General features: G+C 40.4%; 21 non-coding genes and 5 pseudogenes across 21 annotated transcripts; all 26 read right to left on the bottom strand.

Annotated features, from left to right (window-relative positions):
- Window positions 1-23,803: 23,803 nt before the first annotated feature.
- Window positions 23,804-23,877, bottom strand: TRNAS-ACU (transfer RNA serine (anticodon ACU)). Its single transcript has one exon. It is a non-coding gene; the product is annotated as a tRNA-Ser (tRNA).
- A 1,756-nt stretch (window positions 23,878-25,633) lies between these two features.
- On the bottom strand, window positions 25,634-25,797 carry LOC135019562 (U1 spliceosomal RNA). Its single transcript, XR_010217102.1, has one exon. It is a non-coding gene; the product is annotated as a U1 spliceosomal RNA (small nuclear RNA).
- Window positions 25,798-26,468: 671 nt separating this feature from the next.
- LOC135019583 (U1 spliceosomal RNA) lies at window positions 26,469-26,631 on the bottom strand. Its single transcript, XR_010217122.1, has one exon. It is a non-coding gene; the product is annotated as a U1 spliceosomal RNA (small nuclear RNA).
- A 152-nt stretch (window positions 26,632-26,783) lies between these two features.
- LOC135019567 (U1 spliceosomal RNA) lies at window positions 26,784-26,947 on the bottom strand. Its single transcript, XR_010217107.1, has one exon. It is a non-coding gene; the product is annotated as a U1 spliceosomal RNA (small nuclear RNA).
- Window positions 26,948-27,642: 695 nt separating this feature from the next.
- On the bottom strand, window positions 27,643-27,784 carry LOC135019603 (U1 spliceosomal RNA; annotated as a pseudogene).
- A 152-nt stretch (window positions 27,785-27,936) lies between these two features.
- LOC135019630 (U1 spliceosomal RNA) lies at window positions 27,937-28,100 on the bottom strand. Its single transcript, XR_010217157.1, has one exon. It is a non-coding gene; the product is annotated as a U1 spliceosomal RNA (small nuclear RNA).
- Window positions 28,101-28,792: 692 nt separating this feature from the next.
- On the bottom strand, window positions 28,793-28,934 carry LOC135019622 (U1 spliceosomal RNA; annotated as a pseudogene).
- Window positions 28,935-29,086: 152 nt separating this feature from the next.
- On the bottom strand, window positions 29,087-29,250 carry LOC135019657 (U1 spliceosomal RNA). The gene has a single exon (XR_010217183.1). It is a non-coding gene; the product is annotated as a U1 spliceosomal RNA (small nuclear RNA).
- Window positions 29,251-29,921: 671 nt separating this feature from the next.
- On the bottom strand, window positions 29,922-30,084 carry LOC135019620 (U1 spliceosomal RNA). The gene has a single exon (XR_010217150.1). It is a non-coding gene; the product is annotated as a U1 spliceosomal RNA (small nuclear RNA).
- A 140-nt stretch (window positions 30,085-30,224) lies between these two features.
- On the bottom strand, window positions 30,225-30,378 carry LOC135019616 (U1 spliceosomal RNA; annotated as a pseudogene).
- Window positions 30,379-31,052: 674 nt separating this feature from the next.
- LOC135019575 (U1 spliceosomal RNA) lies at window positions 31,053-31,215 on the bottom strand. The gene has a single exon (XR_010217114.1). It is a non-coding gene; the product is annotated as a U1 spliceosomal RNA (small nuclear RNA).
- Window positions 31,216-31,367: 152 nt separating this feature from the next.
- On the bottom strand, window positions 31,368-31,531 carry LOC135019659 (U1 spliceosomal RNA). Its single transcript, XR_010217185.1, has one exon. It is a non-coding gene; the product is annotated as a U1 spliceosomal RNA (small nuclear RNA).
- A 671-nt stretch (window positions 31,532-32,202) lies between these two features.
- On the bottom strand, window positions 32,203-32,365 carry LOC135019614 (U1 spliceosomal RNA). The gene has a single exon (XR_010217146.1). It is a non-coding gene; the product is annotated as a U1 spliceosomal RNA (small nuclear RNA).
- Window positions 32,366-32,517: 152 nt separating this feature from the next.
- Window positions 32,518-32,681, bottom strand: LOC135019661 (U1 spliceosomal RNA). The gene has a single exon (XR_010217186.1). It is a non-coding gene; the product is annotated as a U1 spliceosomal RNA (small nuclear RNA).
- A 671-nt stretch (window positions 32,682-33,352) lies between these two features.
- LOC135019621 (U1 spliceosomal RNA) lies at window positions 33,353-33,515 on the bottom strand. The gene has a single exon (XR_010217151.1). It is a non-coding gene; the product is annotated as a U1 spliceosomal RNA (small nuclear RNA).
- A 152-nt stretch (window positions 33,516-33,667) lies between these two features.
- On the bottom strand, window positions 33,668-33,831 carry LOC135019565 (U1 spliceosomal RNA). The gene has a single exon (XR_010217105.1). It is a non-coding gene; the product is annotated as a U1 spliceosomal RNA (small nuclear RNA).
- A 674-nt stretch (window positions 33,832-34,505) lies between these two features.
- Window positions 34,506-34,668, bottom strand: LOC135019584 (U1 spliceosomal RNA). Its single transcript, XR_010217123.1, has one exon. It is a non-coding gene; the product is annotated as a U1 spliceosomal RNA (small nuclear RNA).
- A 152-nt stretch (window positions 34,669-34,820) lies between these two features.
- Window positions 34,821-34,984, bottom strand: LOC135019564 (U1 spliceosomal RNA). The gene has a single exon (XR_010217104.1). It is a non-coding gene; the product is annotated as a U1 spliceosomal RNA (small nuclear RNA).
- A 674-nt stretch (window positions 34,985-35,658) lies between these two features.
- Window positions 35,659-35,821, bottom strand: LOC135019576 (U1 spliceosomal RNA). Its single transcript, XR_010217115.1, has one exon. It is a non-coding gene; the product is annotated as a U1 spliceosomal RNA (small nuclear RNA).
- Window positions 35,822-35,973: 152 nt separating this feature from the next.
- On the bottom strand, window positions 35,974-36,137 carry LOC135019655 (U1 spliceosomal RNA). The gene has a single exon (XR_010217181.1). It is a non-coding gene; the product is annotated as a U1 spliceosomal RNA (small nuclear RNA).
- A 695-nt stretch (window positions 36,138-36,832) lies between these two features.
- On the bottom strand, window positions 36,833-36,974 carry LOC135019626 (U1 spliceosomal RNA; annotated as a pseudogene).
- Window positions 36,975-37,126: 152 nt separating this feature from the next.
- LOC135019658 (U1 spliceosomal RNA) lies at window positions 37,127-37,290 on the bottom strand. The gene has a single exon (XR_010217184.1). It is a non-coding gene; the product is annotated as a U1 spliceosomal RNA (small nuclear RNA).
- A 692-nt stretch (window positions 37,291-37,982) lies between these two features.
- On the bottom strand, window positions 37,983-38,124 carry LOC135019618 (U1 spliceosomal RNA; annotated as a pseudogene).
- Window positions 38,125-38,276: 152 nt separating this feature from the next.
- On the bottom strand, window positions 38,277-38,440 carry LOC135019656 (U1 spliceosomal RNA). Its single transcript, XR_010217182.1, has one exon. It is a non-coding gene; the product is annotated as a U1 spliceosomal RNA (small nuclear RNA).
- Window positions 38,441-39,111: 671 nt separating this feature from the next.
- Window positions 39,112-39,274, bottom strand: LOC135019619 (U1 spliceosomal RNA). Its single transcript, XR_010217149.1, has one exon. It is a non-coding gene; the product is annotated as a U1 spliceosomal RNA (small nuclear RNA).
- A 152-nt stretch (window positions 39,275-39,426) lies between these two features.
- Window positions 39,427-39,590, bottom strand: LOC135019563 (U1 spliceosomal RNA). Its single transcript, XR_010217103.1, has one exon. It is a non-coding gene; the product is annotated as a U1 spliceosomal RNA (small nuclear RNA).
- Between the last annotated feature and the right edge of the window lie 29,508 nt (window positions 39,591-69,098).

Genomic DNA, 69,098 nt, shown 5'->3' with positions numbered 1-69,098 from the left:
AAAATCTTTATTTAAGGGTGAAGATGTTTCTCACAAAATCGTTGCCCCAATGCATCATTGAAATTCAAGCTGGAAAGATGATTTTAATATATCACTTGTACATTTTGTATTGCTCTTCTGGTGACAATGTAGTTTGTTTTTGTCAATTACCATTTTAATAATAGGGTAAAGAAAATGAAGTGGATTTTTGAAAGAAAACAATACTGTCAATATACTATTAAAACAAATTAAAATGGTAAAAGTTATTGTACTTTAAGTAAAAATAAAAGAGCCAAAATATCAATCCCAGTTTTGGATTACTTTAATTAACAAACAAAAAAAATGCATATAGCAGAGGATAGTTTCAATCTGCCTACCTCTGGGTTATGGGCCCAGCATGCTTCCATTGCTGTACTCTGCTGCACATGTAAGTGCAAGAGATCCTGAAGCACTCACTCATCATGGGAAAGTACCAATGTGTTTCTTCGTTGGTTGATAGAAGAAACATCTTACAAAAACTCTCCAGATTATTGACTTTTTTAAAGTTTTTCTAGGAAACGTTTTAGATGAATGCTTATTAGCCTTTGTCAGTATGGACTTTTGCAAAGTGTCTCTGTGGTGCAATCAGTTAGTATGTACGGCTATTAACCAAAAGGTTAGTGGTTCAATCCCACCCAGGGACCTAATTGACCTTGTTATCAGATTTTGGTGATCTTTAAGTAGACAAGTCAAAATTTCAAACCCCCTGTTATGGTGTAGGGTACCTGGCCTTCTCTGATGTAATCAGAGTTAGATTTGATTCAATGATTTTATAAAAACAGCTAGGAAGCACAATTTAGCAGTGGGTTGCAGAGAAAAAAAATATGCTGGCAGAAAAATCCAATTGAGTGATTAAACAGCTCTTCATTTTCTGGCTTTATTTTTATGCTAACAAATTTGTTCTCTGAAAAGTGTCCACAAAGCCAAGTCTCTGATTAACACCTTTGTAAGGATGGTTTTTCACCTATTACTAAATTAAACTTGCTTCATTTGAAAGGCAGCAAGATGCATCCTCATTTCAATGTCTACTGAAATAATACAGGTTGACACCAGGAAACATTAACGCCACTGCATCCTTGCTGCTTTCTCATGTGGAAGTCTGTTTAATGTGAAAACAAGGTGATATGTAATTAGCACACAGGTAAGGAATTAAGAAAATCTTTATTTAAGGGTGAAGATGTTTCTCACAAAATCGTTGCCCCAATGCATCATTGAAATTCAAGCTGGAAAGATGATTTTAATATATCACTTGTACATTTTGTATTGCTCTTCTGGTGACAATGTAGTTTGTTTTTGTCAATTACCATTTTAATAATAGGGTAAAGAAAATGAAGTGGATTTTTGAAAGAAAACAATACTGTCAATATACTATTAAAACAAATTAAAATGGTAAAAGTTATTGTACTTTAAGTAAAAATAAAAGAGCCAAAATATCAATCCCAGTTTTGGATTACTTTAATTAACAAACAAAAAAATGCATATAGCAGAGGATAGTTTCTATCTGCCTACCTCTGGGTTATGGGCCCAGCATGCTTCCATTGCTGTACTCTGCTGCACATGTAAGTGCAAGAGATCCTGAAGCACTCACTCATCATGGGAAAGTACCAATGTGTTTCTTCGTTGGTTGATAGAAGAAACATCTTACAAAAACTCTCCAGATTATTGACTTTTTAAAGTTTTTCTAGGAAACGTTTTAGATGAATGCTTATTAGCATTTGTCAGTATGTACTTTTGCAAAGTGTCTCTGTGGCGCAATCAGTTAGTGTGTACGGCTATTAACCAAAAGGTTGGTGGTTCAATCCCACCCAGGGACGTAATTGACCTTGTTATCAGATTTTGGTGATCTTTAAGTAGACAAGTCAAATTTCATACCCCCTGTTATGGTGTAGGGTACCTGGCCTTCTCTGATGTAATCAGAGTTAGATTTGATTCAGTGATTTTATAAAAACATCTAGGAAGCACAATTTAGCAGTGGGTTGCAGAGAAAAAGAAATATGCTGGCAAAAAAATCAAATTGCGTGAATAAACAGCTCTTCATTTTCTGGCTTTATTTTTATGCTAACAAATTTGTTCTCTGAAAAGTGTCCACAAAGCCAAGTCTCTGATTAACTCCTTTGTAGGGATGGTTTTTCACCTATTACTAAATTAAACTTGCTTCATTGGAAAGGCAGCAAGATGTATCCTCATTTCAATGTCTACTGAAATAATACAGGTTGACACCAGGAAACATTAACGCCACTGCATCCTTGCTGCTTTCTCATGTGGAAGTCTGTTTTATGTGAAAACAAGGTGATATCTAATTAGCACACAGGTAAGGAATTAAGAAAAACTTTATTTAAGGGTGAAGATGTTTCTCACAAAATTGTTGACCCAATGCATCATTGAAATTCAAGCTGGAAAGATGATTTTAATATATCACTTGTACATTTTGTATTGCTCTTCTGGTGACAATGTAGTTTGTTTTTGTCAATTACCATTTTAATAATAGGGTAAAGAAAATGAAGTGGATTTTTGAAAGAAAACAATACTGTCAATATACTATTAAAACAAATTAAAATGGTAAAAGTTACTGTACTTTAAGTAAAAATAAAAGAGACAAAATATCAATCCCAGTTTTGGATTACTTTAATTAACAAAAAAAAATGCATATAGCAGAGGATAGTTTCAATCTGCATACCTCTGGGTTATGGGCCCAGCATGCTTCCATTGCAGTACTCTGCTGCACATGTAAGTTCAAGAGATCCTGAAGCACTCACTCATCATGGGAAAGTACCAATGTGTTTCTTCGTTGGTTGATGGAAGAAACATCTTACAAAAACTCTCCAAATTATTGACTTTTTAAAGTTTTTCTAGGAAACGTTTTAGATGAATGCTTATTAGCCTTTGTCAGTATGGACTTCTGCAAAGTGTCTCTGTGGCGCAATCAGTTAGTATGTACGGCTATTAACCAAAAGGTTGGTGGTTCAATCCCACCCAGGGACCTAATTGAACTTGTTATCAGATTTTGGTGATCTTTAAGTAGACAAGTCAAAATTTCAAACCCCCTGTTATGGTGTAGGGTACCTGGCCTTCTCTGATGTAATCAGAGTTAGATTTGATTCAGTGATTTTATAAAAACATCTAGGAAGCACAATTTAGCAGTGGGTTGCAGAGAAAAAGAAATATGCTGGCAAAAAAATCAAATTGCGTGATTAAACAGCTCTTCATTTTCTGGCTTTATTTTTATGCTAACAAATTTGTTCTCTAAAAAGTGTCCACAAAGCCAAGTCTCTGATTAACACCTTTGTAGGGATGGTTTTTCACCTATTACTAAATTAAACTTGCTTCATTGGAAAGGCAGCAAGATGTATCCTCATTTCAATGTCTACTGAAATAATACAGGTTGACACCAGGAAACATTAACGCCACTGCATCCTTGCTGCTTTCTCATGTGGAAGTCTGTTTAATGTGAAAACAAGGTGATATCTAATTAGCACACAGGTAAGGAATTAAGAAAATCTTTATTTAAGGGTGAAGATGTTTCTCACAAAATTGTTGACCCAAAGCATCATTGAAATTCAAGCTGGAAATATGATTTTAATATATCACTTGTACATTTTGTATTGCTCTTCTGGTGACAATGTAGTTTGTTTTTGTCAATTACCATTTTAATAATAGGGTAAAGAAAATGAAGTGGATTTTTGAAAGAAAACAATACTGTCAATATACTATTAAAACAAATTAAAATGGTAAAAGTTATTGTACTTTAAGTAAAAATAAAAGAGACAAAATATCAATCCCAGTTTTGGATTACTTTAATTAACAAAAAAAAATGCATATAGCAGAGGATAGTTTCAATCTGCCTACCTCTGGGTTATGGGCCCAGCATGCTTCCATTGCAGTACTCTGCTGCACATGTAAGTGCAAGAGATCCTGAAGCACTCACTCATCATGGGAAAGTACCAATGTGTTTCTTCGTTGGTTGATGGAAGAAACATCTTACAAAAACTCTCCAGATTATTGACTTTTTAAAGTTTTTCTAGGAAACGTTTTAGATGAATGCTTATTAGCCTTTGTCAGTATGGACTTTTGCAAAGTGTCTCTGTGGCGCAATCAGTTAGTATGTACGGCTATTAACCAAAAGGTTGGTGGTTCAAGCCCACCCAGGGACCTAATTGAACTTGTTATCAGATTTTGGTGATCTTTAAGTAGACAAGTCAAAATTTCAAACCCCCTGTTATGGTGTAGGGTACCTGGCCTTCTCTGATGTAATCAGAGTTAGATTTGATTCAGTGATTTTATAAAAACAGCTAGGAAGCACAATTTAGCAGTGGGTTGCAGAGAAAAAAAATATGCTGGCAGAAAAATCCAATTGAGTGATTAAACAGCTCTTCATTTTCTGGCTTTATTTTTATGCTAACAAATTTGTTCTCTGAAAAGTGTCCACAAAGCCAAGTCTCTGATTAACACCTTTGTAAGGATGGTTTTTCACCTATTACTAAATTAAACTTGCTTCATTGGAAAGGCAGCAAGATGCATCCTCATTTCAATGTCTACTAAAATAATACAAGTTGACACCAGGAAACATTAACGCCACTGCATCCTTGCTGCTTTCTCATGTGGAAGTCTGTTTAATGTGAAAACAAGGTGATATCTAATTAGCACACAGGTAAGGAATTAAGAAAATCTTTATTTAAGGGTGAAGATGTTTCTCACAAAATTGTTGACCCAAAGCATCATTGAAATTCAAGCTGGAAATATGATTTTAATATATCACTTGTACATTTTGTATTGCTCTTCTGGTGACAATGTAGTTTGTTTTTGTCAATTACCATTTTAATAATAGGGTAAAGAAAATGAAGTGGATTTTTGAAAGAAAACAATACTGTCAATATACTATTAAAACAAATTAAAATGGTAAAAGTTATTGTACTTTAAGTAAAAATAAAAGAGACAAAATATCAATCCCAGTTTTGGATTACTTTAATTAACAAAAAAAAATGCATATAGCAGAGGATAGTTTCAATCTGCCTACCTCTGGGTTATGGGCCCAGCATGCTTCCATTGCAGTACTCTGCTGCACATGTAAGTTCAAGAGATCCTGAAGCACTCACTCATCATGGGAAAGTACCAATGTGTTTCTTCGTTGGTTGATAGAAGAAACATCTTACAAAAACTCTCCAGATTATTGACTTTTTAAAGTTTTTCTAGGAAACGTTTTAGATGAATGCTTATTAGCATTTGTCAGTATGTACTTTTGCAAAGTGTCTCTGTGGCGCAATCAGTTAGTGTGTACGGCTATTAACCAAAAGGTTGGTGGTTCAATCCCACCCAGGGATGTAATTGACCTTGTTATCAGATTTTGGTGATCTTTAAGTAGACAAGTCAAATTTCATACCCCCTGTTATGGTGTAGGGTACCTGGCCTTCTCTGATGTAATCAGAGTTAGATTTGATTCAGTGATTTTATAAAAACATCTAGGAAGCACAATTTAGCAGTGGGTTGCAGAGAAAAAGAAATATGCTGGCAAAAAAATCAAATTGCGTGATTAAACAGCTCTTCATTTTCTGGCTTTATTTTTATGCTAACAAATTTGTTCTCTGAAAAGTGTCCACAAAGCCAAGTCTCTGATTAACACCTTTGTAGGGATGGTTTTTCACCTATTACTAAATTAAACTTGCTTCATTGGAAAGGCAGCAAGATGTATCCTCATTTCAATGTCTACTGAAATAATACAGGTTGACACCAGGAAACATTAACGCCACTGCATCCTTGCTGCTTTCTCATGTGGAAGTCTGTTTAATGTGAAAACAAGGTGATATCTAATTAGCACACAGGTAAGGAATTAAGAAAATCTTTATTTAAGGGTGAAGATGTTTCTCACAAAATTGTTGACCCAATGCATCATTGAAATTCAAGCTGGAAAGATGATTTTAATATATCACTTGTACATTTTGTATTGCTCTTCTGGTGACAATGTAGTTTGTTTTTGTCAATTACCATTTTAATAATAGGGTAAAGAAAATGAAGTGGATTTTTGAAAGAAAACAATACTGTCAATATACTATTAAAACAAATTAAAATGGTAAAAGTTATTGTACTTTAAGTAAAAATAAAAGAGACAAAATATCAATCCCAGTTTTGGATTACTTTAATTAACAAAAAAAAATGCACACAGCAGAGGATAGTTTCAATCTGCCTACCTCTGGGTTATGGGCCCAGCATGCTTCCATTGCAGCACTGTGCTGCACATGTAAGTGCAAGAGATCCTGAAGCACTCACTCATCATGGGAAAGTACCAATGTGTTTCTTCGTTGGTTGATGGAAGAAACATCTTACAAAAACTCTCCAGATTATTGACTTTTTAAAGTTTTTCTAGGAAACGTTTTTAGATGAATTCTTATTAGCCTTTGTCAGTATGGACTTTTGCAAAGTGTCTCTGTGGCGCAATCAGTTAGTATGTACGGCTATTAACCATAAGGTTGGTGGTTCAATCCCACCCAGGGACCTAATTGACCTTGTTATCAGATTTTGGTGATCTTTAAGTAGACAAGTCAAAATTTCAAACCCACTGTTATGGTGTAGGGTACCTGGCCTTCTCTGATGTAATCAGAGTTAGATTTGATTCAGTGATTTTATAAAAACAGCTAGGAAGCACAATTTAGCAGTGGGTTGCAGAGAAAAAAAATATGCTGGCAGAAAAATCCAATTGAGTGATTAAACAGCTCTTCATTTTCTGGCTTTATTTTTATGCTAACAAATTTGTTCTCTGAAAAGTGTCCACAAAGCCAAGTCTCTGATTAACACCTTTGTAAGGATGGTTTTTCACCTATTACTAAATTAAACTTGCTTCATTGGAAAGGCAGCAAGATGCATCCTCATTTCAATGTCTACTAAAATAATACAAGTTGACACCAGGAAACATTAACGCCACTGCATCCTTGCTGCTTTCTCATGTGGAAGTCTGTTTAATATGAAAACAAGGTGATATCTAATTAGCACACAGGTAAGGAATTAAGAAAATCTTTATTTAAGGGTGAAGATGTTTCTCACAAAATCGTTGCCCCAATGCATCATTGAAATTCAAGCTGGAAATATGATTTTAATATATCACTTGTACATTTTGTATTGCTCTTCTGGTGACAATGTAGTTTGTTTTTGTCAATTACCATTTTAATAATAGGGTAAAGAAAATGAAGTGGATTTTTGAAAGAAAACAATACTGTCAATATACTATTAAAACAAATTAAAATGGTAAAAGTTATTGTACTTTAAGTAAAAATAAAAGAGACAAAATATCAATCCCAGTTTTGGATTACTTTAATTAACAAAAAAAAAAATGCATATAGCAGAGGATAGTTTCAATCTGCCTACCTCTGGGTTAGGGGCCCAGCATTCTTCCATTGCAGTACTCTGCTGCACATGTAAGTTCAAGAGATCCTGAAGCACTCACTCATCATGGGAAAGTACCAATGTGTTTCTTCGTTGGTTGATGGAAGAAACATCTTACAAAAACTCTCCAGATTATTGACTTTTTAAAGTTTTTCTAGGAAACGTTTTAGATGAATGCTTATTAGCCTTTGTCAGTATGAACTTTTACAAAGTGTCTCTGTGGCGCAATCAGTTCGTATGTACGGCTATTAACCAAAAGGTTGGTGGTTCAATCCCACCCAGGGACCTAATTGACCTTGTTATCAGATTTTGGTGATCTTTAAGTAGACAAGTCAAAATTTCAAACCCCCTGTTATGGTGTAGGGTACCTGGCCTTCTCTGATGTAATCAGAGTTAGATTTGATTCAGTGATTTTATAAAAACAGCTAGGAAGCACAATTTAGCAGTGGGTTGCAGAGAAAAAAAATATGCTGGCAGAAAAATCCAATTGAGTGATTAAACAGCTCTTTATTTTCTGGCTTTATTTTTATGCTAACAAATTTGTTCTCTGAAAAGTGTCCACAAAGCCAAGTCTCTGATTAACACCTTTGTAAGGATGGTTTTTCACCTATTACTAAATTAAACTTGCTTCATTGGAAAGGCAGCAAGATGCATCCTCATTTCAATGTCTACTGAAATAATACAGGTTGACACCAGGAAACATTAACGCCACTGCATCCTTGCTGCTTTCTCATGTGGAAGTCTGTTTAATGTGAAAACAAGGTGATATCTAATTAGCACACAGGTAAGGAATTAAGAAAATCTTTATTTAAGGGTGAAGATGTTTCTCACAAAATCGTTGCCCCAATGCATCATTGAAATTCAAGCTGGAAAGATGATTTTAATATATCACTTGTACATTTTGTATTGCTCTTCTGGTGACAATGTAGTTTGTTTTTGTCAATTACCATTTTAATAATAGGGTAAAGAAAATTAAGTGGATTTTTGAAAGAAAACAATACTGTCAATATACTATTAAAACAAATTAAAATGGTAAAAGTTATTGTACTTTAAGTAAAAATAAAAGAGCCAAAATATCAATCCCAGTTTTGGATTACTTTAATTAACAAACAAAAAAATGCATATAGCAGAGGATAGTTTCAATCTGCCTACCTCTGGGTTATGGGCCCAGCATGCTTCCATTGCTGTACTCTGCTGCACATGTAAGTGCAAGAGATCCTGAAGCACTCACTCATCATGGGAAAGTACCAATGTGTTTCTTCGTTGGTTGATAGAAGAAAAATCTTACAAAAACTCTCCAGATTATTGACTTTTTTAAGTTTTTCTAAGAAACGTTTTAGATGAATGCTTATTAGCATTTGTCAGTGTGTACTTTTGCAAAGTGTCTCTGTGGCGCAATCAGTTAGTGTGTACGGCTATTAACCAAAAGGTTGGTGGTTCAATCCCACCCAGGGACGTAATTGACCTTGTTATCAGATTTTGGTGATCTTTAAGTAGACAAGTCAAATTTCATACCCCCTGTTATGGTGTAGGGTACCTGGCCTTCTCTGATGTAATCAGAGTTAGATTTGATTCAGTGATTTTATAAAAACAACTAGGAAGCACAATTTAGCAGTGGGTTGCAGAGAAAAAGAAATATGCTGGCAAAAAAAACAAATTGCGTGATTAAACAGCTCTTCATTTTCTGGCTTTATTTTTATGCTAACAAATTTGTTCTCTGAAAAGTGTCCACAAAGCCAAGTCTCTGATTAACACCTTTGTAGGGATGGTTTTTCACCTATTACTAAATTAAACTTGCTTCATTGGAAAGGCAGCAAGATGTATCCTCATTTCAATGTCTACTGAAATAATACAGGTTGACACCAGGAAACATTAACGCCACTGCATCCTTGCTGCTTTCTCATGTGGAAGTCTGTTTAATGTGAAAACAAGGTGATATCTAATTAGCACACAGGTAAGGAATTAAGAAAATCTTTATTTAAGGGTGAAGATGTTTCTCACAAAATTGTTGACCCAATGCATCATTGAAATTCAAGCTGGAAAGATGATTTTAATATATCACTTGTACATTTTGTATTGCTCTTCTGGTGACAATGTAGTTTGTTTTTGTCAATTACCATTTTAATAATAGGGTAAAGAAAATGAAGTGGATTTTTGAAAGAAAACAATACTGTCAATATACTATTAAAACAAATTAAAATGGTAAAAGTTATTGTACTTTAAGTAAAAATAAAAGAGACAAAATATCAATCCCAGTTTTGGATTACTTTAATTAACAAAAAAAATGCATATAGCAGAGGATAGTTTCAATCTGCCTACCTCTGGGTTATGGGCCCAGCATGCTTCCATTGCAGTACTCTGCTGCACATGTAAGTGCAAGAGATCCTGAAGCACTCACTCATCATGGGAAAGTACCAATGTGTTTCTTCGTTGGTTGATGGAAGAAACATCTTACAAAAACTCTCCAGATTATTGACTTTTTAAAGTTTTTCTAGGAAACGTTTTAGATGAATGCTTATTAGCCTTTGTCAGTATGAACTTTTACAAAGTGTCTCTGTGGCGCAATCAGTTCGTATGTACGGCTATTAACCAAAAGGTTGGTGGTTCAATCCCACCCAGGGACCTAATTGACCTTGTTATCAGATTTTGGTGATCTTTAAGTAGACAAGTCAAAATTTCAAACCCCCTGTTATGGTGTAGGGTACCTGGCCTTCTCTGATGTAATCAGAGTTAGATTTGATTCAGTGATTTTATAAAAACAGCTAGGAAGCACAATTTAGCAGTGGGTTGCAGAGAAAAAAAATATGCTGGCAGAAAAATCCAATTGAGTGATTAAACAGCTCTTTATTTTCTGGCTTTATTTTTATGCTAACAAATTTGTTCTCTGAAAAGTGTCCACAAAGCCAAGTCTCTGATTAACACCTTTGTAAGGATGGTTTTTCACCTATTACTAAATTAAACTTGCTTCATTGGAAAGGCAGCAAGATGCATCCTCATTTCAATGTCTACTGAAATAATACAGGTTGACACCAGGAAACATTAACGCCACTGCATCCTTGCTGCTTTCTCATGTGGAAGTCTGTTTAATGTGAAAACAAGGTGATATCTAATTAGCACACAGGTAAGGAATTAAGAAAATCTTTATTTAAGGGTGAAGATGTTTCTCACAAAATCGTTGCCCCAATGCATCATTGAAATTCAAGCTGGAAAGATGATTTTAATATATCACTTGTACATTTTGTATTGCTCTTCTGGTGACAATGTAGTTTGTTTTTGTCAATTACCATTTTAATAATAGGGTAAAGAAAATTAAGTGGATTTTTGAAAGAAAACAATACTGTCAATATACTATTAAAACAAATTAAAATGGTAAAAGTTATTGTACTTTAAGTAAAAATAAAAGAGCCAAAATATCAATCCCAGTTTTGGATTACTTTAATTAACAAACAAAAAAATGCATATAGCAGAGGATAGTTTCAATCTGCCTACCTCTGGGTTATGGGCCCAGCATGCTTCCATTGCTGTACTCTGCTGCACATGTAAGTGCAAGAGATCCTGAAGCACTCACTCATCATGGGAAAGTACCAATGTGTTTCTTCGTTGGTTGATAGAAGAAAAATCTTACAAAAACTCTCCAGATTATTGACTTTTTTAAGTTTTTCTAAGAAACGTTTTAGATGAATGCTTATTAGCATTTGTCAGTATGTACTTTTGCAAAGTGTCTCTGTGGCGCAATCAGTTAGTGTGTACGGCTATTAACCAAAAGGTTGGTGGTTCAATCCCACCCAGGGACGTAATTGACCTTGTTATCAGATTTTGGTGATCTTTAAGTAGACAAGTCAAATTTCATACCCCCTGTTATGGTGTAGGGTACCTGGCCTTCTCTGATGTAATCAGAGTTAGATTTGATTCAATGATTTTATAAAAACATCTAGGAAGCACAATTTAGCAGTGGGTTGCAGAGAAAAAGAAATATGCTGGCAAAAAAATCAAATTGCGTGATTAAACAGCTCTTCATTTTCTGGCTTTATTTTTATGCTAACAAATTTGTTCTCTGAAAAGTGTCCACAAAGCCAAGTCTCTGATTAACACCTTTGTAGGGATGGTTTTTCACCTATTACTAAATTAAACTTGCTTCATTGGAAAGGCAGCAAGATGTATCCTCATTTCAATGTCTACTGAAATAATACAGGTTGACACCAGGAAACATTAACGCCACTGCATCCTTGCTGCTTTCTCATGTGGAAGTCTGTTTAATGTGAAAACAAGGTGATATCTAATTAGCACACAGGTAAGGAATTAAGAAAATCTTTATTTAAGGGTGAAGATGTTTCTCACAAAATTGTTGACCCAATGCATCATTGAAATTCAAGCTGGAAAGATGATTTTAATATATCACTTGTACATTTTGTATTGCTCTTCTGGTGACAATGTAGTTTGTTTTTGTCAATTACCATTTTAATAATAGGGTAAAGAAAATGAAGTGGATTTTTGAAAGAAAACAATACTGTCAATATACTATTAAAACAAATTAAAATGGTAAAAGTTATTGTACTTTAAGTAAAAATAAAAGAGACAAAATATCAATCCCAGTTTTGGATTACTTTAATTAACAAAAAAAAATGCATATAGCAGAGGATAGTTTCAATCTGCCTACCTCTGGGTTATGGGCCCAGCATGCTTCCATTGCAGTACTCTGCTGCACATGTAAGTGCAAGAGATCCTGAAGCACTCACTCATCATGGGAAAGTACCAATGTGTTTCTTCGTTGGTTGATGGAAGAAACATCTTACAAAAACTCTCCAGATTATTGACTTTTTAAAGTTTTTCTAGGAAACGTTTTAGATGAATGCTTATTAGCCTTTGTCAGTATAGACTTTTGCAAAGTGTCTCTGTGGCGCAATCAGTTAGTATGTACGGCTATTAACCAAAAGGTTGGTGGTTCAATCCCACCCAGGGACTTAATTGACCTTGTTATCAGATTTTGGTGATCTTTAAGTAGACAAGTCAAAATTTCAAACCCCCTGTTATGGTCTAGGGTACCTGGCCTTCTCTGATGTAATCAGAGTTAGATTTGATTCAGTGATTTTATAAAAACAGCTAGGAAGCACAATTTAGCAGTGGGTTGCAGAGAAAAAAAATATGCTGGCAGAAAAATCCAATTGAGTGATTAAACAGCTCTTTATTTTCTGGCTTTATTTTTATGCTAACAAATTTGTTCTCTGAAAAGTGTCCACAAAGCCAAGTCTCTGATTAACACCTTTGTAAGGATGGTTTTTCACCTATTACTAAATTAAACTTGCTTCATTGGAAAGGCAGCAAGATGTATCCTCATTTCAATGTCTCATCTTCACCCTTAAACCCTTAAATAAAGATTTTCTTAATTCCTTACCTGTGTGCTAATTAGATATCACCTTGTTTTCACATTAAACAGACTTCCACATGTGAAAGCAGCAAGGATGCAGTGGCGTTAATGTTTCCTGGTGTCAACCTGTATTATTTCAGTAGACATTGAAATGAGGATACATCTTGCTGCCTTTCCAATGAAGCAAGTTTAATTTAGTAATAGGTGAAAAACCATCCTTACAAAGGTGTTAATCAGAGACTTTGCTTTGTGGACACTTTTCAGAGAACAAATTTGTTAGCATAAAAATAAAGCCAGAAAATGAAGAGCTGTTTAATCACGCAATTTGATTTTTTTGCCAGCATATTTCTTTTTCTCTGCAACCCACTGCTAATTTGTGCTTCCTAGATGTTTTTATAAAATCACTGAATCAAATCTAACTCTGATTACATCAGAGAAGGCCAAGTACCCTACACCATAAAAGGGGGTATGAAATTTGACTTGTCTACTTAAAGATCACCAAAATCTGATAACAAGGTCAATTACGTCCCTGGGTGGGATTGAACCACCAACCTTTTGGTTAATAGCCGTACACACTAATTGATTGCGCCACAGAGACACTTTGCAAAAGTATATACTGACAAATGCTAAAAAGCATTCATCTAAAACGTTTCCTAGAAAAACTTAAAAAAGTCAATAATCTGGAGAGTTTTTGTAAGATGTTTCTTCTATCAACCAACGAAGAAACACATTGGTACTTTCCCATGATGAGTGAGTGCTTCAGGATCTCTTGCACTTACATGTGCAGCAGAGTACAGCAATGGAAGCATGCTGGGCCCATAACCCAGAGGTAGGCAGATTGAAACTATCCTCTGCTATATGCATTTTTTTGTTTGTTAATTAAAGTAATCCAAAACTGGGATTGATATTTTGGCTCTTTTATTTTTACTTAAAGTACAATAACTTTTACCATTTTAATTTGTTTTAATAGTATATTGACAGTATTGTTTTCTTTCAAAAATCCACTTCATTTTCTTTACCCTATTATTAAAATGGTAATTGACAAAAACAAACTACATTGTCACCAGAAGAGCAATACAAAATGTACAAGTGATATATTAAAATCATCTTTCCAGCTTGAATTTCAATGATGCATTGGGTCAACAATTTTGTGAGAAACATCTTCACCCTTAAATAAAGATTTTCTTAATTCCTTACCTGTGTGCTAATTAGATATCACCTTGTTTTCACATTAAACAGACTTCCACATGAGAAAGCAGCAAGGATGCAGTGGCGTTAATGTTTCCTGGTGTCAACCTGTATTATTTCAGTAGACATTGAAATGAGGATACATCTTGCTGCCTTTCCAATGAAGCAAGTTTAATTTAGTAATAGGTGAAAAACCATCCCTACAAAGGTGTTAATCAGAGACTTGGCTTTGTGGACACTTTTCAGAGAACAAATTTGTTAGCATAAAAATAAAGCCAGAAAATGAAGAGCTGTTCAATCACGCAATTTGATTTTTTTGCCAGCATATTTCTTTTTCTCTGCAACCCACTGCTAAATTGTGCTTCCTAGATGTTTTTATAAAATCACTGAATCAAATCTAACTCTGATTACATCAGAGAAGGCCAGGTACCCTACACCATAACAGTGGGTTTGAAATTTTGACTTGTCTACTTAAAGATCACCAAAATCTGATAACAAGGTCAATTAGGTCCCTGGGTGGGATTGAACCACCAACCTTATGGTTAATAGCCGTACATACTAACTGATTGCGCCACAGAGACACTTTGCAAAAGTCCATACTGACAAAGGCTAATAAGAATTCATCTAAAAACGTTTCCTAGAAAAACTTTAAAAAGTCAATAATCTGGAGAGTTTTTGTAAGATGTTTCTTCCATCAACCAACGAAGAAACACATTGGTACTTTCCCATGATGAGTGAGTGCTTCAGGATCTCTTGCACTTACATGTGCAGCACAGTGCTGCAATGGAAGCATGCTGGGCCCATAACCCAGAGGTAGGCAGATTGAAACTATCCTCTGCTGTGTGCATTTTTTTTTGTTAATTAAAGTAATCCAAAACTGGGATTGATATTTTGTCTCTTTTATTTTTACTTAAAGTACAATAACTTTTACCATTTTAATTTGTTTTAATAGTATATTGACAGTATTGTTTTCTTTCAAAAATCCACTTCATTTTCTTTACCCTATTATTAAAATGGTAATTGACAAAAACAAACTACATTGTCACCAGAAGAGCAATACAAAATGTACAAGTGATATATTAAAATCATCTTTCCAGCTTGAATTTCAATGATGCATTGGGTCAACAATTTTGTGAGAAACATCTTCACCCTTAAATAAAGATTTTCTTAATTCCTTACCTGTGTGCTAATTAGATATCACCTTGTTTTCACATTAAACAGACTTCCACATGAGAAAGCAGCAAGGATGCAGTGGCGTTAATGTTTCCTGGTGTCAACCTGTATTATTTCAGTAGACATTGAAATGAGGATACATCTTGCTGCCTTTCCAATGAAGCAAGTTTAATTTAGTAATAGGTGAAAAACCATCCCTACAAAGGTGTTAATCAGAGACTTGGCTTTGTGGACACTTTTCAGAGAACAAATTTGTTAGCATAAAAATAAAGCCAGAAAATGAAGAGCTGTTTAATCACGCAATTTGATTTTTTTGCCAGCATATTTCTTTTTCTCTGCAACCCACTGCTAAATTGTGCTTCCTAGATGTTTTTATAAAATCACTGAATCAAATCTAACTCTGATTACATCAGAGAAGGCCAGGTACCCTACACCATAACAGGGGGTATGAAATTTGACTTGTCTACTTAAAGATCACCAAAATCTGATAACAAGGTCAATTACATCCCTGGGTGGGATTGAACCACCAACCTTTTGGTTAATAGCCGTACACACTAACTGATTGCGCCACAGAGACACTTTGCAAAAGTACATACTGACAAATGCTAATAAGCATTCATCTAAAACGTTTCCTAGAAAAACTTTAAAAAGTCAATAATCTGGAGAGTTTTTGTAAGATGTTTCTTCCATCAACCAACGAAGAAACACATTGGTACTTTCCCATGATGAGTGAGTGCTTCAGGATCTCTTGCACTTACATGTGCAGCAGAGTACAGCAATGGAAGCATGCTGGGCCCATTACCCAGAGGTAGGCAGATTGAAACTATCCTCTGCTATATGCATTTTTTTGTTTGTTAATTAAAGTAATCCAAAACTGGGATTGATATTTTGTCTCTTTTATTTTTACTTAAAGTACAATAACTTTTACCATTTTAATTTGTTTTAATAGTATATTGACAGTATTGTTTTCTTTCAAAAATCCACTTCATTTTCTTTACCCTATTATTAAAATGGTAATTGACAAAAACAAACTACATTGTCACCAGAAGAGCAATACAAAATGTACAAGTGATATATTAAAATCATCTTTCCAGCTTGAATTTCAATGATGCATTGGGTCAACAATTTTGTGAGAAACATCTTCACCCTTAAATAAAGATTTTCTTAATTCCTTACCTGTGTGCTAATTAGATATCACCTTGTTTTCACATTAAACAGACTTCCACATGAGAAAGCAGCAAGGATGCAGTGGCGTTAATGTTTCCTGGTGTCAACCTGTATTATTTCAGTAGACATTGAAATGAGGATACATCTTGCTGCCTTTCCAATGAAGCAAGTTTAATTTAGTAATAGGTGAAAAACCATCCCTACAAAGGTGTTAATCAGAGACTTGGCTTTGTGGACACTTTTCAGATAACAAATTTGTTAGCATAAAAATAAAGCCAGAAAATGAAGAGCTGTTCAATCACTCAATTGGATTTTTCTGCCAGCATATTTTTTTTCTCTGCAACCCACTGCTAAATTGTGCTTCCTAGCTGTTTTTATAAAATCACTGAATCAAATCTAACTCTGATTACATCAGAGAAGGCCAGGTACCCTACACCATAACAGAGGGTTTGAAATTTTGACTTGTCTACTTAAAGATCACCAAAATCTGATAACAAGGTCAATTAGGTCCCTGGGTGGGATTGAACCACCAACCTTATGGTTAATAGCTGTACATACTAACTGATTGCGCCACAGAGACACTTTGCAAAAGTCCATACTGACAAAGGCTAATAAGCATTCATCTAAAACGTTTCCTAGAAAAACTTTAAAAAGTCAATAATCTGGAGAGTTTTTGTAAGATGTTTCTTCCATCAACCAACGAAGAAACACATTGGTACTTTCCCATGATGAGTGAGTGCTTCAGGATCTCTTGCACTTACATGTGCAGCAGAGTACTGCAATGGAAGCATGCTGGGCCCATAACCCAGAGGTAGGCAGATTGAAACTATCCTCTGCTATATGCATTTTTTTTGTTAATTAAAGTAATCCAAAACTGGGATTGATATTTTGTCTCTTTTATTTTTACTTAAAGTACAATAACTTTTACCATTTTAATTTGTTTTAATAGTATATTGACAGTATTGTTTTCTTTCAAAAATCCACTTCATTTTCTTTACCCTATTATTAAAATGGTAATTGACAAAAACAAACTACATTGTCACCAGAAGAGCAATACAAAATGTACAAGTGATATATTAAAATCATCTTTCCAGCTTGAATTTCAATGATGCATTGGGTCAACAATTTTGTGAGAAACATCTTCACCCTTAAATAAAGATTTTCTTAATTCCTTACCTGTGTGCTAATTAGATATCACCTTGTTTTCACATTAAACAGACTTCCACATGAGAAAGCAGCAAGGATGCAGTGGCGTTAATGTTTCCTGGTGTCAACCTGTATTATTTCAGTAGACATTGAAATGAGGATACATCTTGCTGCCTTTCCAATGAAGCAAGTTTAATTTAGTAATAGGTGAAAAACCATCCCTACAAAGGTGTTAATCAGAGACTTGGCTTTGTGGACACTTTTCAGAGAACAAATTTGTTAGCATAAAAATAAAGCCAGAAAATGAAGAGCTGTTTAATCACGCAATTTGTTTTTTTTGCCAGCATATTTCTTTTTCTCTGCAACCCACTGCTAAATTGTGCTTCCTAGTTGTTTTTATAAAATCACTGAATCAAATCTAACTCTGATTACATCAGAGAAGGCCAGGTACCCTACACCATAACAGGGGGTATGAAATTTGACTTGTCTACTTAAAGATCACCAAAATCTGATAACAAGGTCAATTACGTCCCTGGGTGGGATTGAACCACCAACCTTTTGGTTAATAGCCGTACACACTAACTGATTGCGCCACAGAGACACTTTGCAAAAGTACATACTGACAAATGCTAATAAGCATTCATCTAAAACGTTTCCTAGAAAAACTTAAAAAAGTCAATAATCTGGAGAGTTTTTGTAAGATGTTTCTTCCATCAACCAAAGAAGAAACACATTGGTACTTTCCCATGATGAGTGAGTGCTTCAGGATCTCTTGCACTTACATGTGCAGCAGAGTACAGCAATGGAAGCATGCTGGGCCCATAACCCAGAGGTAGGCAGATTGAAACTATCCTCTGCTATATGCATTTTTTTGTTTGTTAATTAAAGTAATCCAAAACTGGGATTGATATTTTGGCTCTTTTATTTTTACTTAAAGTACAATAACTTTTACCATTTTAATTTGTTTTAATAGTATATTGACAGTATTGTTTTCTTTCAAAAATCCACTTCATTTTCTTTACCCTATTATTAAATTGGTAATTGACAAAAACAAACTACATTGTCACCAGAAGAGCAATACAAAATGTACAAGTGATATATTAAAATCATCTTTACAGCTTGAATTTCAATGATGCATTGGGTCAACAATTTTGTGAGAAACATCTTCACCCTTAAATAAAGATTTTCTTAATTCCTTACCTGTGTGCTAATTAGATATCACCTTGTTTTCACATTAAACAGACTTCCACATGAGAAAGCAGCAAGGATGCAGTGGCGTTAATGTTTCCTGGTGTCAACCTGTATTATTTCAGTACACATTGAAATGAGGATACATCTTGCTGCCTTTCCAATGAAGCAAGTTTAATTTAGTAATAGGTGAAAAACCATCCCTACAAAGGTGTTAATCAGAGACTTGGCTTTGTGGACACTTTTCAGAGAACAAATTTGTTAGCATAAAAATAAAGCCAGAAAATGAAGAGCTGTTTAATCACGCAATTTGATTTTTCTGCCAGCATATTTCTTTTTCTCTGCAACCCACTGCTAAATTGTGCTTCAAAGATGTTTTTATAAAATCACTGAATCAAATCTAACTCTGATTACATCAGAGAAGGCCAGGTACCCTACACCATAACAGGGGGTATGAAATTTGACTTGTCTACTTAAAGATCACCAAAATCTGATAACAAGGTCAATTACGTCCCTGGGTGGGATTGAACCACCAACCTTTTGGTTAATAGCCGTACACACTAACTGATTGCGCCACAGAGACACTTTGCAAAAGTACATACTGACAAATGCTAATAAGCATTCATCTAAAACGTTTCCTAGAAAAACTTAAAAAAGTCAATAATCTGGAGAGTTTTTGTAAGATGTTTCTTCTATCAACCAACGAAGAAACACATTGGTACTTTCCCATGATGAGTGAGTGCTTCAGGATCTCTTGCACTTACATGTGCAGCAGAGTACAGCAATGGAAGCATGCTGGGCCCATTACCCAGAGGTAGGCAGATTGAAACTATCCTCTGCTATATGCATTTTTTTGTTTGTTAATTAAAGTAATCCAAAACTGGGATTGATATTTTGTCTCTTTTATTTTTACTTAAAGTACAATAACTTTTACCATTTTAATTTGTTTTAATAGTATATTGACAGTATTGTTTTCTTTCAAAAATCCACTTCATTTTCTTTACCCTATTATTAAAATGGTAATTGACAAAAACAAACTACATTGTCACCAGAAGAGCAATACAAAATGTACAAGTGATATATTAAAATCATCTTTACAGCTTGAATTTCAATGATGCATTGGGTCAACAATTTTGTGAGAAACATCTTCACCCTTAAATAAAGATTTTCTTAATTCCTTACCTGTGTGCTAATTAGATATCACCTTGTTTTCACATTAAACAGACTTCCACATGAGAAAGCAGCAAGGATGCAGTGGCGTTAATGTTTCCTGGTGTCAACCTGTATTATTTCAGTACACATTGAAATGAGGATACATCTTGCTGCCTTTCCAATGAAGCAAGTTTAATTTAGTAATAGGTGAAAAACCATCCCTACAAAGGTGTTAATCAGAGACTTGGCTTTGTGGACACTTTTCAGAGAACAAATTTGTTAGCATAAAAATAAAGCCAGAAAATGAAGAGCTGTTTAATCACGCAATTTGATTTTTCTGCCAGCATATTTCTTTTTCTCTGCAACCCACTGCTAAATTGTGCTTCAAAGATGTTTTTATAAAATCACTGAATCAAATCTAACTCTGATTACATCAGAGAAGGCCAGGTACCCTACACCATAACAGGGGGTATGAAATTTGACTTGTCTACTTAAAGATCACCAAAATCTGATAACAAGGTTAATTACGTCCCTGGGTGGGATTGAACCACCAACCTTTTGGTTAATAGCCGTACACACTAACTGATTGCGCCACAGAGACACTTTGCAAAAGTACATACTGACAAATGCTAATAAGCATTCATCTAAAACGTTTCCTAGAAAAACTTAAAAAAGTCAATAATCTGGAGAGTTTTTGTAAGATGTTTCTTCTATCAACCAACGAAGAAACACATTGGTACTTTCCCATGATGAGTGAGTGCTTCAGGATCTCTTGCACTTACATGTGCAGCAGAGTACAGCAATGGAAGCATGCTGGGCCCATAACCCAGAGGTAGGCAGATTGAAACTATCCTCTGCTATATGCATTTTTTTGTTTGTTAATTAAAGTAATCCAAAACTGGGATTGATATTTTGTCTCTTTTATTTTTACTTAAAGTACAATAACTTTTACCATTTTAATTTGTTTTAATAGTATATTGACAGTATTGTTTTCTTTCAAAAATCCACTTAATTTTCTTTACCCTATTATTAAAATGGTAATTGACAAAAACAAACCACATTGTCACCAGAAGAGCAATACAAAATGTACAAGTGATATATTAAAATCATCTTTCCAGCTTGAATTTCAATGATGCATTGGGGCAACGATTTTGTGAGAAACATCTTCACCCTTAAATAAATATTTTCTTAATTCCTTACCTGTGTGCTAATTAGATATCACCTTGTTTTCACATTAAACAGACTTCCACATGAGAAAGCAGCACGGATGCAGTGGCGTTAATGTTTCCTGGTGTCAACCTGTATTATTTCAGTAGACATTGAAATGAGGATGCATCTTGCTGCCTTTCCAATGAAGCAAGTTTAATTTAGTAATAGGTGAAAAACCATCCTTACAAAGGTGTTAATCAGAGACTTGGCTTTGTGGACACTTTTCAGAGAACAAATTTGTTAGCATAAAAATAAAGCCAGAAAATAAAGAGCTGTTTAATCACTCAATTGGATTTTTCTGCCAGCATATTTTTTTTCTCTGCAACCCACTGCTAAATTGTGCTTCCTAGCTGTTTTTATAAAATCACTGAATCAAATCTAACTCTGATTACATCAGAGAAGGCCAGGTACCCTACACCATAAGAGGGGGTTTGAAATTTTGACTTGTCTACTTAAAGATCACCAAAATCTGATAACAAGGTCAATTAGGTCCCTGGGTGGGATTGAACCACCAACCTTTTGGTTAATAGCCATACATACTAACTGATTGCGCCACAGAGACACTTTGCAAAAGTCCATACTGACAAAGGCTAATAAGCATTCATCTAAAACGTTTCCTAGAAAAACTTTAAAAAGTCAATAATCTGGAGAGTTTTTGTAAGATGTTTCTTCCATCAACCAACGAAGAAACACATTGGTACTTTCCCATGATGAGTGAGTGCTTCAGGATCTCTTGAACTTACATGTGCAGCAGAGTACTGCAATGGAAGCATGCTGGGCCCATAACCCAGAGGTAGGCAGATTGAAACTATCCTCTGCTATATGCATTTTTTTTGTGTTAATTAAAGTAATCCAAAACTGGGATTGATATTCTGTCTCTTTTATTTTTACTTAAAGTACAATAACTTTTACCATTTTAATTTGTTTTAATAGTATATTGACAGTATTGTTTTCTTTCAAAAATCCACTTCATTTTCTTTACCCTATTATTAAAATGGTAATTGACAAAAACAAACTACATTGTCACCAGAAGAGCAATACAAAATGTACAAGTGATATATTAAAATCATCTTTCCAGCTTGAATTTCAATGATGCATTGGGGCAACGATTTTGTGAGAAACATCTTCACCCTTAAATAAAGATTTTCTTAATTCCTTACCTGTGTGCTAATTAGATATCACCTTGTTTTCACATTAAACAGACTTCCACATGAGAAAGCAGCAAGGATGCAGTGGCGTTAATGTTTCCTGGTGTCAACCTGTATTATTTCAGTAGACATTGAAATGAGGATACATCTTGCTGCCTTTCCAATGAAGCAAGTTTAATTTAGTAATAGGTGAAAAACCATCCCTACAAAGGTGTTAATCAGAGACTTGGCTTTGTGGACACTTTTCAGAGAACAAATTTGTTAGCATAAAAATAAAGCCAGAAATGAAGAGCTGTTTAATCACTCAATTGGATTTTTTTGCCAGCATATTTCTTTTTCTCTGCAACCCACTGCTAAATTGTGCTTCCTAGCTGTTTTTATAAAATCACTGAATCAAATCTAACTCTGATTACATCAGAGAAGGCTAGGTACCCTACACCATAAGAGGGGGTTTGAAATTTTGACTTGTCTACTTAAATATCACCAAAATCTGATCACAAGGTCAATTACGTCCCTGGGTAGGATTTAACCACCAACCTTTTGGTTAATAGCCGTACACACTAACCAATTGCGCCACAGAGACACTTTGCAAAAAGTACATACTGACAAAGGCTAATAAGCATTCATCTAGAACGTTTCCTAGAAAAACATTAAAAAGTCAATAATCTGGAGAGTTTTTGTAAGATGTTTCTTCCATCAACCAACGAATAAACACATTGGTACTTTCCCATGATGAGTGAGTGCTTCAGGATCTCTTGCACTTACATGTGCAGCCGAGTACTGCAATGGAAGCATGCTGGGCCCATAACCCAGAGGTAGGCAGATTGAAACTATCCTTTGCTATATGCATTTTTTTTGTTAAATAAAGTAATCCAAAACTGGGATTGATATTTTTGCTCTTTTATTTTTACTTAAAGTACAATAACTTTTACCATTTTAATTTGTTTTAATAGTATATTGACAGTATTGTTTTCTTTCAAAAATCCACTTCATTTTCTTTACCCTATTATTAAAATGGTAATTGACAAAAACAAACTACATTGTCACCAGAAGAGCAATACAAAATGTACAAGTGATATATTAAAATCATCTTTCCAGCTTGAATTTCAATGATGCATTGGGGCAACGATTTTGTGAGAAACATCTTCACCCTTAAATAAAGATTTTCTTAATTCCTTACCTGTGTGCTAATTAGATATCACCTTGTTTTCACATTAAACAGACTTCCACATGAGAAAGCAGCAAGGATGCATTGGCGTTAATGTTTCCTGGTGTCAACCCGTATTATTTCAGTAGACATTGAAATGAGGATGCATCTTGCTGCCTTTCCAATGAAGCAAGTTTAATTTAGTAATAGGTGAAAAACCATCCCTACAAAGGTGTTAATCAGAGACTTGGCTTTGTGGACACTTTTCAGAGAACAAATTTGTTAGCATAAAAATAAAGCCAGAAAATGAAGAACTGTTTAATCACTCAATTGGATTTTTCTGCCAGCATATTTTTTTTTCTCTGCAACCCACTGCTAAATTGTGCTTCCTAGCTGTTTTTTTATAAAATCACTTTATCAAATCTAACTGATTACATCAGAGAAGGCCAGGTAACCTACATCATAAGAGAGAGGTTGAAATTTTGACTTGTCTACTTAAAGATCACCAAAACCTGATCACAAGGTCAATTACGTCCCTGGGTGGGATTAAACCACCAACCTTTTGGTTAGTAGCCAAACACACTAACTGATTGCGCCACAGAGACACTTTGCAAAAGTGCATACTGACAAAGGCTAATAAGCATTCATCTAGAACGTTTCCTAGAAAAACTTTAAAAAGTCAATAATCTGGAGAGTTTTTGTAAGATGTTTCTTAGATCAACCAACGAAGAAACACCTTGGTACTTTCCCATGATGAGTGAGTGCTTCAGGATCTCTTGCACTTACATGTGCAGCAGAGTACTGCAATGGAAGCATGCTGGGCCCATAACCCAGAGGCAGGCAGATTGCAACTATCCTCTGCTATATGCATTTTTTTTTTATTAAAGTAATCCAAAACTGGGATTGATATTTTAGCTCTTTTATTTTTACTTAAAGTACAATAACTTTTACCATTTTAATTTGTTTTAATAGTATATTGACAGTATTGTTTTCTTTCAAAAATCCACTTCATTTTCTTTACCCTATTATTAAAATGGTAATTGACAAAAACAAACTACATTGTCACCAGAAGAGCAATACAACATGTACAAGTGATATATTAAAATCATCTTTCCAGCTTGAATTTCAATGATGCATTGGGTCAACAATTTTGTGAGAAACATCTTCACCCTTAAATAAAGATTTTCTTAATTCCTTACCTGTGTGCTAATTATATATCACCTTGTTTTCACATTAAACAGACTTCCACATGAGAAAGCAGCAAGGATGCAGTGGCGTTAATGTTTCCTCGTGTCAACCTGTATTATTTCAGTAGACATTGAAATGAGGATGCATCTTGCTGCCTTTCCAATGAAGCAAGTTTAATTTAGTAATAGGTGAAAAACCATCCCTACAAAGGTGTTAATCAGAGACTTGGCTTTGTGGACCCTTTTCAGAGAACAAATTTGTTAGCATAAAAATAAAGCCAGAAAATGAAGAGCTATTTAATCACTCAATTGGATTTTTCTGCCAGCATTTTTCTTTTTCTCTGCAACCCACTGCTAAATTGTACTTCCTATCTGTTTTTTTTATAAAATCACTTAATCAAATCTAACTCTGATTACATCAGAGAAGGCCAGGTACCCTACACCATAAGAGGGGGTTTGAAATTTTGACTTGTCTACTTAAAGATGACCAAAATCTGATAACAAGGTCAATTAAGTCCCTGCTTGGGATTGAACCACCAACCTTTTGGTTAATAGCCGAACACACTAACCGATTGCGCCACAGAGACACTTTGCAAAATGTACATACTGACAAAGCCTAATAAGCATTCATCTAGAACGTTTCCTAGAAAAACTTTAAAAAGTCAATAATCTGGAGAGTTTTTGTAAGAATTTTCTTAAATCAACCAATGAAGAAACACATTGGTACTTTCCCATGATGAGTGAGTGCTTCAGGATCTCTTGCACTTACATGTGCAGCAGAGTACTGCAATGGAAGCATGCTGGGCCTATAACCCAGAGGTAGGCAGATTGAAACTATCCTCTGCTATATGCATTTTTTTTGTTAATTAAAGTGATCCAAAACTGGGATTGATATTTTAGCTCTTTTATTTTTACTTAAAGTACAATAACTTTTACCAATTTAATTTGTTTTAATAGTATATTGACAGTATTGTTTTCTTTCAAAAATCCACTTAATAGTATCTCACCTGGCAGGTAAGTAGGATTTGGGCTAGAGCTGGGGAGGGTCGCTGCTCGGGCACCCCCCTGTCAAGTGAAGGAGATCCAACTGAGGCAGCACAAAGGAACTCTTGGAAAAAGAACAAGGCTAGAGGAAGATCTGAGACAAAGAAATCTGACTTTTACCAGAGCTGACCAGAGGAAAGCACAAACACAGTCCCCCACTACCACAAATAATGCAGTCAAGTTTCCCACATTTGGGGAAATCACAGGGGTCAGCATACCCAGAATGCAATGAATGAACCTCACCCTGGGAGAAATATCTTCATGACCATGGTATCTCCTGTGCAAAATAAGTATGATTTGGGATAGGGCTGGGGAGGGCCGCTGCTCAGGCACATCTCTGTCAAGTAAAGGAGATTCAACTGAGGCAGCACAAGGGAACTCTCATCTGGGGACAACAACTGCAGGGAGAACACATATTTTCAGATGAACATGGGAGGGCAGAAGGCTGCCTAATACTGAAGCACCCCCAAACAACAAACCAAATGCAACAACTAGTGCAAGCATTCCTGGGGGAAGGCCTGCAGCAGATGGATTTGCATATGGTGATGTCATCCAAGCAGTGGGTAAAAGTTGGCTTCAACCCTCGTCTGCATATGAAAAGAGAAAAGGGGCGTGCAGGGCATGGCAGCCTTTTGCTGCGCTTGGATCACCCCTAGTTCGCATTAAACATCTCCACCCTCCTTCGGTGTGGGGCTCATGTTGGCTATGCCCCAGCCCCTGAAGCATTCAAGCTGATTTCTTGCAGCAGCTTGGCACTGTAACAGCTCCAGAGCTGCTCTGTAAGGCGAGTAAAAGGGTGTGGGCCCTGCAGCACTACCTGTAGTTCGCATTGTGCGTTGGAAGGCACAAAGTAAGCAGACGGGAGAAGTCAGGATAGTGCGCAAGGGCATAGAAGGGAGCGGCTCAAGAAAAGAGAAGTGGAAACAGACAGCAAACTAGTCTGGAGAGAGACCTGAGACAAAGAGATCTGAATTATACGAGAGCCGACCAGGGGAAACACAAATTATGCAGTCAAGTTTCCCACATTTGGGGAAATCGCAGGAGCAGCACACCCAGAGTGCAATGGGTGAGCCTTGCCCTGGGAGAAGCACCTTCCTGATCATAGTATCTCACCTGGCAGGTAAGTAGGAGATGGGCTAGAGCTGGGGAGGGTCGCTGCTCGGGCACCCCCCTGTCAAGTGAAGGAGATCCAACTGAGGCAGCACAAGGGAACTCTCGAATGAAGAACAAGGCTAGAGGAAGATCTGAGACAAAGAAATCTGACTTTTACCAGAGCTGACCAGAGGAAAGAACAAACACAGTCCCCCACTACCACAAATAATGCAGTCGAGTTTCCCACATTTAGGGAAATCACACGGGTCAGCATTCCCAGAATGCAATGAATGAACCTCACCCTGGGAGAGCAATCTTCATGACCATGGTATCTCCTATGCAAAATAAGTATGTTTTTGGATAGGGCTGGGGAGGGCCGCTGCTCAGGCACATCTCAGTCAAGTAAAGGAGATTCAATTGAGGCAGCACAAGGGAACTCTCATCTGGGGACAACAACTGCAGGGAGAACACATATTTTCAGATGAACATGGGAGGGCAGAAGGCTGCCTAATACTGAAGCACCCCCAAACAACAAACCAAAAGCAACAACTAGTACAAGCATTCCTGGGGGAAGGTCTGCAGAAGACGGATTTGCATACGGTGATGTCATCCAAGCAGTGGGCCAAAATTGGCTGGAACCCTCATCTGCATATGAAAAGAGAAAAGGGGTATGCAGGGCATGGCGGCCTTTTGCGGCGCTTGGATGATCCCTAGTTCGCATTAAACACCCCCACCCTCCTTCGGTGTGGGGCTCATGTTGGCTATGCCCCAGCCCCTGAAGCATTCAAGCTGATTTCTTGCAGCAGCTGGGCACTGTAACAGCTCCAGAGCTGCTCTGTAAGGCAAGTAAAAGGGTGTGGGCCCTGCAGCACTACCTGTAGTTCGCAATGTGCATTGTAAGGCACAAAGTAAGCAGACGGGAGGAGAAGTCAGGATAGTGCACCAGGGTATTGAAGGGAGCGGCTCAAGAAAAAAGAAGTGGAAGCAGACAGCAAACTAGGCTGGAGAGAGACCTGAGACAAAGAGATCTGAATTATATGAGAGCCGACCAGGGGAAACACAAATTATGCAGTCAAGTTTTCCACATTTGGGGAAATCGTAGGGGCAGCTCACCCAGAGTGCAATGGGTGAGCCTTGCCCTGGGAGAAGCAACTTCATGATCATAGTATCTCACCTGGCAGGTAAGTAGGAGTTGGGCTAGAGCTGGGGAGGGTCGCTGCTCGGGCACCCCCCTGTCAAGTGAAGGAGATCCAACTCAGACAGCACAAGGGAACTCTCGAAAGAAGAACAAGTCTAGAGGAAAATCTGAGACAAAGAAATCTGACTTTTACCAGAGCTGACCAGAGGAAAGCACAAACACAGTCCCCCACTACCACAAATAATGCAGTCGAGTTTCCCACATTTGGGGAAATCACAGGGGTCAGCATACCCAGAATGCAATGAATGAACCTCACCCTGGGAGAACAATCTTCATGACCATGGTATCTCCTATGCAAAATAAGTATGATTTGGGATAGGGCTGGGGAGGGCCGCTGCTCAGGCACATCTCTGTCAAGTAAAGGAGATTCAACTGAGGCAGCACAAGGGAACTCTCATCTGGGGACAACAACTGCAGGGAGAACACATATTTTCTGATGAACATGGGAGGGCAGAAGGCTGCCTAATACTGAAGCACCCCCAAACAACAAACCAAATGCAACAACTAGTGCAAGCATTCCTGGGAGAAGGCCTGCAGCAGATGGATTTGCATATGGTGATGTCATCCAAGCAGTGAGTCAAAGTTGGCTACAACCCTCGTCTGCATATGAAAAGAGAAAAGGGGCATGCAGGGCATGGCGGCCTTTTGCGGCGCTTGGATGACCCCTAGTTCGCATTAAACACCTCCACCCTCCTTCGGTGTGGGGCTCATGTTGGCTATGCCCCAGCCCCTGAAGCATTCAAGCTGATTTCTAGCAGCAGCTGGGCACTGTAACAGCTCCAGAGCTGCTCTGTAAGGCAAGTAAAAGGGTGTGGGCCCTGCAGCACTACCTGTAGTTTGCATTGTGCGTTGGAAGGCACAAATTAAGCAGACGGGAGAAGTCAGGATAGTGCGCAAGGGCATAGAAGGGAGCGGCTCAAGAAAAGAGAAGTGGAAACAGACAGCAAACTAGGCTGGAGAGAGACCTGAGACAAAGAGATCTCAATTATACGAGAGCCGACCAGGGGAAACACAAATTATGCAGTCAAGTTTCCCACATTTGGGGAAATCGCAGAAGCAGCACACCCAGAGTGAAATGGGTGAGCCTTGCCCTGGGAGAAGCACCTTCATGATCATAGTATCTCACCTAGCAGGTAAGTAGGAGTTGGGCTAGAGCTGGGGAGGGTCGCTGCTCGGGCACCCCCCTGTCAAGTGAAGGAGATACAACTGAGGCAGCACAAGGGAACTCTCGAAAGAAGAACAAGGCTAGAGGAAGATCTGAGACAAATAAATCTGACTTTTACCAGAACTGACCAGAGGAAAGAACAAACACAGTCCCCCACTACCACAAATAATGCAGTCGAGTTTCCCACATTTGGGGAAATCATAGGGGTCAGCATACCCAGAATGCAATGAATGAACCTCACCCTGGGAGAACAATCTTCATGACCATGGTATCTCCTATGCAAAATAAGTATGATTTGGGATAGGGCTGGGGAGGGCCGCTGCTCAGGCACATCTCTGTCAAGTAAAGGAGATTCAACTGAGGCAGCACAAGGGAACTCTCATCTGGGGTCAACAACTGCAGGGAGAACACATATTTTCAGATGAACATGGGAGGACAGAAGGCTGCCTAATACTGAAGCACCCCCAAACAACAAACCAAATGCAACAACTAGTGCAAGCATTCCTGGGGGAAGGCCTGCAGCAGATGGATTTGCATATGGTGATGTCATCCAAGCAGTGGGTCAAAGTTGGCTTAAACCCTCGTCTGCATATGAAAAGAGAAAAGAGGCGTGCAGGGCATGGCGGCCTTTTGCGGCGCTTGGATGACCCCTAGTTCATATTAAACACCTCCACCCTCCTTCGGTGTGGGGCTCATGTTGGCTATGCCCCAGCCCCTGAAGCATTCAAGCTGATTTCTTGCAGAAGCTGGGCTCTGTAACAGCTCCAGAGCTGCTCTGTAAGGCAAATAAAAGGTTGTGGGACCTGCAGCACTACCTGTAGTTCGCATTGTGCGTTGCAAGGCACAAAGTAAGCAGACGGGAGAAGTCAGGATAGTGCGCAAGGGCATAAAAGGGAACGGCTCAAGAAAAGAGAAGTGGAAACAGACAGCAAACTAGGCTGGAGAGAGACCTGATGCAAAGAGATCTGAATTATATGAGAGCCGACCAGAGGAAACACAAATTATGCAGTCAAGTGTCCCACATTTTGGGAAATCACAGGAGCAGCACACCCAGAGTGCAATGGGTGAGCCTTGCCCTGGGAGAAGCACCTTCCTGATCATAGAATCTCACCTGGCAGGTAAGTAGGAGTTGGGCTAGAGCTGGGGAGGGTCGCTGCTCGGGCACCCCCCTATCAAGTGAAGGAGATCCAACTGAGGCAGCACAAGGGAACTCTCGAAAGAAGAACAAGGCTAGAGGAAGATCTGAGACAAAGAAATCTGACTTTTACCAGAGCTGACCAGAGGAAAGCACAAATAATGCAGTCGAGTTTCCCACAATTGGGGAAATCACAGGGGTCAGCATACCCAGAATGCAATGAATGAACCTCACCCTAGGAGAACAATCTTCATGACCATGGCTTCTCCTATGCAAAATAAGTATGATTTGGGATAGGGCTGGGGAGGGCCGCTGCTCAGGCACATCTCTGTCAAGTAAAGGAGATTCAACTGAGGCAGCACAAGGGAACTCTCATCTGGGGTCAACAACTGCAGGGAGAACACATATTTTCAGATGAACATGGGAGGGCAGAAGGCTGCCTAATATTGAAGCACCCCCAAACAACAAACCAAATGCAACAACTAGTACAAGCATTCCTGGGGGAAGGTCTGCAGAAGACGGATTTGCATACGGTGATGTCATCCAAGCAGTGGGCCAAAGTTGTCTGGAACCCTCATCTGCATATGAAAAGAGAAAAGGGGTATGCAGGGCATGGCGGCCTTTTGAGGCGCTTGGATGACCCCTAGTTCGCATTAAACACCCCCACCCTCCTTCGGTGTGGGGCTCATGTTGGCTATGCCCCAGCCCCTGAAGCATTCAAGCTGATTTCTTGCAGCAGCTGGGCACTGTAACAGCTCCAGAGCTGCTCTGTAAGGCAAGTAAAAGGGTGTGGGCCCTGCAGCACTACCTGTAGTTCGCAATGTGCATTGTAAGGCACAAAGTAAGCAGACGGGAGGAGAAGTCAGGATAGTGCACAAGGGTAAAGAAGGGAGGGGCTCAAGAAAAAAGAAGTGGAAACAGACAGCAAACTAGGCTGGAGATAGACCTGAGACAAAGAGATCTGAATTATACGAGAGCCGACCAGAGGAAACACAAATTATGCAGTAGAGTGTCCCACATTTGGGGAAATCACAGGAGCAGCACACCCAGAGTGCAATGGGTGAGCCTTGCCCTGGGAGAAGCACCTTCCTGATCATAGTATCTCACCTGGCAGGTAAGTATGAGATGGGCTAGAGCTGGGGAGGGTCGCTGCTCGGGCACCCCCCTGTCAAGTGAAGGAGATCCAACTGAGGCAGCACAAGGGAACTCTCGAAAGAAGAACAAGGCTAGAGGAAGATCTGAGACAAAGAAATCTGACTTTTACCAGAGCTGATCAGAGGAAAGCACAAACACAGTCCTCCACTACCACAAATAATGCAGTCGAGTTTCCCACATTTGGGGAAATCATAGGGGTCAGCATACCCAGAATGCAATGAATGAACCTCACCCTGGGAGATCAATCTTCATGACCATGGTATCTCCTATGCAAAATAAGTATGATTTGGGATAGGGCTGGGGAGGGCCGCTGCTCAGGCACAACTCTGTCAAGTAAAGGAGATTCAACTGAGGCAGCACAAGGGAACTCTCATCTGGGGACAACAACTGCAGGGAGAACACATATTTTCAGATGAACATGGGAGGGCAGAAGGCTGCCTAATACTGAAGCACCCCCAAACAACAAACCAAATGCAACAACTAGTGCAAGCATTCCAGGGGGAAGGCCTGCAGCAGATGGATTTGCATATGGTGATGTCATCCAAGCTGTGAGTCAAAGTTGGCTTCAACCCTCGTCTGCATATGAAAAGAGAAAAGGGGCATGCAGGGCATGGCGGCCTTTTGCGGCGCTTGGATGACCCCTAGTTCGCATTAAACACCTCCACCCTCCTTCGGTGTGGGGCTCATGTTGGCTATGCCCCAGCCCCTGAAGCATTCAAGCTGATTTCTTGCAGCAGCTGGGCACTGTAACAGCTCCAGAGCTGCTCTGTAAGGCAAATAAAAGGGTGTGGGCCCTGCAGCAGTACCTGTAGTTTGCATTGTGCGTTGGAAGGCACAAATTAAGCAGACGGGAGAAGTCAGGATAGTGCGCAAGGGCATAGAAGGGAGCGGCTCAAGAAAAGAGAAGTGGAAACAGACAGCAAACTAGGCTGGAGAGAGACCTGAGACAAAGAGATCTGAATTATACGAGAGCCGACCAGGGGAAACACAAATTATGCAGTCAAGTTTCCCACATTTGGGGAAATCGCAGGAGCAGCACACCCAGAGTGAAATGGGTGAGCCTTGCCCTGGGAGAAGCACCTTCATGATCATAGTATCTCACCTAGCAGGTAAGTAGGAGTTGGGCTAGAGCTGGGGAGGGTCGCTGCTCGGGCACCCCCCTGTCAAGTGAAGGAGATACAACTGAGGCAGCACAAGGAAACTCTCGAAAGAAGAACAAGGCTAGAGGAAGATCTGAGACAAATAAATCTGACTTTTACCAGAGCTGACCAGAGGAAAGAACAAACACAGTCCCCCACTACCACAAATAATGCAGTCGAGTTTACCACATTTGGGGAAATCATAGGGGTCAGCATACCCAGAATGCAATGAATGAACCTCACCCTGGGAGAACAATCTTCATGACCATGGTATCTCCTATGCAAAATAAGTATGATTTGGGATAGGGCTGGGGAGGGCCGCTGCTCAGGCACATCTCTGTCAAGTAAAGGAGATTCAACTGAGGCAGCACAAGGGAACTCTCATCTGGGGACAACAACTGCAGGGAGAACACATATTTTCAGATGAACATGGGAGGGCAGAAGGCTGCCTAATACTGAAGCACCCCCAAACAACAAACCAAATGCAACAACTAGTGCAAGCATTCCTGGGGGAAGGCCTGCAGCAGATGGATTTGCATATGGTGATGTCATCCAAGCAGTGGGTCAAAGTTGGCTTAAACCCTCGTCTGCATATGAAAAGAGAAAAGGGGCGTGCAGGGCATGGCGGCCTTTTGCGGCGCTTGGATGACCCCTAGTTCACATTAAACACCTCTACCCTCCTTCGGTGTGGGGCTCATGTTGGCTATGCCCCAGCCCCTGAAGCATTCAAGCTGATTTCTTGCAGAAGCTGGGCGCTGTAACAGCTCCAGAGCTGCTCTGTAAGGCAAATAAAAGGTTGTGGGACCTGCAGCACTACCTGTAGTTCGCATTGTGCGTTGGAAGGCACAAAGTAAGCAGACGGGAGAAGTCAGGATAGTGCGCAAGGGCATAAAAGGGAACGGCTCAAGAAAAGAGAAGTGGAAACAGACAGCAAACTAGGCTGGAGAGAGACCTGATGCAAAGAGATCTGAATTATACGAGAGCCGACCAGAGGAAACACAAATTATGCAGTCAAGTGTCCCACATTTTGGGAAATCACAGGAGCTGCACACCCAGAGAGCAATGGGTGAGCCTTGCCCTGGGAGAAGCACCTTCCTGATCATAGTATCTCACCTGGCAGGTAAGTAGGAGTTGGGCTAGAGCTGGGGAGGGTCGCTGCTCGGGCACCCCCCTGTCAAGTGAAGGAGATCCAACTGAGGCAGCACAAGGGAACTCTCGAAAGAAGAACAAGGCTAGAGGAAGATCTGAGACAAAGAAATCTGACTTTTACCAGAGCTGACCAGAGGAAAGCACAAACACAGTCCCCCACTACCACAAATAATGCAGTCGAGTTTCCCACAATTGGGGAAATCACAGGGGTCAGCATACCCAGAATGCAATGAATGAAACTCACCCTGGGAGAACAATCTTCATGACCATGGCATCTCCTATGCAAAATAAGTATGATTTGGGATAGGGCTGGGGAGGACCGCTGCTCAGGCACATCTCTGTCAAGTAAAGGAGATTCAACTGAGGCAGCACAAGGGAACTCTCATCTGGGGACAACAACTGCAGGGAGAACACATATTTTCAGATGAACATGGGAGGGCAGAAGGCTGTCTAATATTGAAGCACCCCCAAACAACAAACCAAATGCAACAACTAGTACAAGCATTCCTTGGGGAAGGTCTGCAGAAGACGGATTTGCATACGGTGATGTCATCCAAGCAGTGGGCCAAAGTTGTCTGGAACCCTCATCTGCATATGAAAAGAGAAAAGGGGTATGCAGGGCATGGCGGCCTTTTGCGGCGCTTGGATGACCCCTAGTTCGCATTAAACACCCCCACCCTCCTTCGGTGTGGGGCTCATGTTGGCTATGCCCCAGCCCCTGAAGCATTCAAGCTGATTTCTTGCAGCAGCTGGGCACTGTAACAGCTCCAGAGCTGCTCTGTAAGGCAAGTAAAAGGGTGTGGGCCCTGCAGCACTACCTGTAGTTCGCATTGTGCATTGTAAGGCACAAAGTAAGCAGACGGGAGGAGAAGTCAGGATAGTGCACAAGGGTAAAGAAAGGAGGGGCTCAAGAAAAAAGAAGTGGAAACAGACAGCAAACTAGGCTGGAGATAGACCTGAGACAAAGAGATCTGAATTATACGAGAGCCGACCAGAGGAAACACAAATTATGCAGTCAAGTGTCCCACATTTGGGGAAATCACAGGAGCTGCACACCCAGAGTGCAATGGGTGAGCCTTGCCCTGGGAGAAGCACCTTCCTGATCATAGTATCTCACCTGGCAGGTAAGTATGAGATGGGCTAGAGCTGGGGAGGGTCGCTGCTCGGGCACCCCCCTGTCAAGTGAAGGAGATCCAACTGAGGCAGCACAAGGGAACTCTCGAAAGAAGAACAAGGCTAGAGGAAGATCTGAGACAAAGAAATCTGACTTTTACCAGAGCTGACCAGAGGAAAGCACAAACACAGTCCCCCACTACCACAAATAATGCAGTCGAGTTTCCCACAATTGGGGAAATCACAGGGGTCAGCATACCCAGAATGCAATGAATGAAACTCACCCTGGGAGAACAATCTTCATGACCATGGCATCTCCTATGCAAAATAAGTATGATTTGGGATAGGGCTGGGGAGGGCCGCTGCTCAGGCACATCTCTGTCAAGTAAAGGAGATTCAACTGAGGCAGCACAAGGGAACTCTCATCTGGGGACAACAACTGCAGGGAGAACACATATTTTCAGATGAACATGGGAGGGCAGAAGGCTGTCTAATATTGAAGCACCCCCAAACAACAAACCAAATGCAACAACTAGTACAAGCATTCCTTGGGGAAGGTCTGCAGAAGACGGATTTGCATACGGTGATGTCATCCAAGCAGTGGGCCAAAGTTGTCTGGAACCCTCATCTGCATATGAAAAGAGAAAAGGGGTATGCAGGGCATGGCGGCCTTTTGAGGCGCTTGGATGACCCCTAGTTCGCATTAAACACCCCCACCCTCCTTCGGTGTGGGGCTCATGTTGGCTATGCCCCAGCCCCTGAAGCATTCAAGCTGATTTCTTGCAGCAGCTGGGCACTGTAACAGCTCCAGAGCTGCTCTGTAAGGCAAGTAAAAGGGTGTGGGCCCTGCAGCACTACCTGTAGTTCGCATTGTGCATTGTAAGGCACAAAGTAAGCAGACGGGAGAAGAAGTCAGGATAGTGCACAAGGGTAAAGAAGGGAGGGGCTCAAGAAAAAAGAAGTGGAAACAGACAGCAAACTAGGCTGGAGATAGACCTGAGACAAAGAGATCTGAATTATACGAGAGCCGACCAGAGGAAACACAAATTATGCAGTCAAGTGTCCCACATTTGGGGAAATCACAGGAGCAGCACACCCAGAGTGCAATGGGTGAGCCTTGCCCTGGGAGAAGCACCTTCCTGATCATAGTATCTCACCTGGCAGGTAAGTATGAGATGGGCTAGAGCTGGGGAGGGTCGCTGCTCGGGCACCCCCCTGTCAAGTGAAGGAGATCCAACTGAGGCAGCACAAGGGAACTCTTGAAAGAAGAACAAGGCTAGAGGAAGATCTGAGACAAAGAAATCTGACTTTTACCAGAGCTGATCAGAGGAAAGCACAAACACAGTCCTCCACTACCACAAATAATGCAGTCGAGTTTCCCACATTTGGGGAAATCATAGGGGTCAGCATACCCAGAATGCAATGAATGAACCTCACCCTAGGAGATCAATCTTCATGACCATGGTATCTCCTATGCAAAATAAGTATGATTTCAGATAGGGCTGGGGAGGGCAGCTGCTCAGGCACATCTCGGTCAAGTAAAGGAGATTCAACTGAGGCAGCACAAGGGAACTCTCATCTGAGGACAACAACTGCAGGGAGAACACATATTTTCAGATGAACATGGGAGGGCAGAAGGCTGCCTAATACTGAAGCACCCCCAAACAACAAACCAAATGCAACAACTAGTACAAGCATTCCTGGGGGAAGGTCTGCAGAAGACGGATTTGCATACGGTGATGTCATCCAAGCAGTGGGCCAAAGTTGGCTGGAACCCTCATCTACATATGAAAAGAGAAAAGGGGTATGCAGGGCATGGCGGCCTTTTGCGGCGCTTGGATGACCCCTAGTTCGCATTAAACACCCCCACCCTCCTTCGGTGTGGGGCTCATGTTGGCCATGCCCCTGCCCCTGAAGCATTCAAGCTGATTTCTTGCAGCAGCTGGGCACTGTAACAGCTCCAGAGCTGCTCTGTAAGGCAAGTAAAAAGGTGTGGGCCCTGCAGCACTACCTGTAGTTTGCATTGTGCATTGGAAGGCACAAAGTAAGCAGACGGGAGGAGAAGTCAGGATAGTGCACAAGGGTATAGAAGGGAGGGGCTCAAGAAAAAAGAAGTGGAAACAGACAGCAAACTAGGCTGGAGAGAGACCTGAGACAAAGAGATCTGAATTATATGAGATCCGACCAGGGGAAACACAAATTATGCAGTCAAGTTTCCCACATTTGCGGAAATCGCAGGAGCAGCACACCAAGAGTGCAATGGGTGAGCCTTGCCCTGGGAGAAGCAACTTCATGATCATAGTATCTCACCTGGCAGGTAAGTAGGAGTTGGGCTAGAGCTGGGGAGGGTCGCTGCTCGGGCACCCCCCTGTCAAGTGAAGGAAATCCAACTGAGGAAGCACAAGGGAACTCTCGAAAGAAGAACAAGGCTAGAGGAAGATCTGAGACAAAGAAATCTGACTTTTACCAGAGCTGACCAGAGGAAAGCACAAACACAGTCCTCCACTACCACAAATAATGCAGTCGAGTTTCCCACATTTGGGGAAATCATAGGGGTCAGCATACCCAGAATGCAATGAATGAACCTCACCCTGGGAGATCAATCTTCATGACCATGGTATCTCCTATGCAAAATAAGTATGATTTGGGATAGGGCTGGGGAGGGCCGCTGCTCAGGCACAACTCTGTCAAGTAAAGGAGATTCAACTGAGGCAGCACAAGGGAACTCTCATCTGGGGACAACAACTGCAGGGAGAACACATATTTTCAGATGAACATGGGAGGGCAGAAGGCTGCCTAATACTGAAGCACCCCCAAACAACAAACCAAATGCAACAACTAGTGCAAGCATTCCTGGGGCTAGGCCTGCAGCAGATGGATTTGCATATGGTGATGTCATCCAAGCTGTGAGTCAAAGTTGGCTTCAACCCTCGTCTGCATATGAAAAGAGAAAAGGGGCATGCAGGGCATGGCGGCCTTTTGCGGCGCTTGGATGACCCCTAGTTCGCATTAAACACCTCCACCCTCCTTCGGTGTGGGGCTCATGTTGGCTATGCCCCAGCCCCTGAAGCATTCAAGCTGATTTCTTGCAGCAGCTGGGCACTGTAACAGCTCCAGAGCTGCTCTGTAAGGCAAATAAAAGGGTGTGGGCCCTGCAGCAGTACCTGTAGTTTGCATTGTGCGTTGGAAGGCACAAATTAAGCAGACGGGAGAAGTCAGGATAGTGCGCAAGGGCATAGAAGGGAGCGGCTCAAGAAAAGAGAAGTGGAAACAGACAGCAAACTAGGCTGGAGAGAGACCTGAGACAAAGAGATCTGAATTATATGAGAGCCGACCAGGGGAAACACAAATTATGCAGTCAAGTTTCCCACATTTGGGGAAATCGCAGGAGCAGCACACCCAGAGTGAAATGGGTGAGCCTTGCCCTGGGAGAAGCACCTTCATGATCATAGTATCTCACCTAGCAGGTAAGTAGGAGTTGGGCTAGAGCTGGGGAGGGTCGCTGCTCGGGCACCCCCCTGTCAAGTGAAGGAGATACAACTGAGGCAGCACAAGGAAACTCTCGAAAGAAGAACAAGGCTAGAGGAAGATCTGAGACAAATAAATCTGACTTTTACCAGAGCTGACCAGAGGAAAGAACAAACACAGTCCCCCACTACCACAAATAATGCAGTCGAGTTTCCCACATTTGGGGAAATCATAGGGGTCAGCATACCCAGAATGCAATGAATGAACCTCACCCTGGGAGAACAATCTTCATGACCATGGTATCTCCTATGCAAAATAAGTATGATTTGGGATAGGGCTGGGGAGGGCCGCTGCTCAGGCACATCTCTGTCAAGTAAAGGAGATTCAACTGAGGCAGCACAAGGGAACTCTCATCTGGGGACAACAACTGCAGGGAGAACACATATTTTCAGATGAACATGGGAGGGCAGAAGGCTGCCTAATACTGAAGCACCCCCAAACAACAAACCAAATGCAACAACTAGTGCAAGCATTCCTGGGGGAAGGCCTGCAGCAGATGGATTTGCATATGGTGATGTCATCCAAGCAGTGGGTCAAAGTTGGCTTAAACCCTCGTCTGCATATGAAAAGAGAAAAGGGGCGTGCAGGGCATGGCGGCCTTTTGCGGCGCTTGGATGACCCCTAGTTCACATTAAACACCTCTACCCTCCTTCGGTGTGGGGCTCATGTTGGCTATGCCCCAGCCCCTGAAGCATTCAAGATGATTTCTTGCAGAAGCTGGGCTCTGTAACAGCTCCAGAGCTGCTCTGTAAGGCAAATAAAAGGTTGTGGGACCTGCAGCACTACCTGTAGTTCGCATTGTGCGTTGGAAGGCACAAAGTAAGCAGACGGGAGAAGTCAGGATAGTGCGCAAGGGCATAAAAGGGAACGGCTCAAGAAAAGAGAAGTGGAAACAGACAGCAAACTAGGCTGGAGAGAGACCTGATGCAAAGAAATCTAAATTATACGAGAGCCGACCAGAGGAAACACAAATTATGCAGTCAAGTGTCCCACATTTTGGGAAATCACAGGAGCTGCACACCCAGAGTGCAATGGGTGAGCCTTGCCCTGGGAGAAGCACCTTCCTGATCATAGTATCTCACCTGGCAGGTAAGTAGGAGTTGGGCTAGAGCTGGGGAGGGTCGCTGCTCGGGCACCCCCCTGTCAAGTGAAGGAGATCCAACTGAGGCAGCACAAGGGAACTCTCGAAAGAAGAACAAGGCTAGAGGAAGATCTGAGACAAAGAAATCTGACTTTTACCAGAGCTGACCAGAGGAAAGCACAAACACAGTCCCCCACTACCACAAATAATGCAGTCGAGTTTCCCACAATTGGGGAAATCACAGGGGTCAGCATACCCAGAATGCAATGAATGAAACTCACCCTGGGAGAACAATCTTCATGACCATGGCATCTCCTATGCAAAATAAGTATGATTTGGGATAGGGCTGGGGAGGGCCGCTGCTCAGGCACATCTCTGTCAAGTAAAGGAGATTCAACTGAGGCAGCACAAGGGAACTCTCATCTGGGGACAACAACTGCAGGGAGAACACATATTTTCAGATGAACATGGGAGGGCAGAAGGCTGTCTAATATTGAAGCACCCCCAAACAACAAACCAAATGCAACAACTAGTACAAGCATTCCTTGGGGAAGGTCTGCAGAAGACGGATTTGCATACGGTGATGTCATCCAAGCAGTGGGCCAAAGTTGTCTGGAACCCTCATCTGCATATGAAAAGAGAAAAGGGGTATGCAGGGCATGGCGGCCTTTTGCGGCGCTTGGATGACCCCTAGTTCGCATTAAACACCCCCACCCTCCTTCGGTGTGGGGCTCATGTTGGCTATGCCCCAGCCCCTGAAGCATTCAAGCTGATTTCTTGCAGCAGCTGGGCACTGTAACAGCTCCAGAGCTGCTCTGTAAGGCAAGTAAAAGGGTGTGGGCCCTGCAGCACTACCTGTAGTTCGTATTGTGCATTGTAAGGCACAAAGTAAGCAGACGGGAGGAGAAGTCAGGATAGTGCACAAGGGTATAGAAGGGAGGGGCTCAAGAAAAAAGAAGTGGCTATGGGGCTATGTCGTGTAGATGATGGCCTAACAGGAGGCTTTAAAATTTTCTTTCTAGTGTCCTTCGTTTGGGAGAAAAATGCAAAGGTACAAGACAGCTTTTCATTGCCAATATCTCTCTTTTGTAAAGAGCTACGCATTGGAAAATTCAGGACTATGTCGTGTAGATGATGGCCTAACAGGAGGCTTTAAAATTTTCTTTCTAGTGACCTTCGTTTGGGAGAAAAATGCAAAGGTACCTGACAGCTTTTCCTTGCCAATATCTCTCTTTTGCAAAGAGCTGCGCATTGGAAAATTCAGGGCTATGTCGTGTAGATGATGGCATAACAGGAGGCTTTAAAATTTTAATTCTAGTGTCCTTCGTTTGGGAGAAAAATGCAAAGGTACAAGACAGCTTTTCCTTGCCAATATCTCTCTTTTGCAAAGAGCTGCGCATTGGAAAATTCAGGGCTATGTCGTGTAGATGATGGCCTAACAGGAGGCTTTAAAATTTTCTTTCTAGTGTCCTTCGTTTGGGAGAAAAATGCAATGGTACAAGACAGCTTTTCCTTGCCAATATCTCTCTTTTACAAAGAGCTGCGCATTGGAAAATTCAGGGCTATTTCGTGTAGATGATGGCCTAACAGGAGGCTTTAAAATTTTCTTTCTAGTGTCCTTCGTTTGGGAGAAAAATGCAAAGGTACAAGACAGCTTTTCCTTGCCAATATCTCTCTTTTGTAAAGAGCTACGCATTGGAAAATTCAGGACTATGTCGTGTAGATGATGGCCTAACAGGAGGCTTTAAAATTTTCTTTCTAGTGACCTTCGTTTGGGAGAAAAATGCAAAGGTACCTGACAGCTTTTCCTTGCCAATATCTCTCTTTTGCAAAGAGCTGCGCATTGGAAAATTCAGGGCTATGTCGTGTAGATGATGGCATAACAGGAGGCTTTAAAATTTTAATTCTAGTGTCCTTCGTTTGGGAGAAAATGCAAAGGTACAAGACAGCTTTTCCTTGCCAATATCTCTCTTTTGCAAAGAGCTGCGCATTGGAAAATTCAGGGCTATGTCGTGTAGATGATGGCCTAACAGGAGGCTTTAAAATTTTCTTTTTAGTGTCCTTCGTTTGGGAGAAAAATGCAATGGTACAAGACAGCTTTTCCTTGCCAATATCTCTCTTTTGCAAAGAGCTGCGCATTGGAAAATTCAGGGCTATTTCGTGTAGATGATGGCCTAACAGGAGGCTTTAAAATTTTCTTTCTAGTGTCCTTCGTTTGGGAGAAAAATGCAAAGGTACAAGACAGCTTTTCCTTGCCAATATCTCTCTTTTGCAAAGAGCTACGCATTGGAAAATTCAGGGCTATGTCGTGTAGATGATGGCCTAACAGGAGGCTTTAAAATTTTATTTCTAGTGACCTTCGTTTGGGAGAAAAATGCAAAGGTACAAGACAGCTTTTCCTTGCCAATATCTCTCTTTTGCAAAGAGCTGCGCATTGGAAAATTCAGGGCTATGTCGTGTAGATGATGGCCTAACAGGAGGCTTTAAAAAATTTTTTCTAGTGACCTTCGTTTGGGAGAAAAATGCAAAGGTACAAGACAGCTTTTCCTTGCCAATATCTCTCTTTTGCAAAGAGCTGCGCATTGGAAAATTCAGGGCTATGTCGTGTAGATGATGGCCTAACAGGAGGCTTTAAAATTTTCTTTCTAGTGTCCTTCGTTTGGGAGAAAAATGCAATGGTACAAGACAGCTTTTCCTTGCCAATATCTCTCTTTTGCAAAGAGCTACGCATTGGAAAATTCAGGGCTTTGTCGTGTAGATGATGGCCTAACAGGAGGCTTTAAAATTTTCTTTCTAGTGACCTTCGTTTGGGAGAAAAATGCAAAGGTACAAGACAGCTTTTCCTTGCCAATATCTCTCTTTTGCAAAGAGCTACGCATTGGAAAATTCAGGGCTATGTCGTGTAGATGATGGCCTAACAGGAGGCTTTAAAATTTTCTTTCTAGTGTCCTTCGTTTGGGAGAAAAATGCAATGGTACAAGACAGCTTTTCCTTGCCAATATCTCTCTTTTGCAAAGAGCTACGCATTGGAAAATTCAGGGCTTTGTCGTGTAGATGATGGCCTAACAGGAGGCTTTAAAATTTTCTTTCTAGTGACCTTCGTTTGGGAGAAAAATGCAAAGGTACAAGACAGCTTTTCCTTGCCAATATCTCTCTTTTGCAAAGAGCTACGCATTGGAAAATTCAGGGCTATGTCGTGTAGATGATGGCCTAACAGGAGGCTTTAAAATTTTAATTCTAGTGTCCTTCGTTTGGGAGAAAAATGCAAAGGTACAAGATAGCTTTTCCTTGCCAATATCTCTCTTTTACAAAGAGCTACGCATTGGAAAATTCAGGGCTATGTCGTGTAGATGATGGCCTAACAGGAGGCTTTAAAATTTTATTTCTAGTGACCTTCGTTTGGGAGAAAAATGCAAAGGTACAAGACAGCTTTTCCTTGCCAATATCTCTCTTTTGCAAAGAGCTGCGCATTGGAAAATTCAGGGCTATGTCGTGTAGATGATGGCCTAACAGGAGGCTTTAAAAAAATTTTTCTAGTGACCTTCGTTTGGGAGAAAAATGCAAAGGTACAAGACAGCTTTTCCTTGCCAATATCTCTCTTTTGCAAAGAGCTGCGCATTGGAAAATTCAGGGCTATGTCGTGTAGATGATGGCCTAACAGGAGGCTTTAAAATTTTCTTTCTAGTGTCCTTCGTTTGGGAGAAAAATGCAATGGTACAAGACAGCTTTTCCTTGCCAATATCTCTCTTTTGCAAAGAGCTACGCATTGGAAAATTCAGGGCTTTGTCGTGTAGATGATGGCCTAACAGGAGGCTTTAAAATTTTCTTTCTAGTGACCTTCGTTTGGGAGAAAAATGCAAAGGTACAAGACAGCTTTTCCTTGCCAATATCTCTCTTTTGCAAAGAGCTACGCATTGGAAAATTCAGGGCTATGTCGTGTAGATGATGGCCTAACAGGAGGCTTTAAAATTTTCTTCTAGTGTCCTTCGTTTGGGAGAAAAATGCAATGGTATAAGACAGCTTTTCCTTGCCAATATCTCTCTTTTGCAAAGAGCTACGCATTGGAAAATTCAGGGCTTTGTCGTGTAGATGATGGCCTAACAGGAGGCTTTAAAATTTTCTTTCTAGTGACCTTCGTTTGGGAGAAAAATGCAAAGGTACAAGACAGCTTTTCCTTGCCAATATCTCTCTTTTGCAAAGAGCTACGCATTGGAAAATTCAGGGCTATGTCGTGTAGATGATGGCCTAACAGGAGGCTTTAAAATTTTAATTCTAGTGTCCTTCGTTTGGGAGAAAAATGCAAAGGTACAAGATAGCTTTTCCTTGCCAATATCTCTCTTTTACAAAGAGCTACGCATTGGAAAATTCAGGGCTATGTCGTGTAGATGATGGCCTAACAGGAGGCTTTAAAATTTTCTTTCTAATGTCCTTCGTTTGGGAGAAAAATGCAATGGTACAAGACAGCTTTTCCTTGCCAATATCTCTCTTTTGCAAAGAGCTACGCATTGGAAAATTCAGGGCTATGTCGTGTAGATGATGGCCTAACAGGAGGCTTTAAAATTTTCATTCTAGTGACATTCGTTTGGGAGAAAAATGCAAAGGTACAAGACAGCTTTTCCTTGCCAATATCTCTCTTTTGCAAAGAGCTGCGCATTGGAAAATTCAGGGCTATGTCGTGTAGATGATGGCCTAACAGGAGGCTTTAAAATTTTCTTTCTAGTGTCCTTCGTTTGGGAGAAAAATGCAATGGTACAAGACAGCTTTTCCTTGCCAATATCTCTCTTTTGCAAAGAGCTGCGCATTGGAAAATTCAGGGCTATTTCGTGTAGATGATGGCCTAACAGGAGGCTTTAAAATTTTCTTTCTAGTGTCCTTCGTTTGGGAGAAAAATGCAATGGTACAAGACAGCTTTTCCTTGCCAATATCTCTCTTTTACAAAGAGCTGCGCATTGGAAAATTCAGGGCTATTTCGTGTAGATGATGGCCTAACAGGAGCCTTTAAAATTTTCTTTCTAGTGTCCTTCGTTTGGGAGAAAAATGCAAAGGTACAAGACAGCTTTTCCTTGCCAATATCTCTCTTTTGTAAAGAGCTACGCATTGGAAAATTCAGGACTATGTCGTGTAGATGATGGCCTAACAGGAGGCTTTAAAATTTTCTTTCTAGTGACCTTCGTTTGGGAGAAAAATACAAAGGTACCTGACAGCTTTTCCTTGCCAATATCTCTCTTTTGCAAAGAGCTGCGCATTGGAAAATTCAGGGCTATGTCGTGTAGATGATGGCATAACAGGAGGCTTTAAAATTTTAATTCTAGTGTCCTTCGTTTGGGAGAAAATGCAAAGGTACAAGACAGCTTTTCCTTGCCAATATCTCTCTTTTGCAAAGAGCTGCGCATTGGAAAATTCAGGGCTATGTCGTGTAGATGATGGCCTAACAGGAGGCTTTAAAATTTTCTTTTTAGTGTCCTTCGTTTGGGAGAAAAATGCAATGGTACAAGACAGCTTTTCCTTGCCAATATCTCTCTTTTGCAAAGAGCTGCGCATTGGAAAATTCAGGGCTATTTCGTGTAGATGATGGCCTAACAGGAGGCTTTAAAATTTTCTTTCTAGTGTCCTTCGTTTGGGAGAAAAATGCAAAGGTACAAGACAGCTTTTCCTTGCCAATATCTCTCTTTTGCAAAGAGCTACGCATTGGAAAATTCAGGGCTATGTCGTGTAGATGATGGCCTAACAGGAGGCTTTAAAATTTTATTTCTAGTGACCTTCGTTTGGGAGAAAAATGCAAAGGTACAAGACAGCTTTTCCTTGCCAATATCTCTCTTTTGCAAAGAGCTGCGCATTGGAAAATTCAGGGCTATGTCGTGTAGATGATGGCCTAACAGGAGGCTTTAAAATTTTCTTTCTAGTGTCCTTCGTTTGGGAGAAAAATGCAAAGGTACAAGACAGCTTTTCCTTGCCAATATCTCTCTTTTGCAAAGAGCTACGCATTGGAAAATTCAGGGCTATGTCGTGTAGATGATGGCCTAACAGGAGGCTTTAAAATTTTCTTTCTAGTGTCCTTCGTTTGGGAGAAAAATGCAATGGTACAAGACAGCTTTTCCTTGCCAATATCTCTCTTTTGCAAAGAGCTGCGCATTGGAAAATTCAGGGCTATTTCGTGTAGATGATGGCCTAACAGGAGGCTTTAAAATTTTCTTTCTAGTGTCCTTCGTTTGGGAGAAAAATGCAATGGTACAAGACAGCTTTTCCTTGCCAATATCTCTCTTTTACAAAGAGCTGCGCATTGGAAAATTCAGGGCTATTTCGTGTAGATGATGGCCTAACAGGAGGCTTTAAAATTTTCTTTCTAGTGTCCTTCGTTTGGGAGAAAAATGCAAAGGTACAAGACAGCTTTTCCTTGCCAATATCTCTCTTTTGTAAAGAGCTACGCATTGGAAAATTCAGGACTATGTCGTGTAGATGATGGCCTAACAGGAGGCTTTAAAATTTTCTTTCTAGTGACCTTCGTTTGGGAGAAAAATACAAAGGTACCTGACAGCTTTTCCTTGCCAATATCTCTCTTTTGCAAAGAGCTGCGCATTGGAAAATTCAGGGCTATGTCGTGTAGATGATGGCATAACAGGAGGCTTTAAAATTTTAATTCTAGTGTCCTTCGTTTGGGAGAAAATGCAAAGGTACAAGACAGCTTTTCCTTGCCAATATCTCTCTTTTGCAAAGAGCTGCGCATTGGAAAATTCAGGGCTATGTCGTGTAGATGATGGCCTAACAGGAGGCTTTAAAATTTTCTTTTTAGTGTCCTTCGTTTGGGAGAAAAATGCAATGGTACAAGACAGCTTTTCCTTGCCAATATCTCTCTTTTGCAAAGAGCTGCGCATTGGAAAATTCAGGGCTATTTCGTGTAGATGATGGCCTAACAGGAGGCTTTAAAATTTTCTTTCTAGTGTCCTTCGTTTGGGAGAAAAATGCAAAGGTACAAGACAGCTTTTCCTTGCCAATATCTCTCTTTTGCAAAGAGCTACGCATTGGAAAATTCAGGGCTATGTTGTGTAGATGATGGCCTAACAGGAGGCTTTAAAATTTTATTTCTAGTGACCTTCGTTTGGGAGAAAAATGCAAAGGTACAAGACAGCTTTTCCTTGCCAATATCTCTCTTTTGCAAAGAGCTGCGCATTGGAAAATTCAGGGCTATGTCGTGTAGATGATGGCCTAACAGGAGGCTTTAAAATTTTCTTTCTAGTGTCCTTCGTTTGGGAGAAAAATGCAAAGGTACAAGACAGCTTTTCCTTGCCAATATCTCTCTTTTGCAAAGAGCTACGCATTGGAAAATTCAGGGCTATGTCGTGTAGATGATGGCCTAACAGGAGGCTTTAAAATTTTCTTTCTAGTGACCTTCGTTTGGGAGAAAAATGCAAAGGTACAAGACAGCTTTTCCTTGCCAATATCTCTCTTTTGCAAAGAGCTGCGCATTGGAAAATTCAGGGCTATGTCGTGTAGATGATGGCCTAACAGGAGGCTTTAAAATTTTCTTTCTAGTGACCTTCGTTTGGGAGAAAAATGCAAAGGTACAAGACAGCTTTTCCTTGCCAATATCTCTCTTTTGCAAAGAGCTGCGCATTGGAAAATTCAGGGCTATGTCGTGTAGATGATGGCCTAACAGGAGGCTTTAAAATTTTCTTTCTAGTGTCCTTCGTTTGGGAGAAAAATGCAATGGTATAAGACAGCTTTTCCTTGCCAATATCTCTCTTTTGCAAAGAGCTACGCATTGGAAAATTCAGGGCTTTGTCGTGTAGATGATGGCCTAACAGGAGGCTTTAAAATTTTCTTTCTAGTGACCTTCGTTTGGGAGAAAAATGCAAAGGTACAAGACAGCTTTTCCTTGCCAATATCTCTCTTTTGCAAAGAGCTACGCATTGGAAAATTCAGGGCTATGTCGTGTAGATGATGGCCTAACAGGAGGCTTTAAAATTTTAATTCTAGTGTCCTTCGTTTGGGAGAAAAATGCAAAGGTACAAGATAGCTTTTCCTTGCCAATATCTCTCTTTTACAAAGAGCTACGCATTGGAAAATTCAGGGCTATGTCGTGTAGATGATGGCCTAACAGGAGGCTTTAAAATTTTCTTTCTAATGTCCTTCGTTTGGGAGAAAAATGCAATGGTACAAGACAGCTTTTCCTTGCCAATATCTCTCTTTTGCAAAGAGCTACGCATTGGAAAATTCAGGGCTATGTCGTGTAGATGATGGCCTAACAGGAGGCTTTAAAATTTTCATTCTAGTGACATTCGTTTGGGAGAAAAATGCAAAGGTACAAGACAGCTTTTCCTTGCCAATATCTCTCTTTTGCAAAGAGCTGCGCATTGGAAAATTCAGGGCTATGTCGTGTAGATGATGGCCTAACAGGAGGCTTTAAAATTTTCTTTCTAGTGTCCTTCGTTTGGGAGAAAAATGCAATGGTACAAGACAGCTTTTCCTTGCCAATATCTCTCTTTTGCAAAGAGCTGCGCATTGGAAAATTCAGGGCTATTTCGTGTAGATGATGGCCTAACAGGAGGCTTTAAAATTTTCTTTCTAGTGTCCTTCGTTTAGGAGAAAAATGCAATGGTACAAGACAGCTTTTCCTTGCCAATATCTCTCTTTTACAAAGAGCTGCGCATTGGAAAATTCAGGGCTATTTCGTGTAGATGATGGCCTAACAGGAGGCTTTAAAATTTTCTTTCTAGTGTCCTTCGTTTGGGAGAAAAATGCAAAGGTACAAGACAGCTTTTCCTTGCCAATATCTCTCTTTTGTAAAGAGCTACGCATTGGAAAATTCAGGACTATGTCGTGTAGATGATGGCCTAACAGGAGGCTTTAAAATTTTCTTTCTAGTGACCTTCGTTTGGGAGAAAAATACAAAGGTACCTGACAGCTTTTCCTTGCCAATATCTCTCTTTTGCAAAGAGCTGCGCATTGGAAAATTCAGGGCTATGTCGTGTAGATGATGGCATAACAGGAGGCTTTAAAATTTTAATTCTAGTGTCCTTCGTTTGGGAGAAAATGCAAAGGTACAAGACAGCTTTTCCTTGCCAATATCTCTCTTTTGCAAAGAGCTGCGCATTGGAAAATTCAGGGCTATGTCGTGTAGATGATGGCCTAACAGGAGGCTTTAAAATTTTCTTTTTAGTGTCCTTCGTTTGGGAGAAAAATGCAATGGTACAAGACAGCTTTTCCTTGCCAATATCTCTCTTTTGCAAAGAGCTGCGCATTGGAAAATTCAGGGCTATTTCGTGTAGATGATGGCCTAACAGGAGGCTTTAAAATTTTCTTTCTAGTGTCCTTCGTTTGGGAGAAAAATGCAAAGGTACAAGACAGCTTTTCCTTGCCAATATCTCTCTTTTGCAAAGAGCTACGCATTGGAAAATTCAGGGCTATGTCGTGTAGATGATGGCCTAACAGGAGGCTTTAAAATTTTATTTCTAGTGACCTTCGTTTGGGAGAAAAATGCAAAGGTACAAGACAGCTTTTCCTTGCCAATATCTCTCTTTTGCAAAGAGCTGCGCATTGGAAAATTCAGGGCTATGTCGTGTAGATGATGGCCTAACAGGAGGCTTTAAAATTTTCTTTCTAGTGTCCTTCGTTTGGGAGAAAAATGCAAAGGTACAAGACAGCTTTTCCTTGCCAATATCTCTCTTTTGCAAAGAGCTACGCATTGGAAAATTCAGGGCTATGTCGTGTAGATGATGGCCTAACAGGAGGCTTTAAAATTTTCTTTCTAGTGACCTTCGTTTGGGAGAAAAATGCAAAGGTACAAGACAGCTTTTCCTTGCCAATATCTCTCTTTTGCAAAGAGCTGCGCATTGGAAAATTCAGGGCTATGTCGTGTAGATGATGGCCTAACAGGAGGCTTTAAAATTTTCTTTCTAGTGACCTTCGTTTGGGAGAAAAATGCAAAGGTACAAGACAGCTTTTCCTTGCCAATATCTCTCTTTTGCAAAGAGCTGCGCATTGGAAAATTCAGGGCTATGTCGTGTAGATGATGGCCTAACAGGAGGCTTTAAAATTTTCTTTCTAGTGTCCTTCGTTTGGGAGAAAAATGCAAAGGTACAAGACAGCTTTTCCTTGCCAATATCTCTCTTTTGCAAAGAGCTACGCATTGGAAAATTCAGGGCTATGTCGTGTAGATGATGGCCTAACAGGAGGCTTTAAAATTTTCTTTCTAGTGACCTTCGTTTGGGAGAAAAATGCAAAGGTACAAGACAGCTTTTCCTTGCCAATATCTCTCTTTTGCAAAGAGCTGCGCATTGGAAAATTCAGGGCTATGTCGTGTAGATGATGGCCTAACAGGAGGCTTTAAAATTTTCTTTCTAGTGACCTTCGTTTGGGAGAAAAATGCAAAGGTACAAGACAGCTTTTCCTTGCCAATATCTCTCTTTTGCAAAGAGCTGCGCATTGGAAAATTCAGGGCTATGTCGTGTAGATGATGGCCTAACAGGAGGCTTTAAAATTTTCTTTCTAGTGTCCTTCGTTTGGGAGAAAAATGCAATGGTACAAGACAGCTTTTCCTTGCCAATATCTCTCTTTTGCAAAGAGCTGCGCATTGGAAAATTCAGGGCTATTTCGTGTAGATGATGGCCTAACAGGAGGCTTTAAAATTTTAATTCTAGTGTCCTTCGTTTGGGAGAAAAATGCAAAGGTACAAGATAGCTTTTCCTTGCCAATATCTCTCTTTTACAAAGAGCTACGCATTGGAAAATTCAGGGCTATGTCGTGTAGATGATGGCCTAACAGGAGGCTTTAAAATTTTCTTTCTAATGTCCTTCGTTTGGGAGAAAAATGCAATGGTACAAGACAGCTTTTCCTTGCCAATATCTCTCTTTTGCAAAGAGCTACGCATTGGAAAATTCAGGGCTATGTCGTGTAGATGATGGCCTAACAGGAGGCTTTAAAATTTTCTTTCTAGTGACCTTCGTTTGGGAGAAAAATGCAAAGGTACAAGACAGCTTTTCCTTGCCAATATCTCTCTTTTGCAAAGAGCTGCGCATTGGAAAATTCAGGGCTATGTCGTGTAGATGATGGCCTAACAGGAGGCTTTAAAATTTTCTTTCTAGTGTCCTTCGTTTGGGAGAAAAATGCAATGGTACAAGACAGCTTTTCCTTGCCAATATCTCTCTTTTGCAAAGAGCTGCGCATTGGAAAATTCAGGGCTATTTCGTGTAGATGATGGCCTAACAGGAGGCTTTAAAATTTTCTTTCTAGTGTCCTTCGTTTGGGAGAAAAATGCAAAGGTACAAGACAGCTTTTCCTTGCCAATATCTCTCTTTTGCAAAGAGCTACGCATTGGAAAATTCAGGGCTATGTCGTGTAGATGATGGCCTAACAGGAGGCTTTAAAATTTTCTTTCTAGTGACCTTCGTTTGGGAGAAAAATGCAAAGGTACAAGACAGCTTTTCCTTGCCAATATCTCTCTTTTGCAAAGAGCTGCGCATTGGAAAATTCAGGGCTATGTCGTGTAGATGATGGCCTAACAGGAGGCTTTAAAATTTTCTTTCTAGTGACTTTCGTTTGGGAGAAAAATGCAATGGTACAAGACAGCTTTTCCTTGCCAATATCTCTCTTTTGCAAAGAGCTGCGCATTGGAAAATTCAGGGCTATGTCGTGTAGATGATGGCCTAACAGGAGGCTTTAAAATTTTAATTCTAGTGTCCTTCGTTTGGGAGAAAAATGCAAAGGTACAAGACAGCTTTTCCTTGCCAATATCTCTCTTTTGCAAAGAGCTGCGCATTGGAAAATTCAGGGCTATGTCGTGTAGATGATGGCCTAACAGGAGGCTTTAAAATTTTCTTTCTAGTGTCCTTCGTTTGGGAGAAAAATGCAATGGTACAAGACAGCTTTTCCTTGCCAATATCTCTCTTTTGCAAAGAGCTACGCATTGGAAAATTCAGGGCTTTGTCGTGTAGATGATGGCCTAACAGGAGGCTTTAAAATTTTCTTTCTAGTGACCTTCGTTTGGGAGAAAAATGCAAAGGTACAAGACAGCTTTTCCTTGCCAATATCTCTCTTTTGCAAAGAGCTACGCATTGGAAAATTCAGGGCTATGTCGTGTAGATGATGGCCTAACAGGAGGCTTTAAAATTTTCTTTCTAGTGTCCTTCGTTTGGGAGAAAAATGCAATGGTACAAGACAGCTTTTCCTTGCCAATATCTCTCTTTTGCAAAGAGCTACGCATTGGAAAATTCAGGGCTTTGTCGTGTAGATGATGGCCTAACAGGAGGCTTTAAAATTTTCTTTCTAGTGACCTTCGTTTGGGAGAAAAATGCAAAGGTACAAGACAGCTTTTCCTTGCCAATATCTCTCTTTTGCAAAGAGCTGCGCATTGGAAAATTCAGGGCTATGTCGTGTAGATGATGGCCTAACAGGAGGCTTTAAAATTTTAATTCTAGTGTCCTTCGTTTGGGAGAAAAATGCAAAGGTACAAGATAGCTTTTCCTTGCCAATATCTCTCTTTTACAAAGAGCTACGCATTGGAAAATTCAGGGCTATGTCGTGTAGATGATGGCCTAACAGGAGGCTTTAAAATTTTCTTTCTAATGTCCTTCGTTTGGGAGAAAAATGCAATGGTACAAGACAGCTTTTCCTTGCCAATATCTCTCTTTTGCAAAGAGCTACGCATTGGAAAATTCAGGGCTATGTCGTGTAGATGATGGCCTAACAGGAGGCTTTAAAATTTTCATTCTAGTGACATTCGTTTGGGAGAAAAATGCAAAGGTACAAGACAGCTTTTCCTTGCCAATATCTCTCTTTTGCAAAGAGCTGCGCATTGGAAAATTCAGGGCTATGTCGTGTAGATGATGGCCTAACAGGAGGCTTTAAAATTTTCTTTCTAGTGTCCTTCGTTTGGGAGAAAAATGCAATGGTACAAGACAGCTTTTCCTTGCCAATATCTCTCTTTTGCAAAGAGCTGCGCATTGGAAAATTCAGGGCTATTTCGTGTAGATGATGGCCTAACAGGAGGCTTTAAAATTTTCTTTCTAGTGTCCTTCGTTTGGGAGAAAAATGCAATGGTACAAGACAGCTTTTCCTTGCCAATATCTCTCTTTTACAAAGAGCTGCGCATTGGAAAATTCAGGGCTATTTCGTGTAGATGATGGCCTAACAGGAGGCTTTAAAATTTTCTTTCTAGTGTCCTTCGTTTGGGAGAAAAATGCAAAGGTACAAGACAGCTTTTCCTTGCCAATATCTCTCTTTTGTAAAGAGCTACGCATTGGAAAATTCAGGACTATGTCGTGTAGATGATGGCCTAACAGGAGGCTTTAAAATTTTCTTTCTAGTGACCTTCGTTTGGGAGAAAAATACAAAGGTACCTGACAGCTTTTCCTTGCCAATATCTCTCTTTTGCAAAGAGCTGCGCATTGGAAAATTCAGGGCTATGTCGTGTAGATGATGGCATAACAGGAGGCTTTAAAATTTTAATTCTAGTGTCCTTCGTTTGGGAGAAAATGCAAAGGTACAAGACAGCTTTTCCTTGCCAATATCTCTCTTTTGCAAAGAGCTGCGCATTGGAAAATTCAGGGCTATGTCGTGTAGATGATGGCCTAACAGGAGGCTTTAAAATTTTCTTTTTAGTGTCCTTCGTTTGGGAGAAAAATGCAATGGTACAAGACAGCTTTTCCTTGCCAATATCTCTCTTTTGCAAAGAGCTGGGCATTGGAAAATTCAGGGCTATTTCGTGTAGATGATGGCCTAACAGGAGGCTTTAAAATTTTCTTTCTAGTGTCCTTCGTTTGGGAGAAAAATGCAAAGGTACAAGACAGCTTTTCCTTGCCAATATCTCTCTTTTGCAAAGAGCTACGCATTGGAAAATTCAGGGCTATGTCGTGTAGATGATGGCCTAACAGGAGGCTTTAAAATTTTATTTCTAGTGACCTTCGTTTGGGAGAAAAATGCAAAGGTACAAGACAGCTTTTCCTTGCCAATATCTCTCTTTTGCAAAGAGCTGCGCATTGGAAAATTCAGGGCTATGTCGTGTAGATGATGGCCTAACAGGAGGCTTTAAAATTTTCTTTCTAGTGACCTTCGTTTGGGAGAAAAATGCAAAGGTACAAGACAGCTTTTCCTTGCCAATATCTCTCTTTTGCAAAGAGCTGCGCATTGGAAAATTCAGGGCTATGTCGTGTAGATGATGGCCTAACAGGAGGCTTTAAAATTTTCTTTCTAGTGTCCTTCGTTTGGGAGAAAAATGCAATGGTACAAGACAGCTTTTCCTTGCCAATATCTCTCTTTTGCAAAGAGCTGCGCATTGGAAAATTCAGGGCTATTTCGTGTAGATGATGGCCTAACAGGAGGCTTTAAAATTTTAATTCTAGTGTCCTTCGTTTGGGAGAAAAATGCAAAGGTACAAGATAGCTTTTCCTTGCCAATATCTCTCTTTTACAAAGAGCTACGCATTGGAAAATTCAGGGCTATGTCGTGTAGATGATGGCCTAACAGGAGGCTTTAAAATTTTCTTTCTAATGTCCTTCGTTTGGGAGAAAAATGCAATGGTACAAGACAGCTTTTCCTTGCCAATATCTCTCTTTTGCAAAGAGCTACGCATTGGAAAATTCAGGGCTATGTCGTGTAGATGATGGCCTAACAGGAGGCTTTAAAATTTTCTTTCTAGTGACCTTCGTTTGGGAGAAAAATGCAAAGGTACAAGACAGCTTTTCCTTGCCAATATCTCTCTTTTGCAAAGAGCTGCGCATTGGAAAATTCAGGGCTATGTCGTGTAGATGATGGCCTAACAGGAGGCTTTAAAATTTTCTTTCTAGTGTCCTTCGTTTGGGAGAAAAATGCAATGGTACAAGACAGCTTTTCCTTGCCAATATCTCTCTTTTGCAAAGAGCTGCGCATTGGAAAATTCAGGGCTATTTCGTGTAGATGATGGCCTAACAGGAGGCTTTAAAATTTTCTTTCTAGTGTCCTTCGTTTGGGAGAAAAATGCAAAGGTACAAGACAGCTTTTCCTTGCCAATATCTCTCTTTTGCAAAGAGCTACGCATTGGAAAATTCAGGGCTATGTCGTGTAGATGATGGCCTAACAGGAGGCTTTAAAATTTTCTTTCTAGTGACCTTCGTTTGGGAGAAAAATGCAAAGGTACAAGACAGCTTTTCCTTGCCAATATCTCTCTTTTGCAAAGAGCTGCGCATTGGAAAATTCAGGGCTATGTCGTGTAGATGATGGCCTAACAGGAGGCTTTAAAATTTTCTTTCTAGTGACTTTCGTTTGGGAGAAAAATGCAATGGTACAAGACAGCTTTTCCTTGCCAATATCTCTCTTTTGCAAAGAGCTGCGCATTGGAAAATTCAGGGCTATGTCGTGTAGATGATGGCCTAACAGGAGGCTTTAAAATTTTAATTCTAGTGTCCTTCGTTTGGGAGAAAAATGCAAAGGTACAAGACAGCTTTTCCTTGCCAATATCTCTCTTTTGCAAAGAGCTACGCATTGGAAAATTCAGGGCTATGTCGTGTAGATGATGGCCTAACAGGAGGCTTTAAAATTTTAATTCTAGTGTCCTTCGTTTGGGAGAAAAATGCAAAGGTACAAGACAGCTTTTCCTTGCCAATATCTCTCTTTTGCAAAGAGCTACGCATTGGAAAATTCAGGGCTATGTCGTGTAGATGATGGCCTAACAGGAGGCTTTAAAATTTTCTTTCTAGTGACCTTCGTTTGGGAGAAAAATGCAAAGGTACAAGACAGCTTTTCCTTGCCAATATCTCTCTTTTGCAAAGAGCTGCGCATTGGAAAATTCAGGGCTATGTCGTGTAGATGATGGCCTAACAGGAGGCTTTAAAATTTTCTTTCTAGTGACCTTCGTTTGGGAGAAAAATGCAATGGTACAAGACAGCTTTTCCTTGCCAATATCTCTCTTTTGCAAAGAGCTGCGCATTGGAAAATTCAGGGCTATGTCGTGTAGATGATGGCCTAACAGGAGGCTTTAAAATTTTAATTCTAGTGTCCTTCGTTTGGGAGAAAAATGCAAAGGTACAAGACAGCTTTTCCTTGCCAATATCTCTCTTTTGCAAAGAGCTACGCATTGGAAAATTCAGGGCTATGTCGTGTAGATGATGGCCTAACAGGAGGCTTTAAAATTTTAATTCTAGTGTCCTTCGTTTGGGAGAAAAATGCAAAGGTACAAGACAGCTTTTCCTTGCCAATATCTCTCTTTTGCAAAGAGCTACGCATTGGAAAATTCAGGGCTATGTCGTGTAGATGATGGCCTAACAGGAGGCTTTAAAATTTTCTTTCTAGTGACCTTCGTTTGGGAGAAAAAGGCAAAGGTACAAGACAGCTTTTCCTTGCCAATATCTCTCTTTTGCAAAGAGCTGCGCATTGGAAAATTCAGGGCTATGTCGTGTAGATGATGGCCTAACAGGAGGCTTTAAAATTTTCTTTCTAATGTCCTTCGTTTGGGAGAAAAATGCAATGGTACAAGACAGCTTTTCCTTGCCAATATCTCTCTTTTGCAAAGAGCTACGCATTGGAAAATTCAGGGCTATGTCGTGTAGATGATGGCCTAACAGGAGGCTTTAAAATTTTCATTCTAGTGACATTCGTTTGGGAGAAAAATGCAAAGGTACAAGACAGCTTTTCCTTGCCAATATCTCTCTTTTGCAAAGAGCTGCGCATTGGAAAATTCAGGGCTATGTCGTGTAGATGATGGCCTAACAGGAGGCTTTAAAATTTTCTTTCTAGTGTCCTTCGTTTGGGAGAAAAATGCAATGGTACAAGACAGCTTTTCCTTGCCAATATCTCTCTTTTGCAAAGAGCTGCGCATTGGAAAATTCAGGGCTATTTCGTGTAGATGATGGCCTAACAGGAGGCTTTAAAATTTTCTTTCTAGTGTCCTTCGTTTGGGAGAAAAATGCAATGGTACAAGACAGCTTTTCCTTGCCAATATCTCTCTTTTACAAAGAGCTGCGCATTGGAAAATTCAGGGCTATTTCGTGTAGATGATGGCCTAACAGGAGGCTTTAAAATTTTCTTTCTAGTGTCCTTCGTTTGGGAGAAAAATGCAAAGGTACAAGACAGCTTTTCCTTGCCAATATCTCTCTTTTGTAAAGAGCTACGCATTGGAAAATTCAGGACTATGTCGTGTAGATGATGGCCTAACAGGAGGCTTTAAAATTTTCTTTCTAGTGACCTTCGTTTGGGAGAAAAATACAAAGGTACCTGACAGCTTTTCCTTGCCAATATCTCTCTTTTGCAAAGAGCTGCGCATTGGAAAATTCAGGGCTATGTCGTGTAGATGATGGCATAACAGGAGGCTTTAAAATTTTAATTCTAGTGTCCTTCGTTTGGGAGAAAATGCAAAGGTACAAGACAGCTTTTCCTTGCCAATATCTCTCTTTTGCAAAGAGCTGCGCATTGGAAAATTCAGGGCTATGTCGTGTAGATGATGGCCTAACAGGAGGCTTTAAAATTTTCTTTTTAGTGTCCTTCGTTTGGGAGAAAAATGCAATGGTACAAGACAGCTTTTCCTTGCCAATATCTCTCTTTTGCAAAGAGCTGGGCATTGGAAAATTCAGGGCTATTTCGTGTAGATGATGGCCTAACAGGAGGCTTTAAAATTTTCTTTCTAGTGTCCTTCGTTTGGGAGAAAAATGCAAAGGTACAAGACAGCTTTTCCTTGCCAATATCTCTCTTTTGCAAAGAGCTACGCATTGGAAAATTCAGGGCTATGTCGTGTAGATGATGGCCTAACAGGAGGCTTTAAAATTTTATTTCTAGTGACCTTCGTTTGGGAGAAAAATGCAAAGGTACAAGACAGCTTTTCCTTGCCAATATCTCTCTTTTGCAAAGAGCTGCGCATTGGAAAATTCAGGGCTATGTCGTGTAGATGATGGCCTAACAGGAGGCTTTAAAATTTTCTTTCTAGTGACCTTCGTTTGGGAGAAAAATGCAAAGGTACAAGACAGCTTTTCCTTGCCAATATCTCTCTTTTGCAAAGAGCTGCGCATTGGAAAATTCAGGGCTATGTCGTGTAGATGATGGCCTAACAGGAGGCTTTAAAATTTTCTTTCTAGTGTCCTTCGTTTGGGAGAAAAATGCAATGGTACAAGACAGCTTTTCCTTGCCAATATCTCTCTTTTGCAAAGAGCTGCGCATTGGAAAATTCAGGGCTATTTCGTGTAGATGATGGCCTAACAGGAGGCTTTAAAATTTTAATTCTAGTGTCCTTCGTTTGGGAGAAAAATGCAAAGGTACAAGATAGCTTTTCCTTGCCAATATCTCTCTTTTACAAAGAGCTACGCATTGGAAAATTCAGGGCTATGTCGTGTAGATGATGGCCTAACAGGAGGCTTTAAAATTTTCTTTCTAATGTCCTTCGTTTGGGAGAAAAATGCAATGGTACAAGACAGCTTTTCCTTGCCAATATCTCTCTTTTGCAAAGAGCTACGCATTGGAAAATTCAGGGCTATGTCGTGTAGATGATGGCCTAACAGGAGGCTTTAAAATTTTCTTTCTAGTGACCTTCGTTTGGGAGAAAAATGCAAAGGTACAAGACAGCTTTTCCTTGCCAATATCTCTCTTTTGCAAAGAGCTGCGCATTGGAAAATTCAGGGCTATGTCGTGTAGATGATGGCCTAACAGGAGGCTTTAAAATTTTCTTTCTAGTGTCCTTCGTTTGGGAGAAAAATGCAATGGTACAAGACAGCTTTTCCTTGCCAATATCTCTCTTTTGCAAAGAGCTGCGCATTGGAAAATTCAGGGCTATTTCGTGTAGATGATGGCCTAACAGGAGGCTTTAAAATTTTCTTTCTAGTGTCCTTCGTTTGGGAGAAAAATGCAAAGGTACAAGACAGCTTTTCCTTGCCAATATCTCTCTTTTGCAAAGAGCTACGCATTGGAAAATTCAGGGCTATGTCGTGTAGATGATGGCCTAACAGGAGGCTTTAAAATTTTCTTTCTAGTGACCTTCGTTTGGGAGAAAAATGCAAAGGTACAAGACAGCTTTTCCTTGCCAATATCTCTCTTTTGCAAAGAGCTGCGCATTGGAAAATTCAGGGCTATGTCGTGTAGATGATGGCCTAACAGGAGGCTTTAAAATTTTCTTTCTAGTGACTTTCGTTTGGGAGAAAAATGCAATGGTACAAGACAGCTTTTCCTTGCCAATATCTCTCTTTTGCAAAGAGCTGCGCATTGGAAAATTCAGGGCTATGTCGTGTAGATGATGGCCTAACAGGAGGCTTTAAAATTTTAATTCTAGTGTCCTTCGTTTGGGAGAAAAATGCAAAGGTACAAGACAGCTTTTCCTTGCCAATATCTCTCTTTTGCAAAGAGCTACGCATTGGAAAATTCAGGGCTATGTCGTGTAGATGATGGCCTAACAGGAGGCTTTAAAATTTTAATTCTAGTGTCCTTCGTTTGGGAGAAAAATGCAAAGGTACAAGACAGCTTTTCCTTGCCAATATCTCTCTTTTGCAAAGAGCTACGCATTGGAAAATTCAGGGCTATGTCGTGTAGATGATGGCCTAACAGGAGGCTTTAAAATTTTCTTTCTAGTGACCTTCGTTTGGGAGAAAAATGCAAAGGTACAAGACAGCTTTTCCTTGCCAATATCTCTCTTTTGCAAAGAGCTGCGCATTGGAAAATTCAGGGCTATGTCGTGTAGATGATGGCCTAACAGGAGGCTTTAAAATTTTCTTTCTAGTGACCTTCGTTTGGGAGAAAAATGCAATGGTACAAGACAGCTTTTCCTTGCCAATATCTCTCTTTTGCAAAGAGCTGCGCATTGGAAAATTCAGGGCTATGTCGTGTAGATGATGGCCTAACAGGAGGCTTTAAAATTTTAATTCTAGTGTCCTTCGTTTGGGAGAAAAATGCAAAGGTACAAGACAGCTTTTCCTTGCCAATATCTCTCTTTTGCAAAGAGCTACGCATTGGAAAATTCAGGGCTATGTCGTGTAGATGATGGCCTAACAGGAGGCTTTAAAATTTTAATTCTAGTGTCCTTCGTTTGGGAGAAAAATGCAAAGGTACAAGACAGCTTTTCCTTGCCAATATCTCTCTTTTGCAAAGAGCTGCGCATTGGAAAATTCAGGGCTATGTCGTGTAGATGATGGCCTAACAGGAGGCTTTAAAATTTTCTTTCTAGTGTCCTTCGTTTGGGAGAAAAATGCAATGGTACAAGACAGCTTTTCCTTGCCAATATCTCTCTTTTGCAAAGAGCTACGCATTGGAAAATTCAGGGCTATGTCGTGTAGATGATGGCCTAACAGGAGGCTTTAAAATTTTCTTTCTAGTGACCTTCGTTTGGGAGAAAAAGGCAAAGGTACAAGACAGCTTTTCCTTGCCAATATCTCTCTTTTGCAAAGAGCTGCGCATTGGAAAATTCAGGGCTATGTCGTGTAGATGATGGCCTAACAGGAGGCTTTAAAATTTTCTTTCTAGTGTCCTTCGTTTGGGAGAAAAATGCAATGGTACAAGACAGCTTTTCCTTGCCAATATCTCTCTTTTGCAAAGAGCTGCGCATTGGAAAATTCAGGGCTATGTCGTGTAGATGATGGCCTAACAGGAGGCTTTAAAATTTTCTTTCTAGTGTCCTTCGTTTGGGAGAAAAATGCAAAGGTACAAGACAGCTTTTCCTTGCCAATATCTCTCTTTTGCAAAGAGCTACGCATTGGAAAATTCAGGGCTATGTCGTGTAGATGATGGCCTAACAGGAGGCTTTAAAATTTTCTTTCTAGTGACCTTCGTTTGGGAGAAAAATGCAAAGGTACAAGACAGCTTTTCCTTGCCAATATCTCTCTTTTGCAAAGAGCTGCGCATTGGAAAATTCAGGGCTATGTCGTGTAGATGATGGCCTAACAGGAGGCTTTAAAATTTTCTTTCTAGTGACTTTCGTTTGGGAGAAAAATGCAATGGTACAAGACAGCTTTTCCTTGCCAATATCTCTCTTTTGCAAAGAGCTGCGCATTGGAAAATTCAGGGCTATGTCGTGTAGATGATGGCCTAACAGGAGGCTTTAAAATTTTAATTCTAGTGTCCTTCGTTTGGGAGAAAAATGCAAAGGTACAAGACAGCTTTTCCTTGCCAATATCTCTCTTTTGCAAAGAGCTACGCATTGGAAAATTCAGGGCTATGTCGTGTAGATGATGGCCTAACAGGAGGCTTTAAAATTTTCTTTCTAGTGACCTTCGTTTGGGAGAAAAATGCAATGGTACAAGACAGCTTTTCCTTGCCAATATCTCTCTTTTGCAAAGAGCTGCGCATTGGAAAATTCAGGGCTATGTCGTGTAGATGATGGCCTAACAGGAGGCTTTAAAATTTTAATTCTAGTGACCTTCGTTTGGGAGAAAAATGCAAAGGTACAAGACAGCTTTTCCTTGCCAATATCTCTCTTTTGCAAAGAGCTGCGCATTGGAAAATTCAGGGCTATGTCGTGTAGATGATGGCCTAACAGGAGGCTTTAAAATTTTCTTTCTAGTGTCCTTCGTTTGGGAGAAAAATGCAATGGTACAAGACAGCTTTTCCTTGCCAATATCTCTCTTTTGCAAAGAGCTACGCATTGGAAAATTCAGGGCTATGTCGTGTAGATGATGGCCTAACAGGAGGCTTTAAAATTTTCTTTCTAGTGACCTTCGTTTGGGAGAAAAAGGCAAAGGTACAAGACAGCTTTTCCTTGCCAATATCTCTCTTTTGCAAAGAGCTGCGCATTGGAAAATTCAGGGCTATGTCGTGTAGATGATGGCCTAACAGGAGGCTTTAAAATTTTCTTTCTAGTGTCCTTCGTTTGGGAGAAAAATGCAATGGTACAAGACAGCTTTTCCTTGCCAATATCTCTCTTTTGCAAAGAGCTGCGCATTGGAAAATTCAGGGCTATGTCGTGTAGATGATGGCCTAACAGGAGGCTTTAAAATTTTCTTTCTAGTGTCCTTCGTTTGGGAGAAAAATGCAAAGGTACAAGACAGCTTTTCCTTGCCAATATCTCTCTTTTGCAAAGAGCTACGCATTGGAAAATTCAGGGCTATGTCGTGTAGATGATGGCCTAACAGGAGGCTTTAAAATTTTCTTTCTAGTGACCTTCGTTTGGGAGAAAAATGCAAAGGTACAAGACAGCTTTTCCTTGCCAATATCTCTCTTTTGCAAAGAGCTGCGCATTGGAAAATTCAGGGCTATGTCGTGTAGATGATGGCCTAACAGGAGGCTTTAAAATTTTCTTTCTAGTGACTTTCGTTTGGGAGAAAAATGCAATGGTACAAGACAGCTTTTCCTTGCCAATATCTCTCTTTTGCAAAGAGCTGCGCATTGGAAAATTCAGGGCTATGTCGTGTAGATGATGGCCTAAGAGGAGGCTTTAAAATTTTAATTCTAGTGTCCTTCGTTTGGGAGAAAAATGCAAAGGTACAAGACAGCTTTTCCTTGCCAATATCTCTCTTTTGCAAAGAGCTACGCATTGGAAAATTCAGGGCTATGTCGTGTAGATGATGGCCTAACAGGAGGCTTTAAAATTTTAATTCTAGTGTCCTTCGTTTGGGAGAAAAATGCAAAGGTACAAGACAGCTTTTCCTTGCCAATATCTCTCTTTTGCAAAGAGCTACGCATTGGAAAATTCAGGGCTATGTCGTGTAGATGATGGCCTAACAGGAGGCTTTAAAATTTTCTTTCTAGTGACCTTCGTTTGGGAGAAAAATGCAAAGGTACAAGACAGCTTTTCCTTGCCAATATCTCTCTTTTGCAAAGAGCTGCGCATTGGAAAATTCAGGGCTATGTCGTGTAGATGATGGCCTAACAGGAGGCTTTAAAATTTTCTTTCTAGTGACCTTCGTTTGGGAGAAAAATGCAATGGTACAAGACAGCTTTTCCTTGCCAATATCTCTCTTTTGCAAAGAGCTGCGCATTGGAAAATTCAGGGCAATGTCGTGTAGATGATGGCCTAACAGGAGGCTTTAAAATTTTAATTCTAGTGTCCTTCGTTTGGGAGAAAAATGCAAAGGTACAAGACAGCTTTTCCTTGCCAATATCTCTCTTTTGCAAAGAGCTACGCATTGGAAAATTCAGGGCTATGTCGTGTAGATGATGGCCTAACAGGAGGCTTTAAAATTTTAATTCTAGTGTCCTTCGTTTGGGAGAAAAATGCAAAGGTACAAGACAGCTTTTCCTTGCCAATATCTCTCTTTTGCAAAGAGCTGCGCATTGGAAAATTCAGGGCTATGTCGTGTAGATGATGGCCTAACAGGAGGCTTTAAAATTTTCTTTCTAGTGTCCTTCGTTTGGGAGAAAAATGCAATGGTACAAGACAGCTTTTCCTTGCCAATATCTCTCTTTTGCAAAGAGCTACGCATTGGAAAATTCAGGGCTATGTCGTGTAGATGATGGCCTAACAGGAGGCTTTAAAATTTTCTTTCTAGTGACCTTCGTTTGGGAGAAAAATGCAAAGGTACAAGACAGCTTTTCCTTGCCAATATCTCTCTTTTGCAAAGAGCTGCGCATTGGAAAATTCAGGGCTATGTCGTGTAGATGATGGCCTAACAGGAGGCTTTAAAATTTTCTTTCTAGTGTCCTTCGTTTGGGAGAAAAATGCAATGGTACAAGACAGCTTTTCCTTGCCAATATCTCTCTTTTGCAAAGAGCTGCGCATTGGAAAATTCAGGGCTATGTCGTGTAGATGATGGCCTAACAGGAGGCTTTAAAATTTTCTTTCTAGTGACCTTCGTTTGGGAGAAAAATGCAAAGGTACAAGACAGCTTTTCCTTGCCAATATCTCTCTTTTGCAAAGAGCTGCGCATTGGAAAATTCAGGGCTATGTCGTGTAGATGATGGCCTAACAGGAGGCTTTAAAATTTTCTTTCTAGTGTCCTTCGTTTGGGAGAAAAATGCAAAGGTACAAGACAGCTTTTCCTTGCCAATATCTCTCTTTTGCAAAGAGCTACGCATTGGAAAATTCAGGGCTATGTCGTGTAGATGATGGCCTAACAGGAGGCTTTAAAATTTTCTTTCTAGTGACCTTCGTTTGGGAGAAAAATGCAAAGGTACAAGACAGCTTTTCCTTGCCAATATCTCTCTTTTGCAAAGAGCTGCGCATTGGAAAATTCAGGGCTATGTCGTGTAGATGATGGCCTAACAGGAGGCTTTAAAATTTTCTTTCTAGTGACCTTCGTTTGGGAGAAAAATGCAATGGTACAAGACAGCTTTTCCTTGCCAATATCTCTCTTTTGCAAAGAGCTGCGCATTGGAAAATTCAGGGCTATGTCGTGTAGATGATGGCCTAACAGGAGGCTTTAAAATTTTAATTCTAGTGTCCTTCGTTTGGGAGAAAAATGCAAAGGTACAAGACAGCTTTTCCTTGCCAATATCTCTCTTTTGCAAAGAGCTACGCATTGGAAAATTCAGGGCTATGTCGTGTAGATGATGGCCTAACAGGAGGCTTTAAAATTTTAATTCTAGTGTCCTTCGTTTGGGAGAAAAATGCAAAGGTACAAGACAGCTTTTCCTTGCCAATATCTCTCTTTTGCAAAGAGCTGCGCATTGGAAAATTCAGGGCTATGTCGTGTAGATGATGGCCTAACAGGAGGCTTTAAAATTTTCTTTCTAGTGTCCTTCGTTTGGGAGAAAAATGCAATGGTACAAGACAGCTTTTCCTTGCCAATATCTCTCTTTTGCAAAGAGCTACGCATTGGTAAATTCAGGGCTATGTCGTGTAGATGATGGCCTAACAGGAGGCTTTAAAATTTTCTTTCTAGTGACCTTCGTTTGGGAGAAAAATGCAAAGGTACAAGACAGCTTTTCCTTGCCAATATCTCTCTTTTGCAAAGAGCTGCGCATTGGAAAATTCAGGGCTATGTCGTGTAGATGATGGCCTAACAGGAGGCTTTAAAATTTTCTTTCTAGTGTCCTTCGTTTGGGAGAAAAATGCAATGGTACAAGACAGCTTTTCCTTGCCAATATCTCTCTTTTGCAAAGAGCTGCGCATTGGAAAATTCAGGGCTATGTCGTGTAGATGATGGCCTAACAGGAGGCTTTAAAATTTTCTTTCTAGTGACCTTCGTTTGGGAGAAAAATGCAAAGGTACAAGACAGCTTTTCCTTGCCAATATCTCTCTTTTGCAAAGAGCTGCGCATTGGAAAATTCAGGGCTATGTCGTGTAGATGATGGCCTAACAGGAGGCTTTAAAATTTTCTTTCTAGTGACCTTCGTTTGGGAGAAAAATGCAATGGTACAAGACAGCTTTTCCTTGCCAATATCTCTCTTTTGCAAAGAGCTACGCATTGGAAAATTCAGGGCTATGTCGTGTAGATGATGGCCTAACAGGAGGCTTTAAAATTTTAATTCTAGTGTCCTTCGTTTGGGAGAAAAATGCAATGGTACAAGACAGCTTTTCCTTGCCAATATCTCTCTTTTGCAAAGAGCTACGCATTGGAAAATTCAGGGCTATGTCGTGTAGATGATGGCCTAACAGGAGGCATTAAAATTTTCTTTCTAGTGACCTTCGTTTGGGAGAAAAATGCAAAGGTACAAGACAGCTTTTCCTTGCCAATATCTCTCTTTTGCAAAGAGCTGCGCATTGGAAAATTCAGGGCTATGTCGTGTAGATGATGGCCTAACAGGAGGCTTTAAAATTTTCTTTCTAGTGTCCTTCGTTTGGGAGAAAAATGCAATGGTACAAGACAGCTTTTCCTTGCCAATATCTCTCTTTTGCAAAGAGCTGCGCATTGGAAAATCCAGGGCTATTTCGTGTAGATGATGGCCTAACAGGAGGCTTTAAAATTTTCTTTCTAGTGTCCTTCGTTTGGGAGAAAAATGCAAAGGTACAAGACAGCTTTTCCTTGCCAATATCTCTCTTTTGCAAAGAGCTACGCATTGGAAAATTCAGGGCTATGTCGTGTAGATGATGGCCTAACAGGAGGCTTTAAAATTTTCTTTCTAGTGACCTTCGTTTGGGAGAAAAAAGCAAAGGTACAAGACAGCTTTTCCTTGCCAATATCTCTCTTTTGCAAAGAGCTGCGCATTGGAAAATTCAGGGCTATGTCGTGTAGATGATGGCCTAACAGGAGGCTTTAAAATTTTCTTTCTAGTGACCTTCGTTTGGGAGAAAAATGCAATGGTACAAGACAGCTTTTCCTTGCCAATATCTCTCTTTTGCAAAGAGCTGCGCATTGGAAAATTCAGGGCTATGTCGTGTAGATGATGGCCTAACAGGAGGCTTTAAAATTTTAATTCTAGTGTCCTTCGTTTGGGAGAAAAATGCAAAGGTACAAGACAGCTTTTCCTTGCCAATATCTCTCTTTTGCAAAGAGCTACGCATTGGAAAATTCAGGGCTATGTCGTGTAGATGATGGCCTAACAGGAGGCTTTAAAATTTTAATTCTAGTGTCCTTCGTTTGGGAGAAAAATGCAAAGGTACAAGACAGCTTTTCCTTGCCAATATCTCTCTTTTGCAAAGAGCTGCGCATTGGAAAATTCAGGGCTATGTCGTGTAGATGATGGCCTAACAGGAGGCTTTAAAATTTTCTTTCTAGTGTCCTTCGTTTGGGAGAAAAATGCAATGGTACAAGACAGCTTTTCCTTGCCAATATCTCTCTTTTGCAAAGAGCTACGCATTGGAAAATTCAGGGCTATGTCGTGTAGATGATGGCCTAACAGGAGGCTTTAAAATTTTCTTTCTAGTGACCTTCGTTTGGGAGAAAAATGCAAAGGTACAAGACAGCTTTTCCTTGCCAATATCTCTCTTTTGCAAAGTGCTGCGCATTGGAAAATTCAGGGCTATGTCGTGTAGATGATGGCCTAACAGGAGGCTTTAAAATTTTCTTTCTAGTGTCCTTCGTTTGGGAGAAAAATGCAATGGTACAAGACAGCTTTTCCTTGCCAATATCTCTCTTTTGCAAAGAGCTGCGCATTGGAAAATCCAGGGCTATTTCGTGTAGATGATGGCCTAACAGGAGGCTTTAAAATTTTCTTTCTAGTGTCCTTCGTTTGGGAGAAAAATGCAAAGGTACAAGACAGCTTTTCCTTGCCAATATCTCTCTTTTGCAAAGAGCTGCGCATTGGAAAATTCAGGGCTATGTCGTGTAGATGATGGCCTAACAGGAGGCTTTAAAATTTTCTTTCTAGTGACCTTCGTTTGGGAGAAAAATGCAATGGTACAAGACAGCTTTTCCTTGCCAATATCTCTCTTTTGCAAAGAGCTGCGCATTGGAAAATCCAGGGCTATGTCGTGTAGATGATGGCCTAACAGGAGGCTTTAAAATTTTAATTCTAGTGTCCTTCGTTTGGGAGAAAAATGCAAAGGTACAAGACAGCTTTTCCTTGCCAATATCTCTCTTTTGCAAAGAGCTGCGCATTGGAAAATTCAGGGCTATGTCGTGTAGATGATGACCTAACAGGAGGCTTTAAAATTTTCTTTCTAGTGTCCTTCGTTTGGGAGAAAAATGCAATGGTACAAGACAGCTTTTCCTTGCCAATATCTCTCTTTTGCAAAGAGCTACGCATTGGAAAATTCAGGGCTATGTCGTGTAGATGATGGCCTAACAGGAGGCTTTAAAATTTTCTTTCTAGTGACCTTCGTTTGGGAGAAAAATGCAAAGGTACAAGACAGCTTTTCCTTGCCAATATCTCTCTTTTGCAAAGAGCTGCGCATTGGAAAATTCAGGGCTATGTCGTGTAGATGATGGCCTAACAGGAGGCTTTAAAATTTTCTTTCTAGTGTCCTTCGTTTGGGAGAAAAATGCAATGGTACAAGACAGCTTTTCCTTGCCAATATCTCTCTTTTGCAAAGAGCTGCGCATTGGAAAATTCAGGGCAATTTCGTGTAGATGATGGCCTAACAGGAGGCTTTAAAATTTTCTTTCTAGTGTCCTTCGTTTGGGAGAAAAATGCAATGGTACAAGACAGCTTTTCCTTGCCAATATCTCTCTTTTGCAAAGAGCTACGCATTGGAAAATTCAGGGCTATGTCGTGTAGATGATGGCCTAACAGGAGGCTTTAAAATTTTCTTTCTAGTGACCTTCGTTTGGGAGAAAAATGCAAAGGTACAAGACAGCTTTTCCTTGCCAATATCTCTCTTTTGCAAAGAGCTGCGCATTGGAAAATTCAGGGCTATGTCGTGTAGATGATGGCCTAACAGGAGGTTTTAAAATTTTCTTTCTAGTGTCCTTCGTTTGGGAGAAAAATGCAATGGTACAAGACAGCTTTTCCTTGCCAATATCTCTCTTTTGCAAAGAGCTGCGCATTGGAAAATTCAGGGCAATTTCGTGTAGATGATGGCCTAACAGGAGGCTTTAAAATTTTCTTTCTAGTGTCCTTCGTTTGGGAGAAAAATGCAAAGGTACAAGACAGCTTTTCCTTGCCAATATCTCTCTTTTGCAAAGAGCTGCGCATTGGAAAATTCAGGGCTATGTCGTGTAGATGATGGCCTAACAGGAGGCTTTAAAATTTTCTTTCTAGTGTCCTTCGTTTGGGAGAAAAATGCAATGGTACAAGACAGCTTTTCCTTGCCAATATCTCTCTTTTGCAAAGAGCTACGCATTGGAAAATTCAGGGCTATGTCGTGTAGATGATGGCCTAACAGGAGGCTTTAAAATTTTAATTCTAGTGTCCTTCGTTTGGGAGAAAAATGCAAAGGTACAAGACAGCTTTTCCTTGCCAATATCTCTCTTTTGCAAAGAGCTGCACATTGGAAAATTCAGGGCTATATCGTGTAGATGATGGCCTAACAGGAGGCTTTAAAATTTTCTTTCTAGTGTCCTTCGTTTGGGAGAAAAATGCAATGGTACAAGACAGCTTTTCCTTGCCAATATCTCTCTTTTGCAAAGAGCTACGCATTGGAAAATTCAGGGCTATGTCGTGTAGATGATGGCCTAACAGGAGGCTTTAAAATTTTCTTTCTAGTGTCCTTCGTTTGGGAGAAAAATGCAATGGTACAAGACAGCTTTTCCTTGCCAATATCTCTCTTTTGCAAAGAGCTGCGCATTGGAAAATTCAGGGCTATGTCGTGTAGATGATAGCCTAACAGGAGGCTTTAAAATTTTCTTTCTAGTGTCCTTCGTTTGGGAGAAAAATGCAATGGTACAAGACAGCTTTTCCTTGCCAATATCTCTCTTTTGCAAAGAGCTACGCATTGGTAAATTCAGGGCTATGTCGTGTAGATGATGGCCTAACAGGAGGCTTTAAAATTTTCTTTCTAGTGACCTTCGTTTGGGAGAAAAATGCAAAGGTACAAGACAGCTTTTCCTTGCCAATATCTCTCTTTTGCAAAAAGCTGCGCATTGGAAAATTCAGGGCTATGTCGTGTAGATGATGGCCTAACAGGAGGCTTTAAAATTTTCTTTCTAGTGTCCTTCGTTTGGGAGAAAAATGCAATGGTACAAGACAGCTTATCCTTGCCAATATCTCTCTTTTGCAAAGAGCTGCGCATTGGAAAATTCAGGGCTATTTCGTGTAGATGATGGCCTAACAGGAGGCTTTAAAATTTTCTTTCTAGTGTCCTTCGTTTGGGAGAAAAATGCAAAGGTACAAGACAGCTTTTCCTTGCCAATATTTCTCTTTTGCAAAGAGCTACGCATTGGAAAATTCAGGGCTATGTCGTGTAGATGATGGCCTAACAGGAGGCTTTAAAATTTTCTTTCTAGTGACCTTCGTTTGGGAGAAAAATGCAAAGGTACAAGACAGCTTTTCCTTGCCAATATCTCTCTTTTGCAAAGAGCTGCGCATTGGAAAATTCAGGGCTATGTCGTGTAGATGATGGCCTAAAAGGAGGCTTTAAAATTTTCTTTCTAGTGACCTTCGTTTGGGAGAAAAATGCAAAGGTACAAGACAGCTTTTCCTTGCCAATATCTCTCTTTTGCAAAGAGCTGCGCATTGGAAAATTCAGGGCTATGTCGTGTAGATGA

The sequence above is a fragment of the Pseudophryne corroboree genome, unplaced genomic scaffold (assembly GCF_028390025.1).
Source record: "Pseudophryne corroboree isolate aPseCor3 unplaced genomic scaffold, aPseCor3.hap2 scaffold_336, whole genome shotgun sequence".
Classification (NCBI taxonomy): domain Eukaryota; kingdom Metazoa; phylum Chordata; class Amphibia; order Anura; family Myobatrachidae; genus Pseudophryne; species Pseudophryne corroboree.
This window is presented reverse-complemented; position numbering and strand designations above follow the sequence as displayed.